This window comes from Rhinopithecus roxellana, chromosome 11 (genome assembly GCF_007565055.1).
Source record: "Rhinopithecus roxellana isolate Shanxi Qingling chromosome 11, ASM756505v1, whole genome shotgun sequence".
NCBI lineage: Eukaryota > Metazoa > Chordata > Mammalia > Primates > Cercopithecidae > Rhinopithecus > Rhinopithecus roxellana.
In genome coordinates, this window is record NC_044559.1 from 2,923,524 (window position 1) to 2,984,471 (window position 60,948).

At 46.4% G+C, this 60,948-nt stretch overlaps 2 protein-coding genes and 1 long non-coding RNA gene across 13 annotated transcripts; 2 read left to right on the top strand and 1 right to left on the bottom strand.

Moving 5' to 3' along the window:
* Nucleotides 1–2,947: 2,947 nt before the first annotated feature.
* Nucleotides 2,948–37,991, top strand: TMEM273 (transmembrane protein 273). Of its 11 annotated transcripts, none has more exons than XM_030941268.1 (6): nt 2,950–3,112; nt 23,474–23,527; nt 24,451–24,597; nt 25,680–25,710; nt 29,825–29,848; nt 35,799–37,002. In XM_030941268.1, exons 1-6 carry the CDS (start codon nt 3,010–3,012, stop codon nt 35,830–35,832), a joined length of 393 nt encoding a protein of 130 aa, XP_030797128.1. In that variant the 5' UTR covers nt 2,950–3,009; the 3' UTR covers nt 35,833–37,002. The 11 variants fall into 11 exon arrangements, with proteins under 11 accessions (XP_030797134.1, XP_030797131.1, XP_030797128.1 ...); XM_030941267.1 differs by having other exon boundaries at nt 2,952–3,112; nt 36,762–37,991; XM_030941270.1 differs by having other exon boundaries at nt 2,958–3,112; nt 35,819–37,002.
* A 2,585-nt stretch (nt 37,992–40,576) lies between these two features.
* LOC104677724 lies at nt 40,577–54,153 on the bottom strand. The gene is made up of 3 exons (XR_004060098.1): nt 53,919–54,153; nt 50,288–50,402; nt 40,577–40,924 (listed from the first exon to the last, which is right to left on the bottom strand). It is a non-coding gene; the product is annotated as an uncharacterized LOC104677724 (long non-coding RNA).
* On the top strand, nt 41,841–60,478 carry FAM170B (family with sequence similarity 170 member B). Its single transcript, XM_030941144.1, has 2 exons — nt 41,841–42,018; nt 59,274–60,478. Exon 2 carries the CDS (start codon nt 59,363–59,365, stop codon nt 60,011–60,013), a length of 651 nt encoding a protein of 216 aa, XP_030797004.1. The 5' UTR covers nt 41,841–42,018; nt 59,274–59,362; the 3' UTR covers nt 60,014–60,478.
* Nucleotides 60,479–60,948: the final 470 nt, after the last annotated feature.

Genomic DNA, 60,948 nt, shown 5'->3' on the forward strand with positions numbered 1-60,948 from the left:
ATGAGTTACTTAGAAATGTTTTGAAATTTCCAAGCCGATGGAAATTTCTATCATGTATTTTTGTTTCTGTCATTTAATTCAATTATATTGTGGTAAGAAAATATGGTCTATATATCACTTTTTCTTTGAAATTTTTGAGACTTATATTACGGTCCAGTGTGTGACCATTTAGGGGTATAAATGTTGCATGCATGCTGAAACGAATGGCTATTTTCTAATTGTTGGGTGCGCAGTTCTACGTATGGCCAATAAACAAATTTGTGTGTCGAATCCTCCCTATCTTCAAATTTTTAAAAATTTTGCGTAATGATGGAGTTTGGCAGTTTCTTGTGACTTGCACTAAAGGCATTCACATGAGGAGTGAATCCCGTGAACTCCCTGGCTGGTCCTGAGCCTGAGGGTGCAGTGTTAAGGACAAAAGGGTCCCAGGCTTGGTGACCTTGGAGGAGGTCCCGCACCCGAGTGAGGGACAGGACATCAGAACTGCTGGAGTGGGGCTCATTTTTTTCTGATTGTCAGTGACCTTCCTCACCTAGATGACCTGGAAAACATTCCTGCCAGGTGGGCTGGAGACTGGGCCGGCTGAGCATGAGATAAGAAAGTGAATTAAAGTGACTTCTTTTTTTTTTTTTTTTTGAGACAGAGTTTCACTCTTGTCACCCAGGCTGGAGCACAGTGGCTCAATCTTGGCTCACTGCAACCTCTGCCTCCTGGGTTCAGGCGATTCTCCTGCCTCCGTCTCCTAAGTAGATGGGTGAATTGAATTCTTCATTCAACAAACACCGCTGGGAGCCTGTGCTGTCAGGTGCTAGGCCAGGTGCTCTGGGCCCTGCCCTCACAAGCTCCTGAGTCAGTGCAACCATCCTACAGCAGTGACAGGAGCAGCCTCACGGTCAGAACTGGGTGTTCATTACAGGAGTACGGGGTGGGGCACCCGCTCCTCTGGGTGCATCGTGTCATACCGAGAAGACACACAACCATCTTGCCAAGGTGCCGCGGCTAGGTGCCAGGGCATCTCGTGAGATTCTAGCTTACGGGGCATTTTGAGCCTCTGCCTGTCCGAGCAGGGAGCAGACTGCATTTTCCAGACTCAGAGGCTATGGCAGAGTGAAAGCAGAAGTAGCTGCAGATGCTTCCCCTCCCGAGAGTATGTAGGATGGGTTGAGCTCCCAAGGACATTTGGAGAGGTGTTTGGGAGCAGAAGTTCACGCTAGTGTTTAGATTGACTTACCCCATGCGAAAGTATTTTGAAATCAGTTTCTGACGACATTTGAATCATATAAAATTTGATTTCACATAAAAATGGAACTGCCTGGTGTGGCTGGAAGCCCTGGGCCTGGCCTGAATGTAGCTCTGCCGTCTCCAGCCACTGTCTACAGATCGTTGGGTCTGCACTGGCATGTTCTTTCAATACACTTAGAGGAAAGTGACATATTTTTCTTACACATGTTCTCATGAACTGGGGCAAAATTAAGAAAACTCCACATATTTCAGGAGAAATGAGAGAGTATGTTTCTTGGTGCAGGTGGAGACTGATCTTAATTTCATGAAATAAAGTGTGGACAGATGGAACTTGAAGGCACCCAAATGAAGCCAATTGCTTCTCTCATGACCAGCCTTCTCCACTTATGTCCATTATTTATGTGAAACTCAGAAGGAACCACAGCAGCCATGCAGAAGGACTCGGGGGCATTTGTGGCACCAGGGCAATCAGACTGCCTCTGGCTGGACCTCGGCAGGGGGTGTGCCTGTGCACGGAGGGCACATGCAGCCTGAGGGGCATAGGATGCCAGCCAAAGACCTGGGTTTCAAGTCCAGCTCTCACATTTACTGCTGTGTGGACTCAGACAGGTCATATGCTAGGATGGCATTGGACACAGTGGCAAGTGCTCATGGTGTTGGCTGCTACTGTCAGGGATTTGACTAAGGGAGCCCAAGAATGAAAAGAGCTCAATTTCTGCCAGCTCAGTTGGGTGGGGGACTCAAGATTTGTCATTAAGTTGATTTGCATTTTAAAAAGTGACATTTCCTGCGCATTTGAGTTGGTGGCTGAACAGCTAAGCATTGTGATGATGTGCAGGTATAAAGGAGTACAGGAGCATGTGGCCCTCTGTCTGCTGGCTGAGCCTGTGTGACTACCAAGGTTCCTCCAGGCTAGGGACCTGGATGTGGGGCCTGTACTTGGATGGGAAAAAATTACATCTCTGTTCTCTAACCTCTAAGGAACATTTAGCATCTTCTTCTAATAGTAGTGTGGCGAACAAACAACAGCAATATTACCACCCAGTAAATTTATTCCTGGTAGGAATCACAGGTCTTTCCATCCACATTCCAGCTGTTACAGGTATCTCTCAATATCGATTCCATTTATCACCATGTCGAGATGGTGGTAGCTGTTTCATCTGCTGCCAGAGCTTGCTATTTACTGTGTGGATAAAGAAGCATGTAAATTTCTACATCGCAAATTTAACAAAATATTTTGATAACTATGTGTTAATACTACTAATTTCTGTTATGATCCTTATCTATTTTAGTTTGGGGATTTAAAAATCTTATTCTGAGAAGAGAGTGATAGGCATTCCTAGACTCAGAAGCGCCTATGGCACAAAAACAGTGACCAAGCTGGACTATTGGCTGGAGGGGCATTTCCTGTTCCTGCTCCAAGGCAGAGGCTACTGCAAGGGCTGGACTATAGGGCAGACCGGCTTTGCCCACATTCCTCTCTGAGACTTACTAGCATGGGTCGTTGGGCAAGAAACCGCACCTTACCGTGCTTTTTTCCCACACTCTGTGTGGAGGATTACAGGAGAGAACGCTAGGTATAATACCCCAGCATGTGCAGGGGGCCTAATCACAGCCAGCTTCTGGTGGAGGCCAGGATGACAGGGGCTTCCTTCAGCCCTGTCTTCAGAGAGGCTGAGAGCAACTGAACAGCCTCCTGGCTGTGGCGGCGGTTTCCTTCCCCATCAGTCACGTGGGCCTTGTCCTGTCCCCGGAGCCTTGGGTCACATGGCTCATTGTGCCTGCATTGCCAGGAGCCAGGAGCCAGGAGCAGAGCAGAGCGCCAACATGAACTTGGGGGTCAGCATGCTGAGGATCCTCTTCCTCCTGGGTAAGTGGGGATTGTGGGGATCTCTGGACTGGGGGAGCCTCAGTAGGCAGGAAACTGGGAGAGACTTAGCCCACTGAGGCTTGATTCCTAAAGCATAACTCTGTCCCTTTACACAGATGACGTTTCTCACTTTGATCTGGTAGTGAGCAATGATCTTGTTTGTCTCATTACAGCTGCAACTTACAAATGCTTCTGGGCTAAAGGACAATAGGAAGGGTCATGGCAGAAGGAGCTTCAGGCTTGGGATCTAGAAACATCTGGGTGTAAACTGTGGCTCTGTTGCTAATAAACTAGAATAAGCTTCCAAAACTCTCTAACTTTCTGAACCAATGAGATAGGAGATAATCATGTTTACTTTTTGGGATTGTGAGATAATTAAGTTAAATTTAATTAAGTCAAATCAAAATACTGACATAGAATGAGAACATGTAGGCCTATAGATGCTGTTATACAGTTAACGTTGAACCAGAATTCTCATGCAGTGAAGCAGACTCTTTGCTACTCAGAGGTATCTTTGTTTTTAAAAATTATATTTAATGCATTCATTGAAAGAAGAAAGGAGAGAGGCAAAGATAAAAGAAAATTAGGGCCAAATGAAGAGAGAGAAATATAAAGTCGGAGAAGTAGACAGAGAGGAAGAAACTCAGACAGAGAGAGAGAGAGAGAGAGAGAGAGAGAGACAGAGATGTAGAGAGATGGCTGGAAATATGCATAGATGGAGACAGACAGAGTTGGAGAGAGACACGTGGCTTTACAAAATCCCCTCTGACATTAACTGTTGTTTCCTAAAAAGGCAGCACATGTCCCTCATATATACAAAGATGTTCCTTCCCAGAACTTGCACTGGGCCAAGACTCGATGGGAAGCAGTCTGCCTCCAGATTAAATCTTGTGTCTCCAGAGCAATAGGTTGTATCCTGAATGTGGGCAAAGTTAGTGCTGTGGGCAGGTTTCCATCTAAAGTCTGCACTAAGCAGGGGATAGCAAAGACTTTGGCCTCTGGGAGTCAGCATGTCAGACAGACAGACAGTCACAACATCCATCATTTTACACATGGAAACGGGCCCTTGGCAGTGACTGTGAGGTGATGGCAGGAACCAGCACAAAGCAATTAAGAGTGTGCACGGTGGTTAGACGCAGTGTGCCTGCCTGGAGATGTGGTGGAAGGTAACAGAAGTTGTAACTCTTATTTCTGCTTTTGACCTATCTAGATAAACAAACTAGTCTGCCCTGGTAGAAGAAAAGGAAGTTAAATTTAAGAAATCCAGTGAAAAATGTGCAAATTATATAAATCGGAAATTCATTGAAGAATTACAGACAATAAAACTTAAAAATATCCAGTCTCACAAATAATAATAGAACTAACACCTTGCATTTTTTAGTGTGTCAATGTGCTGGGTGCTCTGCTAAAGATGTTGCATGAGCTCATTTGGTCCCCACGGCAACTCTGTGCAATAGGTGCCACAGTTACCTGCATTTTATAGGTAAGGTTTTAATCACTGGGCCAAGGCATCACAGCACGTTTGTGCTTTCATATACTATTGGTGGAGGTATACAGTGGTTAGGAGCGGGTATCCAGTGCTAGACTCCCTGAATGTTCATCCCTGTTCTGTTGTTTACCAGCCTGGAAAACTTGGACAAAGAATTCATCCTCTTTGTGTTCAGTTTTCTCATCTGTAGGATGGGGACACGTCATTGGACTATTGGGAAAATGAAAACTATTACCACATTTAAAACACTTAGCATGGGATATGAAGCGTGGTGAGTACTCACTATTGGATATGAGGGAACTCATTTATTCACTCTCTCCAGAGGGCAATTTGGCAAAATCTGGGTGTCAATGTAAGCAAAATGTAAGATGTTCATAGCCTTTCACCCAGAAATTCCACCTCCAGGAATATAACCTAATGAAATAATAGAGTAAAAGCCTCCAGAAATATTTCACAGGATATTATTCAACACTGCTGAAACCGTGGTGAAAACCAGAAACAAGTGACTATCAGTAGGAATTTGACTAAGTTAATTATGCTTCAGTATTTCCAACAATACCCAATATATTTAGTTGAAAGACATGCCTTTCTATGACCTGACATGGATGAAACAGAAGTGATGAAGGGATAGTTACAGGTTAGAGTTCCGTAGTAATAATTTGCATGTGTTTAGTTATCTATCCAAAAACTGACTGGAAAGAAATAAAGCAAATGGTTCCTAGTATCCTATCTTCCTCCTTCTCCTCCTCCTCCTCCTCCTCCTCCTCCTCTCCTTCTCCTTCTCCTTCTCCTTCTCCTTCTCCTTCTCCTTCTCCTTCTTCTTCTGATGGAATTTCAAGTGATTCTCCTGCCTCAGCCTCCCTAGTAGCTGGGATTACAGGCATGCACCTCCACACCCGGCTAATTTTGTATTTTTAGTAGAGATGGGGTTTCTCCACGTTGGTCAGGCTGGTCTCGAACTCTTGACCTCAGGGGATCCGCATACCTCGGCCTCCAAAAGTGCTGGGATTACAGGCGTGAGCCACCGCGCCCGGCTATCCTTTACTATTCTTAGGAAAAAGAGTTATATAGCATCTTAGTTTCTCTGTATTGGCATTTTTCATAATGATTGTACATGTTGTTAATTCCAGTAAGTAAATGTTTGTGAACAAAAAGCAAACATGACAGCCTGTTGAAAGCAAATGAAGAAAACGTTGGGCTTCCCCTTTATTCACGGAGAAAGGGGCCTAGAGCACTGTTTAGTGCAATCTGCCGGCAGATGGGGGTCTTTGAAGGTGGGTGACCAGGCCAGTCACCCAAGGTGTATGAGGACTGTGCCTCAGGGGCCTTGGGGGGCATGGGGGCACTCTCTGTCTAGTCCCTCTATGATATCCAGGATCCCAAGTATGACCGGGGGACCCTGGGAGGAGAAGCCAGGCCACTCTTTCCCACACACAGAGTAGGTAGAAAGTTTTTAAAGAAACAGTGTTTGAGTATTCTTTAAATATTTTTCAAACACGTAGATTAATGTAACAGACATTTATGGAGCCAACACCCTGAATTACCAAATGTTAAGTTTTTTTCTAGATACATATTTAAAGGTAAGTAGCTAAATCAATGTATCCATCAGAGAAATAGAACATAAGAGATGGAGTTTGACTCTCTTCCTCCTCCTGTTTTTCTCGCTCCCCAGAAGGGAGAGGCACCCCAGGCTTGGCTATGCTTCCTTCCTGGGTTGCTTTGCAGCTGTTAAAACCTTTGCAGGAATCCGCCATAGCATAGTTAATAAGTTGCATTATCTACCCATTCTGATAATATGGGTCAAATGCATTCATCCCAAATACTCCACAAGTTTCCGCAGAAACACTGTCATTTATCTGTTTATTTATCCATTCCCATACTGTCAGAATTTAGGTTGTCTCTAACTTGCAGCCTGATGGCTGACGCTTTGATGAGCCCTCTCGCCCTGCCTCCTGGAACCCACCTGCAGCTGTTTTTATAGCAGACACCCCTGGCAAAGGAAATGTCGCGTCAATTCTCCTTTTATCAGATATTGCCAAATTGCTCTCCAACACGGGCTTGTGGGCATATCTGTTTCCTTACATACTCAGTAATACTTGATACTGCCCAACTTCTCAATTCTTGACATATCAGAGAGGTATAAAATTTTATCTCAAAGTTTTTATTTTAGTTTGTGTGTTCCTCATTACTACTGAGAATAACTACTTTCTCTACATTATCAGACAGCCCATTCTCCTTTTCTGTAGATATCTCATTTTATATACCCTTCTTCCAAGTTGTATTTAATTATTGGTCTTTTATATAGTATTCTGGATATTAATTATTTGTATGTTTCATGTGTTGCAAATATCTTCTCTCAGTATGTTGCTTATCTTTTATCTTTGCGGCATCCTTTGCCGTGAGAAGTCTTTCAACGTGATGTAATCAAATGTATTGGTCTTTTCCTTTTTGTGTGTTTGGTTTTTCTGTGTTAAGAAACATTTAAAAAATTATTTTTACTTTAAAATGGTTGCATTTCTTATGATTAGGTCTTTAATTTATTTGGAATTTATTTTTATTTATGGCCTAAAGAAAGGATCTAATTTTAATGTTTTCCATATGGGACATCAGTTGTTGCAACATCACCTATGTAATAATCTTTCTTTTCTTTGCTTTGCAATGATTCTATATTGCAAACATAATCTATGTCTATTCTGTACCCGTTTAATATGTCTGAACCATTAATGGGCTTCATCTTCTGTGCCACTTTTTGCATCTGTCTCTCTTTGAATCATGCCACACTGTTTTATTTGCTATAACTGACTAATCTTGATAGCTTGCAGGTGAAATATCTACTGCTTGTCACTGTTGTTGCTAGAATCATTTTGGCCTTCAATTCACTTCCTCTTACATGTAACACTCCTTCCTTGAAAGTGTGGTAAAATTTCACTTCCTGAGAGCCAACCATGGGCCAGGGCTGCTCTCAGTACTCCCATGTGGACCCTGTTCATTTCTCAGCCCCAAGGCAGATACTTTTATTGTAGTCATGTCCATTTTTCCAGACAAGGAAACTGAGGCACCGATAGGTTAAAGTAGCAGGTGAGTGGCCCAGCTGGGATTCAAACTGAGGCATTTCAATGCTCCAAAGCAGAATTTTTAGCTCTAATGCCAAACTGACTCTTAGTCAAGAATAAAAAGGACATTGAAAAAACTGAAGTGACTTTTTAACTTTAAAAAATTTTTTTGTTTCAAAATAATTCAAACTTTCAAGAAACGTATAAGAATAAAAATAGTACAAAGAACACCCATATGACTGCCTATTTTAAATAATTTATCTTATTTGCTTGATAATATATTGCCTCTTTCTCTTTCTCTCTCTCCACACACACACACGCATGCACACACACACACACACACACGATTTGTTTCCTGAAACAATTGAGGTAAATTGTGTATACCATGGGGTTTCTTGTAACCCTTAAATACATCAGTGTTTATTTCTTAAGAATAGAGATACTCTCTTATATACCACAGTAGAATAATCAACTTTAGGAGATTTACTGTTGACAAAATACTTTTATAGAATCTATTTATCATATTCTAATATTTTCAATGGATCCGATAATGTCCCTTATGGCCTTGGTTTTGCCTCCAGGCCAGGACCCAATCTAGGAGGGGTATGGCAGGGGTGACCGACTGTGTCACATTAGCCTTCCTTAATCTGGTACAGCCCCCAGTCTTTGTTTGTCTTTCATGATAAAGATATTTTTGAAGCGCACAGCTTTCGAACCCCACTATTGTCCCCACAGAACATTCTTCATCGTGGGGTTTGCCTGATAGCCCCTGGTGATTCGATTCAGATTATCCATTCCCTTCCAGAAGACTGCATGGCTAACGCTGCCCTACTCAGGTGTCCACACTTGGAGGCACGGGATGCCTGAGGAAGGCTGATGTATTTTTGCTATCATGATTAAAAAAACTTAAAACTAGGTTTTGGATTATGGTTGTCACAATTCTAAATAAATTGCTACTTAAATATCAACCAATCAATATTTTTAAATTTTGCTAAAATATTGATCTAAGACTAGCTATCGAAAATATCTGGTGAAATTTCTAGGCATTTTATTAGAGGTCTGCATTTTCCTTTTAAAAAAGCTGTCGTATAAAATATTCCTGTGAACTCTAATTCCATCTAAAATGTCAGCCATCTATCTCCGTTTTAATTCTGTTGGCAAGCATCTGCTGAAATCTATGTATTATTATAATCATGATAATAAGAGAAATACAATATCACTTTAATTACATTCCAGGGCCTAAAACATTCTTCACTGAAGGAGCCAGAGTTATTGAAGGGAGCAAAGTCTTTTTTTTCCCCCCTTAATTTATAATGAAAAGATGGAAGAGGCCCGGGTAAAGAGAATTAAATTCGTTTTTATCTTACAAGTCAAATTCATCACTTTATTCCTTGGGTCTGAATCCCTGAGATCTTTGTAAAAATCTTTCCTGACAGCTTTTCCCCTGTTCCAAGGTCCTGCCAAGACAATGATTCAGAATCATGTCGTGTGTGAATTTTAGTGAGGAAGAATCTTTGGTATGTTCATTTTATTTTGCGCAAAACAAATCTCTACAAATGTAACAAAAAACGAATACACCAGGGTCTCTTACAAGTCAGCAGAAGGTCAAGGAAAAGGCTGAAACCTCAGGTAGGCAAGAGACATTTCCTGATAGGGCAAGAATTCCCCTAATGACTTCTGCCCATTTTCTAAATGAATTGCTTACTTTTTTCTTTTACTGTTGAATTTTAGGAGTTCTTTATATACTCTAGATATGAGTCATTTGTCAATACGTGGCCTGCAAATATTTTCTTAGTCTATAGTTTGTCTTTTCACTCTCTTAACAGGGTCTTTTACAGAACAAAAATGTTTAATTCTAATTGCCTAACTTACTAATCTTTTTTTTTCATGGATTGTGCTTTTGATAGCATGTCTGAGAAGTTTGCACCAAACCCTAAGTTCTCAAGATTTCCCCCTAAAATTTACATAGTTTTACGTTTTATATTGAAATATATGATCCATTTTGAGCTCTTTTTTGTATAAAGTATGAATTTAATCAACGTAATTTTTTAACCTATGGATATCTAATTGGTCCAGCACTATTGGTTGAAAAAATGATCCTTTCTCTATTGAACATACTTTGCTCCTTTGTCAAAAATCAGTTGGTCATACTTGGGTGGGGCTAATTTGGGGTTCTCTTTTCTTTTCCATTGATGTGTCTGTCCTTCTGCCAATCCCACACAGTTTTGATTTCTGTAAATACATTAAGTCTCAAGGGAGTAGAGTGATTCCTTCTACTTTATTCTTCCTTTTCAAAAAAAATTTTTCGCAATTCTCTTTCCATTATCTTTCCATGTGAATTTTAAAATAATCTTTTGTACATCTACAAAAACAGTCTTCCTGGGCTTTTGATGAGAATTACATTAAACCTATAGATCAATCTGGGGAGATTTGACATCTTTATGATATTGTATTTTTCCATGAACTCGGTACGTGCCTCCATTTATTAAGATCCTTTTGGATTTTTTTTTCTTCAATGTTGTATTATTAGACTCACACCTGCATAATTTTTGAGTGATCGTAAGCTGTGTTATATAAAAGTATTTCTTTCAGTGTACAATTGTGAGCATATGGAGACATCATTGATTTGCGTATGTTAATCTTACTATACCCAACCACCTTGCTGAACTCACATATTCTAAAGAGAGTTACTTTTCAGATCCCTCGAGATTTTCTATGTTGGCTGTCATGTTCTCTGCAAATAGGGTTGGTCTTATTTTTTCCTTCCTGAATGGTATGCCTTTATTTCCTCTCCTTGTCTTACTAGGCCGACAAGAACCTTAGTACTAGGTTGAACAGGTGTGGCGACGGCAGATATCCTTACTTTGTTCCTGATCTTAGTAGAAAAGTATTTTGTGTCTCACCATGAAGTTTGATTTTAGCTGTAGGTGCTTTTGCAGATATTCTTTGTGAAGTTGAGGAAGTTTTCACAATTCATCATGGAAGCATTTTTATGGCTACTTTGACATCTCTGTCAGATGACTCTAAATCTGTGTCATCTAGGTGATAGCATCTGTTGATTTCTTTTTCTCATTCAAATAGAGATTGTCCTCATTCTTGCTTTGACAAATAATTTTCCACTGAAACCTGAACATTTTGGATTTGATGTTATGAAACTCTGAAACTTATTGAAATCTTCAATTTTAACAGGCCTCCTCAGATACCATTCTGTCAGGAGAAAAGGGGCATTTCCTCATAATTGCTAGAGGGTTGGAGCTTGACATCGTCTCTGGCCGCCATTGACACCTGGTGGGAGAAGGGCTCTGTGTTACTGTGGGGTGGGGTGCAGGCTAGGTTCTAGGCCATCGCTCTAGAACCTGCTCAGTAATTGACACTCGTTTGAGTCAATTATTGCCCTAAGTGGAACGTCAGCCTTGGGCTTGTGTGGGCCTCCCCTTTGGCCCTCGCAGATAGCACCTGGCTGGGAGTGCCCAGGCTCATCACTGCTCTCCATGTGTCCCTTGCTGACACTGTGGGGTGGGGGTAGCCTTGTGGTGGCTGGGCAGTGGAGGATGTCCTGACTCTTTCCTAGCCGGCACAAGGTGCCTAGAGGTGCCTTGTCACTGCCAGGAGTGGGTGGAAGTGCAGGATCCCACAGGGTCTCCACTGACACCCCTGGGGGCGGGGACTTTTTCATTCACTGGGCATGAAAGCCTCTCTTCCCCATGTGACCCTCTGACACCACCCTCGTTGGGAAGTGGGGGCTCCTTATAACTGACCAGTGAGCGTGGAAGTCCAGGTCTCCACTTGGCCTCTGTTGATGAGGGTGGGGCTTGGGGTGAGGGCACAATTTTTTCTGTGCTGTTTGACCGTTGTGGAGTGGTTATCGCCTAAAAGTCTTGTCTTCCTAGGCTGAGCCTTTCTCAGTATTTGGCTGAGTATGTGTTGGCCTGGGGGGTTCGGCTTTTCTTGGGGCTTCTGTGTCTGTGCCCAGTGGCATTACAGGGTTGCCAGCATCTCCCGTTCCCATCTGGGACATCTGAGGCAAAAAGAAAACTCAGAAATTCACTGCCCTGTTATTCCTGGGCTCGGAAGGTCCCTAGCCAGTTGGCCTTCTTCTCTCCATTTTTGGGGGTCTTTTTATATTTGTTTTTTAATATAATATTCAGGGGTTTTAGCTATACTTAGAGGAATAGGGAAAAGTAAACCTATTGCATCTTTCTAGAAAAGTAAGTCTGAAATGAGTTCTGGGGGATAGGTGATTTGGAGTAATGCTCTTTGAGGAGGGGCCCTGGGCTGTCAAACCTCTCTCAGACACACAGTCTTGATTCTAGAGGCCCCTGAAGGGGTCTTCCCCATGGGGTGAAGGAAGAGTAGGGATGTAGGCAGAGTGCCTGCTGGGGAGTCTCTGATCCTCTGATGAGGGCCACAGCTGGGCGGCTGCAAAGTCACATACTCAGTAGACCTTTTTGCTAGCTCCCAAATTAAACATCTCCACTTCCTCTTTAAAGTCACTATAAGCATTGTTGTCACACCTAGACCCTCATTTATCCACCAACAATTGCTTGAACTGCTCCCTTTATTAAATTTGATTCCATGAAATAACTGGATAATGGTTCTTAGTGAGATGGACTGGGCTCACTCTCCCCTGCTTGTCTGAGGGAAGCAGATGGTCAGCCAGGGAACTCCTGCCTGAACCCCAGCTGCAGCCAAGTTCTGCTCCCACCTTTGCAAACTCTCTGACCATGTAATCAAGAAGTCACTCTTCAGGACAAGAGGTGAAGGACCTGGAGTTGGACCCACAGGCTGTTTTGGAGGACTGGGACTCATGGACACCCAGAGCCTTCTCTTTGATTAAGCAAGTATTGATTTTCACCAAAGTCTACTGGCACATGAAGATAAGTAAGTCAGGCTCCAACCTGAGGAGCTGACAGTCTATGGGGGGACAGTTGCAATGCAATGTGTTAAATACTGAGATGAAGGATGCACAGAAGAAAAAGGGGAAGCTCTTGATCCAAAGTGGAGTATTCAGGAAGGCTTCCTGGAGGAAGAGTCTTGTTGAATGCTAACTGCTTACATCTCTGCCTAAGTGAAATCCTTCAGCAGCTTCCCATTGCTGCCAGCACATACTCAAGTGTTTACTGTGTCACTGGCCTCCCAGCCCTGTCACAAGCCATCCCCTGTTGTGCCTGCTCCCTGGTCTCAGGGAACATCCATCAGGTTACTGTCCGGCCTCCTCGCATGTCCTCTCTTTTGCATGGGATGAGGTTGTTCCCCTCCAGGGCCATAGAGATACTCCCACTCCCCTCTGTACTATCACCACCGTCAGGAGAGAGATCTGGTCTTGCTGGGCCATCACTCTAGAACCTGCTCAGTAATTAGCACTTGTTTGAGTCAATTATTGCCCGAAGTGAAACGTCAGCCTCCGGGAGCCTATCTGCAAGAAAGGGACAGGTGGTGTGGCTTCCTGAGAAGAGAGGACAGCCTCTGCTGAGGCCCCGGGCAAGGGCAGCACGGAATGCTGGGGTTATGCAAGAGGGGAGAACAAGAGGTGACATGGGCCAGCAAAAGAGGAGGGCTTGATGAGCCCTGGGAGGACATTGGGCCTCATTCTTCAGGATTTTAAACAGCCTTACAGGAAGAGTGCCTGGCTGCAGTGCCCCAGATGGGCTGGAGGCAGGGAGACTTACTAGGAGAAGGCAAATGGATAGTCCAGGAGAGGGGAGGCTGGCTGGATTTGTCCCAGGCCATGCCAGCAGGGTCATGTTGGCTTCTGAGGCCCCAGCGCACCCATCTCTCACAGTACTTCCCCGAGGCAAGCAGTGTGTGGCCTGAGGTCAAAGTGTGTGGCTGAGTACAATGGTGTCCATCCCAGTTCCTGGCCAGCCCATGCTTAGCCCCACCGGCAGACAGTGTTGGACAGGCCAGGCCAGGGCTGTGTAGCAACAGCCCTGAGTAGCTGAGCAGACCCAGGCAGGGCTCCCTGAGCTAACCCTAGAGTCCTAAAGAACAGAGACCCTCCCACACTGCAGATGAGCCCTGATTGTTGAGTCACGTGTGACACATTAAGACACCTTGGTCAGTTTGTAATGACTGTTCACCCTCCATGCTGCTGTGAGACTCTTTCTCAGACCCAGTAACTCAGGCTCAGGCATGCGAGTCTGAAGAGGTCATGCCAGTTCCTGTGGCTTTCCCATGAAAAGAGACCACTGTCCCCAAGAGAGGCCCTTGTCCTGACACTGGCTCTAGGACCCCACATACACACATATATGCAAATGCAAAGAAATTTTTTTCTTTTTTATCTTGTCAGGAAATGTTTTGAGAGTTTAGGAACCAGGTCAGCACTCAGGCAAAGAGAGAGGGATGTGTGTGTGCAACGGTTCAGTGCAGCTGAAAGTGAGAACCCGAGTAGGGGAAACCACAGCCTGTGGCTACCCTGGGAACTAGAGAGGGAGGGAGGAACTGCTTTTATTTCAATTTCCAAAAGACCAGATTCCCAGATAACAGCACTTCCTCCCTCCACCTGGTGGTTTCCTTTGGGGACTGAGCATTGCCCAGAGCTCCAGGAGAAAAGCCAGGGCTTGGGTAAGGGAACTTGCTGGTGAGTCTGATGACTCAGACCCCATCCTTGGTCCTGGAGGGTCTGTGGTTCCAGGTGGCCCAGGCCAGGCCTGGCTTCCTTCTGCTCTACCCATCTGACCCTACTTCCCCTGGGGGCAGGCAGCAGGGCTGCACCTCCCCCTCTGGAAGGGACCCTTGAAGAGTGGACTGCAGGGCCCTTGGGTCAGGGGGATTTTGGCTGGACCATGCATGGGGCTTGATTTATAACTTAAATCTTTAGACATGTGGCATGCTCTAGGCTCTGCAAATGTCAGGAATTGCCTAAAAAACTAACTAGAGTGGAGATTCCTAGCATGGATGCTGGTGCCCCGCAGGGCTCACAAATGGCCTGTCCTGGTAAGTGGAGGCCGATGGGTTTACTAAGGGGCTCCGGTTTCGGCTGTGTGCTGCCGTTTCCTCTGCAGCATCATGGCCCCCTCCCTGTGGTCCAGGACAGCTGTCATCCCACAGCTCTGCTCCCTGGACACGCACTTCCCTCGGTCAGGTCCCTCAAGACTCCAGAGCAATGTTTCCCAGAGGCTGAAGAGCACAGTATGAATATTGCATGAATAATAATAACCCCACCACTTAGCGGTTATGCAACGCTTTCCTCTTCCACAATACTTTACCATCATTAATTAGTTATTCTGCACGGCTTCCAGCCTCCCCTGCTCTCTGTGCAAGGCATGCCCTGAGAATTGATCCTGCAAACAGGCCTGTCCTTGTCTGAAGCACCAACATCAAGTGGCCAGGCCCCTCTTCGCTGGGATTGTACAGGCTTTGGGAGGCCTTGGCTTGGCCACTTCTCATAACAGCAGAGACCTGTGCCCTTGCTGGGGAGCACCACCTCCTTTCTGACCCGAGCACCTTCCCAGAGTGCCTCTCGGTGTGCTTGGCTCCCTGTTTCACTCACGGCCCCTAGGAAAGTGGCAGACGCCGGTCTTAGGTGGTGGCGTGCTTGTTTGTGGAAGGGCAGCTGCCGCCTGCACCTCACTCTGTGCACACACTCCTTCCAGGGACTTGTCCAGCCATGCTCTGTGTGCAATGGGGCCACTGAGCTGGGAGCTGTGTTGTGTCTGGTCCAAGGCCACTGGCCGAGCAATGGGTGGCAGAATGGGAACTCAGATATCTTGGTTTCAAATACCCTTCCCTCCCACCCACCATGGGCATCATGATGAGGTTTCAGATCCCCACAGAGAGGCTCAAAGGTGGGGCAAGCCCTTTCCCCAGTGAATAGGGTCACTTAGGTGTCCGGCTGTGGGGCCTCTGATCTGGCCCTCCCTGAATACCACTGTCCACCCAATCATGACAGCCTCAAGTTCCTCCTTGTTCCAGAAACTCCTGTCTTCCTCAAGGCTTCAGCAGCCCCTTCCCAGGTGTGGCTCAGTGCTCACATGTGTCACCACCCCTGGTCAGAATGGACCCGGGACACCCAGGGGGCCCTAACCCGTTGGAGGAACTCCTAGCCCTGGTTAAGGCCCAGGCCAGCTCCCCACCTCCACCCCTCCATTAGCCTGAAAAGTTATTGATCAGTTTGTCTTCTGTAAGCTGAGTGTTTTAATCCCACTGTGTGAATCTTTAAGAATTAATTAGCAAAGATTGCTCAAGAAAAACAAAGTGGGCACCAGTTTTGATACCTCCTGGTCACCCACTGTTATTGTTTCCCTCTTAATTATGATGCTATTTCTGGATGCTAGAGGCAAACTCCCTAGTGCATCTCAGCCTGGGGTGGCTTCTGTGTGGCCCTCCGTGGCCTCCTGCTTCTAGTTTCTGCCCAGGGTGGTGTGCGTCGAGGAGAAAAGGCACAGAGGCATTGTGGCAGGCAAGATATGAGTGGCCAAGCACTCCCACCTCTGGGAGCAGAGTGGCCACGGGACTCTCCCCTCTGCTTGTCTGAAACCCTTATCTGTCCACAGTGCCAGCCCCATCTTACGCCAGTATCCCCAGCTGTTCTGACCCTGCTCAGCTTCTTTGTTTTAGCTCTCAAGCCCTCTGTACCTTCTTGAATCACCTGACCTTTGCTTGTACCTTGTCCTCTGCCTGGTCACATTCCCTGTCTGGGTACTTTCCATTCCAGTCCCTGCTACCACCTCACTGAGACTTTATTAGCTCTAACTGGTCCTTTTGTTTTTAATTTAAATAATGATATCTCCAGGGGAGCTTCTGTGACACCCCTAGGCTGGGTTAGGTGCCTGCCTTGGCCCACCTGGCTGGCTAATCGCTGTACTTTCATGCATTAGCAGGGACTGCCATGTGTGGAATTCCTCAATCACTGCCTGTCTTCCAGAAACCTTAGCATCAGGGGCTTAGGGGTCCTGAGCTGGAGTTGCCAAGCAAGTGGTCTGCTCTGACTCCAGGCTTCTTGTCTTTCTGTGGATGGGGGAGCAGTCCATGGAAATCAAGGAGTTGTCTAAAAGCTCCCAGAGTCCCCCTCGCCTCCCCCTCCCCCCGCCACTGCTTTGCACTCCTTTTTCCTGTGTGTCCCTTTTGTACAGCTCTGCCAGGTAGGTTTGGGTTCTGCTCAAGCCTAGTTCCTTTCACAGAAAGCAAGGACCACAAACAGGCATGGGAGGGGTCGGCCGACGTCTTGTTTAGAGTCATGCTCTGATAAGACTGGAGGGTGATTGAGGAAGAGAAATCTCAGGTGGTTCTGGGGTTTGAGATGGCAACTCTGAGATTTCTGCAAGTCTTGATCTAGAAGGCTCTAGACTCTAGCAGGAGCCAGGCGATGCTGGAAGTAGGAGGACTGTGTAGCCAAGGCCCATACACCTATGCCTCTGCATTTTGCTTGAGAGAGGGCTGAACAGGTGCTACTGCACTTGGGTTAGGTGTGCTTCATTTCCACTTTCAAACAGCCCCATGGAGTGCCTGAGAAGCAGACCCATTTGTGAGCCCTGAGGCAGGGGCAGGGCCCGCCAGCACCCACACCACCCAAGAGAGCTAAATTAAAAAAAGTATACCTTGTGTTTCAGTCTGACCCCAGGGTCCACTGACATTGCAGGGTGGCACAGGATAAATGAGCAGAAAGGCAGGAGTTGTCTCTGGCGAGTCTTCTATATGTCAGGGTCCTGCATCCCCATCTTCAGATGAAAAAAGGGAAGCCCAGGATCAATCTGCTGTGTGAAGCATAGCTGGGCTGTTTCCCTTGACTCCACACATCCGATTTCTTTTCTGAGCCTCTTGGGTGCCATGGTGTGCCAGCCAGGCCTCCAAGGCTCACAGCGGGCTGAAAGATGGAACCACCACAGTGTACATGGTCTCAGAGCAACGGAGGAAATGCTATCACCCCCGTTGTCTCTCTGTGGCTGAACTGTACTTGGATCCTAAGCTCCGTACCACTCAGTACTTAACTAGATCTTATCTCTTCAAGCCACTTTTGGTTTAATACTCAGTTCAGACTTCTCCCATCCACCTCTCCCGGCATCCCCCCAGGAGAAGAGTCTAGCTCTCACGCATCATCTTGCTCTTGGGAGAAACAGCTTCCCCTGGGTTTTTTGTGGCCTTCATGCCATAGAGCAAGCTGCAGACTGGGGCCAACAGTGCAGGGGAGAGGTTTGATGCATGGAAGGGGTGATCCTGGACCGATGAGAGCAAGGGGGACTTTCAGAGGAGTGGCTTTGAAGGATATATAAGCACTTTCTACAGGGATGAGGGAAAGGCATGGCAGCAAAGAGAGCAGCAGCCTGTGCAGAGGCCTGGAGCCATGCATGTTGCATGACTCGCAGATCCCAGGCCGGCTTGTGTGGGACTGTGTGGCGTAGCTCCGCCTTCACAGCCAGCCTTCTCTGCTCACATCTCCCAATCTCCAGTGATGCCCTCTCAGGAACCATCACCAAAGACATTAAGATTCCTCTGATTGCAGATGACAATTACTGAGCTCAGATAAGAGTAAGAAAAAGAAGCAATTTCCTTACTGAGGTGACTCAAAAGTCCAGGGAGAAGTGCTTCAGGCACAGCTGGATTCAGAGGCTTCAAAGTGTGTTTAGGACTTGGTCTGGGCTCAACCTTCTTCAGCAGGGACTTCAGTCTGCAGGCTCCCTGCAGTGGGCAAACTCAGGCCTCTCTCGGCCCCATAGCTCTCAGCTCCAGAAGACATTCTGGCTTCTCAGTTTCCCCTGAGGCCCTGAGTTGGGTGTCACTGGTTTGAATTGGATCATCTGCACCACCTGTCGACCAATCACAGTTGACAGGAAGAAGAAATATGCTAATTGGTCAGGCAGGGTTCACATATTCCCCCGGAGCCAGTCCTATGGGAGTCATGTGGAGTGCCTCCCAGTGTGCTTGGCTCCCCACTTTGACTATGGCCCCTAAGAAAGTGGCAGATGCCCATCTCAGGTGGTGGCGTGCTTGTTTGTGGAAGGACAGCTGTTGCTTGCACCTCACTGTGCACACACTCCTTCCGAGGACTTGTCCAGCCATGCTCTGTGTGCAATGGGGCCACTGAGCTGGGAGCCATGTTGTGTCTGGTCCAAGGCCACCGGCTGAGCAATGGGTGGCAGAATGGGGACTCAGATCTCCTGGTTCCAAATATCCTTCCCTCCTACCCATCATGGGATCATAGTGAAGTTTCAGATCCCCACAGAGAGGCTCGAAGGTGGAGCAAGCCCTTTCCCCAGTGAATAGGGTTGGCTGGAGTTCTGGCTGGGGGGCCTCTGGTTGCTCAGAGGAAAACCGAGGTGCTAGTCAGGGGAGGAAGGCAGGCCATGCACCAGTGTCCACCCTGCACTCTGTTCCCACTTCCTCCAGCTTGTGAGACTGAGGCTTGGGGAAGGCGCTGAGCTTTGCCTGTGACACTCTAATCTTTTCTTCAGTGTAAATCTTGTCTCCCTGGTCACTCTGTGTGCTCCTTCATGGGAGACTTAGGTCTTTGGTTGCTCTTTGATTTCTCTTAGGCCCTGGGGCCCCATGGAACACACTGCAGGCTCTTTATTTACATGTGTGAGCCCTGTTAAGAGACTAAGGAAGCCTGTCCTAGACATTTGAAGCCACTGCCTCTAGCTGAGAATGTTGGAATTCATGAGCTCTAAAGTTAGGAGCCATTCGGCAACATTTAAGTCCCAAGATGACTATGGCCAGGCATCATTGACAAACACTTAGGGCAGCCTCTCCCTATTTTTAGTTCAAATACTTATAGAACAACATCCGAGTGCACGCACGCCTACTGGCCCACAACTGGGAATCCCACAACCCAATTCTGACCAAATAAGGGTGGCAAAGAGTGCCAGTCCCCCAGCGAGGGTGGACCCAACAGGTGGACAGCTCAGAGAGGCCTGGATGCTGCGGATGGGCTCTCAGCAGGTCAGATTCCAAGTGAGATGGGGCAAAGCTAGGCTGTGCCTTCAGCACTCTCCAAAATAGCTCATCTCAGCTTGTGTAGAGCAGCCCTGCCATCTTCCTCCCCAGGAACTGGGGTGGCTGCCCTCCCATGTTTCTGGGGGTCCATAAGACAGAGGGCCTTCCACTCTTGCAGAGGGCTTCTTGCTGTTGGGAGAGCCACTTACAGAGCAATCTGTGTGATGCAGGCCTGAGATGGGAATAGCAGCTGTAAGGGGGCTGGAGCCCACTATTTTGTCAGGGAGGCACAGAGTACCAGGTCCAAATGGGGCACCAGGGGGAAAGCAGAAACTCTAGAATCTAGAGCCCTTAGAGTGGCCTTGTGCAAATTAGGAAAAGCTCCTATGGTCAGTGGCTGATCTGACCACACATAGAAGCTACACAGGTGGAGGCTATGGAAAGCCGCTGCATCTCAGCAAGCCCTCTGGAGGTAGCCCTCTGCCTTCTGCTCTCTGCTTTAGGCAGCAGCAAGGGCTGTGTTCTGGCTCTCTGACCCTACACAGTGTGGACAGTTCAAGGGAAGCAGCCAGCCAGACTCGTGCAGTTGGTGGTAGCAGTCAGAGGCAGTCAATCCAGATTTGGCCAGAACTGTGCCTATTATGGCCTCAGCAAATCTACAGGTTGGAAGGGGTCCTGCCCCACACAGCCCCACCTCAGCCCCCTATGACTCTCCTGTGGGTGCCAAGCTTCCCCCTCCTTCTTGCATGAGATACTGGAGAATTCCTGCAGAGAAAGTGCAGTGCAGCTCCTGCTGGTACTTGTGGGCTTCCTCCTGGGGTGTCCCATGGATCTAAATGCAGCCAAGACACTCCAGAGACCTCTGGCTGTGATGTCCAAGCAGGCCTGCTAGGGCCAGCCATCCTCCAGCTACTTTGCAGAGCCAGGTGACATCAGCCAGTGCTGGAGGCTTGCAGGGGGTCTACTGCCCAGGGGGCCCTCCCCAGCTCATGACCCTAGCAGGAAGCAGGGGTAAGGCTGGCCAGGCTGCTGTCCTGAGCATGAACCCTCACCCACGGGCTCATGAGTGTGTGGAGTCACGGTTCCAAGCACAGGAGGGCTGCATGGAGGGATTTCCATCCCTGAGGAGGGGAAAGGCTGCCGCCGAGTGGCCGAGGGGCTGGCTCGCAGGAAGGGCTGGGCCCTTGGCTGTTTTGAATGCACAACTGGGTTCTCCGCCCACGTTGGTCTCCCTGCAAGTGACTCAAGGTAGTGGTGGAGTTGGGGTGGCAGTGGGAATTCACTCAGTCCCAAAGTCAGACCCCAGGAGGAGAGCCTCTTTAGGGTCAGGGATTAGGGGAAGCCTCACAGCTTGGAGGGGACACAGGATGGGACATAGAGGATGGTGTCTAAGGGACTGGCCTCTGTTGGGGGCTGAGCTGAGGCTCAGCCAGGGGTCCCAGCCACAGAAAGGGGCAGAAGGAGCCGAGGTTTCAGAGCAACTCATTTGGGGAGTGAAGCCAATGAGGAAGGATGCAGGACAGCCTGGCGAGAATGGAAACTGTGATGCTGCTGGGGAGACCAAGGCCAGGATTGGGGCCTTTTGACGTTAAGGTTTTCTCTTCTTCCTTTCTCTTCCCTCCCATTGATGGTCTGAGTAACTCAAGCACAGCCTGAGTGTGTCTCTTGAGCATCTCGGTGTGTACCTCTCTGTATTTCTCACCCTTTCTAACCTGTGTCCTTCCTTCCTCTCTGCTTGGATTTCATCTCAGGCTAGCATGAATTTTCCATGCCAATGCTGCAGGTGAGAGCAATGCCTACCAAGGGAGGACTGGAGGGGGAATCAAACAACATGCTAGCATGGCAGGGGGAGGGTGTGGGGTGAGGCTGCGGCTCAGGGGCCTGGCCCTACCTACTGAGGCCCTGCCCTCCTGCCTTCTGCCCAGTAAAGGCAGAGAGAGATCAGAGGTGTCAGAAAGGGTCCTGTCCCAGGAAAGGGTGAGGATAGTAGCACACACAGCTCTGAGTTGGGAGCATTAATCTGGAAATGTGCTCCCACCCACTGCCTTCCGCTGAATATAAGCCTTTGCTCCATGTCCAGAATGACGTTCAACCTAGCTGGAGCAGCAGGATTGCTTTAAAGAAATGATAAGACAATGGAATGAAGATGATTGGGGCTTCAGAGAACAGACAAAATCAGGGTCATATTGTGTGCGGTGGTGTCTGTGTGTGTGAGCAGATGTGCTCACATGGGGCTTGTGATCTGTGGGAAAGAGAGAAGAGGTCATTGAATTTCCAAAAATATCTGTGATTAGAACAAAGCTGGGAAATTTTGCTTTAGAAAAAACTTGGGGAAGCTTTATCAGTCTACAAAGTTAGGCTGCCAGAAAAATTCTGAACTCTAGTAGGACAATCCATCTCTCCACCAAACACACACAGAACAAAGCTGTCCCCTGCAGAACTCCAACCTACCATGCCACTCTGGGCATCACTGAATGTGGTCAGCAGACAGGGTTGGGTGGAGGATGTCTTTGCTATGATGCTTCCTCCATCATACCATCTGTTCTTTTCCAGTGAAGTCACCTGCTTCCCTTTGTGAGGAACAGGAGTGGTAGCACTCTCTCCTGCTTTTTCCTGGAAGTTTGAAAGTGAGGCTCAGGCTTGGATCTCACCATTTGCCCGTCCCTGGCCCAAGTCCTTGCAGCCCTGGGGCTTGATGGTTTTGGTGGTGTTGTATCTGTTAGTTCCTTGGATTCATGTTCGCATCTGCAGGCCTTCCTGGGCTCTCAGTGCAGACCTGCCGTTTCCCACTTCTCTTGGCACTTGGGTACATTAGCAAGACCACGATGCCTCCCATTCCTCATTTTGTGAATGGCAATAATAACAGTACTTATCTCACAGAGTTGTTGCTGTAAGTATTAAATATCTGTCTCAAAATAAGTGGCCAATAAATGTGCACATTTCTCTCCAAGGACCTCATGTCTGGATCGCTCTTCTACAGCCCTGTTTGTGAGCAGTGTCTCCTGTCTTAAGGTTTCAAGACTTGGATAGAAGAGTGAGGGACCCTTACAGCATGCTCTCTTTCCTTCTTTCCTTCCTTTTTTTCCCTTCCTTTCCTTTCCTTTCCCTCCTTCCTTCCTTCCTTCCTTCCTTCCTTCCTTCCTTCCTTCCTTCCTTCCTTCCTTCCTTCCTTCCTTCCTTCCTTCCTCCTTCCTTCCTTCCTTCCTTCCTTCCTTCCTTCCTTCCTTCCTTCCTTCCTTCCTTCCTTCCTTCCTTCTTTCCTTCCTTTCACCAACGTCTATTAATGCCTCCTGTGGGCCAAGCACTGCATCAAATGCTGGACACTGCACCATGCAGTCCAGGGCGAGACCAGCCAGAAGACGCATTGATGTGTTAATATGTGAGAAGCTTTTAGGATGGTACCTGGTGCACACTAGTGCCATGTAAATGTTGCTACATATCGACATGGTCAGTTATGGCAGGCAAGCACCACAGCTGTGGAGCACACTGGGGTCAGCTCACTCGGGTCTGGGGAGTCAGGGAGGAAGTGGTATGGAGCCAACACCAGGTAAAGAAGGAGGGAAAGAAGATGGGGCCAGGCAGAGTGTGTGGCTCCAAGGCAGGAGATGCCCCAGCTGTGTGGGGAACTAGAAGCACCAAAGCCCTGCTGGATTAAGGAGGGCCTTGGGAGCCACAGGGGAACCTGTGGAGCAAGTTTGGGTCAGAGTGCAGGTCTTGGAAACTGCTGAACAGCTGACTGAACTGCATTGGGTGGAGATACGTTCCTGGTCTGAGTTTTGAGGGAGCTCTGATGTCTCAGCAAGGCTCCAAGATGCTCCATGGCAACTGGAAGCCCACCTCTGTGCTCCTGGGGTACCTGAGGCAAGCTTTCCCAGGCCTCTGAGACTGGGTGGCTAGGGCCACAGCCAGCTCTGTTCTAACCAGGCTCTGGGGTTTCTTTCTTTGCAGATGTAGGAGGAGCTCAAGTGCTGGCAACAGGCAAGCCCCCTGGGACTGAAATCGGTAGGTGGCTGCCCATGTTATTCTGTGCATAGGGTCAGGGGCAGGAAGGAGGCTCCCACAACACACAAGCAGAGGGTCACAGTGCTGGAATTGGTTCCCTGCTGTCAGCATAGGAAAAGGGGCACCCTCACCTCCAGGCCCTTCCTGGGCTGTCGAGTGGCTGACAGCTTTATTTTGGGGGCAAGGCCTTGCATTAAAGCTCATCCACACAGGAGGCATGATACCTCAGGGCCAGAGATGCGTGACTCCGGCACCCACAGAGCCCTATCCTGTAGCCATGGGCCCTGACAGCACGCTCTGCCAGGCTCACAGCCCTCATCGGTGCCTCCCTCCACCTGCGAGCTTCCAGCCTCTCTGCCCCTTAAGGGTCTCATATGCTGGCCAGGCTCAGTCTGCATGCCTCGCCCTCTGAGAAGGCTCTGGATGCCCATGATTCCAAGCCAACCCAGCCTCTCCCATCATGAGCTCCTTCTCTGTCCTCCCCAGCTGACTGCAGGCTCCTCAAAGGCCAGATAGGCCTTATCCATTCTCCTGCATTGCCCACCACAGAGCAGGCAATTAACACACACCCAATAGATGAGTGGATGAATTAACGAAGGGATCGGTGAGAAAGGGCTAGGAGGCTCAGGTGGCCAGAGAAATGAGCAACTCACCATTTGGGGCAGGTAGCCAGGTGAGCTTCAGGGAGCGTTGAAAGGTGGGAACAATTTCCACAGCTGAAGGAACCAGGGATGGTGCTTCTGAAGGAGGGAATGGGGTGCAGGTAGAGGCTGGGAGCAAAGTGACTCCTGGGAGAGTGGACGGTGAGGCAGACCTCAGCCAGTGGGAGGTGGCGTGTTAGGCCACATGCGTGCTTTGGACCTCATCTGGAATGTAGAGGGAGCTGCAGGTGACTGAAACCCGGTGTTCAATTCCTTCCTGAGTTTCAGATTTCAAGTATGCCCTCATCGGGACTGCTGTGGGCATTGTCGTATCTGCCAGCTTCCTGGCCCTGAAGATCTGCATGATCAGGAGGCACTTATTTGACAACGACTCTTCTGACCTGAAAAGCACACCTGGAGGCCTCAATGGTGAGGGATGCAGTGCTCAGGCCTGGCTCTTCCCGACCCAGCCAGGCACCGAGGGCCACTCTGTGATGCTGGCTATAGCAAGAACGAACCCACAAGCGCAGAGCCCAACGGGCTATAAAGGAAGGCGGTGACCTCTCCATGTTTCTATCTCTCTTACTATGTCTTTGCCTCTGTTTCTCTTTCTTCTGTCTCTCTCTCTCTCTCTCTCTCTCTCTCTCTCTCTCTATTTGTGTTCCTTTTTCTGTCTCTCTTTCCATCTCTCTGTCTTTCTGTGACTCTTTCCCTCTGTACCTTTCCTTTCCATTGCTCTTGGCAGTCCTGAGAATCACATTTCCTGGAGAAAGGTGGGAGAGGAACTAAAACTGGCTTCACACAGAAATTTCTGTTCTCTCATCCAAATGATGAGATCAAACAAACCCAGTCCCAGGAGGCAGTGACGTTGGTCGTAAGTGTGGGTGGATGGTGGGAGGTTCTGTTGACTGTGTGGGTCAAGATGCATTTTTTTCCCCATAAATTGGGAAAGTCCTTCTCAAAACAGTACTGAGTAGCCCCTCAGATAGAAACTGAGCTGGCTGATGTGCACCATGGCACAGTCCTCCGCCTCCTTGGCACCCAAAATGCAGTGTTGATTTGCATCCCTTCTCTCAGGGTATCACTCCCAAACTCATCCTCTGTTGTATTAGATGGCTCAATGCAATGATGGTGCAGTTTTCCAGGGGGTGCTTCTGGGGAGAACAGAGCCTCGCTGTCTTTCTGGAAGATGTGATTATGGTCCATGAAGATAAGCAGAAGGGGCTGGTCTGGGCCGGGAGAGGAGGAGGTTTCCCAAGATGCTGGCGTGTGCATCCCCCGAGGGGCTTAATAGGCCATGGGAGTTTGCTTATCCTTGAGTTTGCTTATCCTTGTGTATCCCCACAAATAAGGGGAGGAAACAGCCTCTTCATTACATGGCAGCCAGGCCCCGGATCTCTCGAGGGCATCATGAATGAGAGGACCCAGGAGAGGGAGGTGAAAGTTCTAGGGAACGCTCTGCACCTCTTGTCACAGGACCCCCTTCCTAATGCCCGGCTTTCTCTGTTTAGACACCATCCCGCTAAAGAAGAGAGCCCCAAGGTAAGGTCACTGCCCACACAGTCAGGGAGGGGTATCGTGTTCTCTCCTGTCTTGGCCATGCCACTCCCTTGCCTGTCATCCCCAGCCTTCTCTGCATTCTGGCATGCTTTCTAGGTGACTAGAATGTACATGGCCCCCTCCTTACACTCTCTCCTCTTCTGGATGAGTGGGCAGGTGTCACAAGAGTGAGGGCCACAGGATACAGTCGTCAAAGGAACTACGGCTTGCCTCTGCACAGCCTGGATTAGATCCTGTTCCACCCCCACTCAGACCCCTTCAGTGCATACCTCTGACACTCAGAATGAGGCCTGCAGCCCCTGTCACTTGGGAGGTCACATGTGGTTTGTCCCAGGTTTCCGGACTTCTCTGCTGGCATCAAGATACCCTGCTCTTCTGTGCAGAGCCCATGTCCTCAGGGACGGTCCTGCCTCAGGATCTTTGTATTTGCTGTTTTCTGTCATTGGAATGCTCTTTGCCGGAAAGCTGCAAGCCTTGCCCCTCTTTTCCTTCAAATCCCTGCTTCAGTGACACCACTGCATCATAGAGGGCCTATTTAAAGTACAATCCCCTCTCGACTCCAGCCACCATTCTCTTCTCTTTGCTTGGCTTCAGTTTTCTTTATAATTCTCTGCACTAGTTGATGCTATATGATATATTGATTTGTCTATTTTGTATGGGTTTCTTTCTAAAATGTAAGCTCTGGGCAGGTAGGGTCTTCCTTTTCACTTCTGTAGCCCAGCACTTAGCACAGTACCAGGGACAAAGTGGATACTTGCATATGTGTTGAATGAATGAATGAATAAATGAACATGAGGCCATAAGCTAGGTGCCGGGGGTCAAGAAGAGAGAAGTAGGACAATCTCCTTCAGTCTACAGGGGAGACAGGAAGGTCTCAGGTGGTGGCTGCACAGTGAGGGTGAGAGTCCCGGGAGGACTATGGCAGGCTATATGTGTGTTGCCTTATGTCTTGGGGGTGCAGAGGGCTGCATAGCCACTAGGAGGTGCAGGGGAGCCTCAGGCTACATGCGGAAGGACTAAGAGAAGCTCAAGAAGGCAGAGGGAACCCTAGCATATGTAAGCATCATGGGTAAAACCTGCAGCTGACAAACATGCCATGTGGCAGAAGTAAGTGTTTCATGTGACAATGTGGAAGGAAGGGCTGGAGAGATAAGTAGTTTCTACGCATGTACAGTCAGAGGAGCTGGTGCTAAGCAATGGAGTCTGAAATCTGTCCTGAAACTTCTGGTCACCTACTGATGGATTCTAAGCAGGGGAGAGATAGAATATTTTTTTGTTATCTGGTAGCATGGAGGAGGGCCCAGCTGCCCCCAGGAAGATGTTCTGGAAGCCCGGACAAAGACATAGGCCTGGTGCAAAGCCCTGCTGGAGTAAGTCTGGGTGGAGGCAATGGAGAAAATAAAAGATGGGAACAAAGTTAAGGAGGAGCTGGCCCAGGGACCTGGGATGAGGGTTTGAGACAGCCACTGGAGGAGAGAAAAGAATCTAGAAAAGCTCAGAGTTTTCTTTGAGCTGGTGCCCTTTGGGAAGTTGGTGGGGGAGCAGCTTTGGGCAGTGAGCTGGTTGAGATGATATTTTTTTTGAACATGGTGAACCGAAGGTTTCTGGACACTTCCACATAGAGGAGATGTCTAGTAAGTGGCTGGCATTTAGGACAGAGGCCTGGGCTGACACAGGGATAATGGCTTTTAGAAAGTACCCAGAGCCCCGTCTCACCCTCCAGTTCTTCCATGGGACCTGGGACTGGGTAACTTCCCAGCAGTGTCTATTGAAGGAGCAGATGGATTAATGGCTGCATGAGGGATGAACGCATGGTGCACTGTGGCTGCAGGTCATCACTCATCAGCCCTCATGGAGTCATGCCCTTGGGATGAGCTGGACATGGATTGTCTTGAGAAGTTCATTTTTTTTTTTTTTTTTTTTAAGGATTTCTCCTCCCTCAGATATTCTAGTTTTCAGCAGTGGTTTCTGATTGCGAAGCATTAAAGCGCGTTTCATCAACTCTGTCTCCCAGCATTCCATCTCTTCTTCTGTTTCTGACTCTCACTCTCCTTCTCTCTGTCCCCTCCCATGTCATTCCCCCACCCCAAGTTTGTGTCAGTCCACTGGGTCCTGGGCTGGAGAAAACAGGGGATATAACTTATCATTCCAAGACAGGACTTTGTGAGAGTGAGAAGAGACTCTGTAAAAGTTACACCAGGATGATGGGTGTGAGCCTGGACTGTCCTAGGGAAATGGATGCGTGGTCAACTTACGTTGAGTGGGCCTGTGAAGTTTCCAGGCCCTGGTGGCCACACAGCACTCCTCTTGCTGGCCATGTCACATTCTGTGCATGCAGGGGATGTAACCAGCTTGAGGGGGTTTTGGAAATGTGTGGTGGAATTGGAGATATTTCAGGTTGAGGGACCAGAGATGCCATGTGTCCCATTTCTCTCTCTCTTTCTCTCTCTCTCACACACACACACACACACACATATTCACACACACCCAGACCCACATTAGCTGAAGTTGTCACATTCCTTTTTATAGAAGAAACATGCCGAACAGCTCCCAGTGCCCCCAAATCCACTGATGCGGGAGAGTGGAGTTCCATGCTGGCCACCTCTTCACACCCCTCCCTTCCCTTCACCCTAAGAGGCTTTCACCCTGGGGCAGCTCTGTGTTCTTCTAGCCCTAGGGGTGTTGGCACAATCACAGGTTCTCCTGAGCATGCAGCTGTAGCACCTGGCCAAGAGGGTGTCCCAGTCCCCACTGACCCAAGGGCAGCACTCGGATGGCTGTGGGTTGGGTGCTGAGTCAGTCTCTCCCACCATGGAATCAGGGTGGACTGGCCATAATAAGGGTTTTCACACAGGGCTCTTGGAGGACATGAGGAGGCCATGGATTGAGTCTGGAAGGGCAAGAAGGATTGACTCCCTAGAACCTTTTTTGCCTTTGGGGGTCCAGGTAGCCTCTGCGGTGAGGAGTGCAGGAGGAGTCTGTTTTGAATGGATGGGCTGTGTTGGCCATGGTGAAGACTCTGGCACCACATGGCCTCAGGGGCCCTCTGTTGGGTGCTTAGGTACCCAGGCGGAGGACACAGGCTGTTGTGGCCAGCTCAGGCCCTGTGGTTAGGAATATTGAAACGTGGAGATTCTAGCACAGTGACCTTCTCACCACGGGGAGGGCTCTAAAGTGCTGGAGCTCCACCCAGCACAGGGACACTACCTTGACCATCTGAACTCCTGGCACACATTGACGGGGACTTTGAGTTAAGGCACTTTGCTTTGCAAATCGCCAGACCTTGAAGCAGACCATGCTTCAGGGACATCTTAGCCGTGGACTTGACATAGAATGAAATTCCACAAAGCCTGATCCTTAATCCTGTTGTATGTGTGCGCACACATATGTGTGTGTGTGTGCATGTAGTGCCTGTATATATGTGTGTGTGTGCGTGTAGTCATTCATGATGGACTCTGACACACATACATCTGTGTGGGAAGATGCTGCTGTGAGCAATACAACACAGACCCATTTGAAAACACTGCTGAATGAGCAGTTACTGTGCTTTTTATGTTCTTTTGCATGATCATCTAAGAGGAGCATCTCTGTTATATGTGTTTTTTGGAAGTTCTGGGTTATTTTGAGCCATCAGGGCTATAGAAGGCATTTTTCATAATCCAGGAAAGATGGCTCCAATAGTTATTCAACAATGAACTTTTTGAAAGCCAAGTTCATGAAAAAACATGAAGGGATGCTAGAGGAAGCAGGTGGGTGAGGGAGGCAAGAAATAAAGGCCAGGAGAGAGCAGGGCTGGGAGGCAATGGCTGGATGGGTGTTCATGCCCCTGATAATACATCGCCCTCACCACGTGCAGGGAGCTGTTCTTGGCAGGTATCATAACAGAGCTCCTCTGCAAATAGAGGGACTTTCAGAGAGGAGAAGCAGGATTCGAGTTTCCAAAACTAACACTAGATGGAGTCAGGCTGAGTCATGAGGAAGTCAGACCCAAAGAACAAGCTAATGACAAGCAAGCCACTCTCCTACAGCAAGCTTTGTGCTGTCTTTCTGTCATCTAAGGCTTAGGCAATAAACATACTTTTATTTTCTTTTGCAGGCGAAACCACAATTTCTCCGAAAGGTGAGTTGTAAGAGTGATCACTTGTCTTAAAATGAGGACAGGCAGTCTCTGCCCTGTGGGGCTGCATGGGTTTTCGGCAAGGCCTCTCCCTCACCCTGGCCACGCGGGACGGGCAATGATGGCCATGGCCAGGAGCCCTCATGCCAGGACAGCTGTGAGACCAGGAATCAGCATCACCTTGGGACGTGGTGGTACTTGGCAAGATTTAAAGTGAAGCTGTGGGGCATTTGCCCAGTTAGAGCTGACAAAACAGGGTTTCAACAGGATAGGTAAACTGTTTTTCATTCTCCAAGACCTATCCTATGATAGTGTCCAATCTAATAATTAGCCAATTTAGTCCATTTGGTGAAAAAAATTCCCAAACATCTCTTCGTGTCATCATGCTATCAGTTTGGCTGGGTATTTGCATCTCAGTGCTGCTTTGGGGTCTCGGAGTGGACGAAGCCCGTATGTGGAGGGCCAGTCTGCAGAAGGGGACAGGATCTTGGACCCCTGATTGAATGAGCCTATGAATGAAGACTCCTAGAAATGAAGGCATCTTCACCAGGGTTTTGAGAATCATCATTTCACAATCCACCTTCCCCAGCTTTTTCCTCACTTCATGCCCCGTGCATGTGCCAAACCCACTGAGAATTTGCTCCCTGTCTGACCAGCCCAGGATGGTCACACAGTCCTGGGGCGATCTCTTGATCTTTCTCTCACTCTCCTGCTTTATGAAAAAATTTCAAATCCAAAGAAAAGTTGAAAGAACGGGACAGTCAAAATATATACACCCTTCACCTAGGGTCACTCATTGACATGGTGCCCCCTTTGCTTTAACTCTGTGAACATAAGCATTTTTGACTGATCTACTTGCAAATTAGTATAGATACCATGATATTTCACCCCTGAATACAGCACCATTGTGTCTCCGATTGTGTATAATCACAATACAATGACCACTCCTAAGAAAATTAATGCTAATTTAATATCTTCTATTATATAATCCATATTTAAATTTCTCTGGTTATTTCAGAAGTATCTTTTATTGCTCTATTTTTTTTTTGTGCTATTTTCCAATCTGGAAAAAATATTTGTATTTATTTTGTCTTTTTTAAAGTCTCTTTCAGTGTTGAACAGCCCCTCTGCTTTTTATCTTTATGACATTGTTGATTGAGAAGTCCCTAAACCCCGTTGTCTTACACAATGTCCCATTTTCTGGATTTGTCTGATTGTTTTCTCCTGAGTGGATTCAGATTGAAGTTTTTGGTCGGAAATACCACAAGGTGATGTTGTGTACCTTTCGTTGTATTGCATCACTGTTGGTGATGCTTCATTTGCTTGGTTAAGGGAGTGACCACTAGATTTCTACATTTGTGGAAATTAGAATTTTCCCCTCTGAAATGAATGAATAATATGAAGGGAGACACTTTGACACTATGTGAATATCCGGACCCCCAACAATTCCTCACCTAATGATTTGAGTCTATTCATGATCCTGCTTGAAGCAGTTATAGCCATTGGTGATTACAAAATATTGACTTTCTAATTCCAGCATTTCTTCTATATTTAATAGCTGACATTCATCTAGAAGAAAGCCTTTTTATTCTATCTCGCCTTTCTCCTTCTTCTTTTGTTAAGGATTATTACTGTGGACTTCAACGCATTTTAATCCATTACCATCATGATTCTTTCTGATGCCCAAATTGTTGCAAATTTGGCTCGTGCAACTCACTTCTTGGGGGCCCCTGTGCCCTTTAGACAGAACCTCATTAGTCTTTGAGCACATGCTAGACTTCTGACAACACAACATCTGAGGCTCATCTTGTCTTGTTCCCAAGGGTAGCACAAGGGTCTAATTTTCCCAAGGGTCCCTGTTTCTTTCTCTCTCTCTCTCTGTCTCTCTCTCTGTCTCTCTCTCTGTCTCTCTCTCTTTTATTTTATTTTAATTTTTACTATGGAATGATTTTTAGAAACTAAGATCTGGGCACAATGTGTGCTCAGGGCTACTGAGGTGTCATTGATTCTAGGCCCTTTCAATGGACAGAATCAGGAAATGTGTATTTAAATTACAAACTCAGTATCATAAGATTTTTCTCTAAGCTTTCCCTATTCCATATGTCTAGATTGCCTTCTCCAAAGTAAAAACCCTGCTTTTCAGCCACATAATATTTTTACTCATTTTCTCTATTCTATAATACACACAAAATACCTCCAGAAATTAGAGCACTATACAGCGGTAGACCTGCTCAGTAAACTTGCACATTTCTTTGCAGTGGCTTTAGCCCTCTAGGTATGTACAGCCAGAGTATTGTGTTCAAATGAAATTAATTATATTCTCTGTGTGGTTATGTTATCAATTGGATAGAGAGTCAGAAACATTTGTTTTAGTGTGTATTCTATTTTACTATTTCCTGTTTTAATCTTTTAAAATTTTAATTTACATAGTTTTGTTTACACAGTTTGTCTCTGAATCATGTACATGACACACGATTCAGAGATAAACTGTGTAAACAGATAATACATGTGTAAACAGAGCTACATGTGTGTCATGTACACGATTCAGAGATAAACTATATAAACAGACAAACTCAGAGAAGTTTTTCTTTTGTAACTTCACTCCACCGTGTTCCTACCTACTGCTTTGAAGTTGCCATTTTCAATAATTCCTGGTTTATTCTTTCTGTGATACTGTTACAAAAATATATTTAATTGAAAACACTTTTATATAGACACAATTTTTTTAAATAAAATTAGAAAATGTTTACATATAGATGTATACATCTGTGCATATATACTTTTTCCAGCACTTGGATGGTTTTATTACTTACTCAGATGTCTGATCCATTTGACATTTATTCTGGTGTGTGGTGTGAGTTACAGATCAATTTTGTTTTTTTCCCAAATGGCAATTGATTTATTCCGATACTATTTTTTAAAACCACCCTATTTCCCCTGTGTTTCATTTGCCACTTTTATAATGTTCTAAATTTCTGTATGTACTAGGGTATTTCTAGACTTTATTCTCCATTGGCATTTGTGGTTATTCATGTGTTGAGGGCTTCCTAGAGAGGCTGAGCCTAGAGAGGCTTCTGGATGTGCTCTACCTTCTGATGGGGCTGGTTCCCTCCACCCACACACATTATGCTTCCTTTGCAGGGGACATTCTTGCTAGTTTATTCCAGCTATTCTTGCATATTTATTTTTCCATATGAACTTCGGAATCAACTTCAGAATCTTTCCACAGAAACAGAAATCTTTCATGGTGGGGGGGCTGGGGGAAGTCCCAGTGGAGAGTTTTATGATGATTGCTTTGTGTTTTTGGCTACCGGGTTTTTGTATAGACCAAAACAAATAAAGTAAAAATAACACACAGAAAAAAAGAAGCAAACATCTTGGTATTTAGATTGGGATTGCATTACATTTACGTATTGAGTTAACGATGATTTACTTCTTTACGATGTTAAGTGGTTCTCCACAGAAAAGAGGTAATTTTTCATAAAAAATTATCTGATTTTGGGTGTTACTGTTTTGTGTGTTTCAGGAGAGTTTTCAGATTTTACTCTTATAAGATTGTCATATATTTTGTTATATTTATTCATAAGTATTTTGCCTTTGCTGCTTTCAAAATAGAGTTTTTGTCATGATGTTGCCTACCAGGTCTTTGATTGCATTTTGATTTTGGGGGATTATGTTACCATTATAGGGGTTGCCTTGTTGCCTGCCAAATCCAAGGCAAACAAAACTTCATCCACTTTGATGATAAAAAGAGAATTCATTCCTCAAGGTTAATAGGCATATTTTGGGAAACCTGTCGCTTTCTGTAGTTGGTGAATTTGCACAGATCTGTACAGATCTGGGCAGATGCTAAAAGGAACAAGGTAGATAGCCTATGAGAATGGAACTGGAAAATAATGCCTTCACATTTGAACTACAAGCTGTTACAGAGGGTGAGAATGCTTGTTGAATTCTTGTATTATTTTTCTCTGTTTTCTCCTCTGTCCCTTGAGTTTTTACGATATTATGTCATCTGCCAAAATATAGTTATTCTTTCACAATTGCTATGTCTCTAATTGTTTTCTCCTCTCTGATTGGATTGGCTAAAAAACCAATGTTAAATAATAGTGGGAAAAGTGTACATACAACATGCCTCTGACAGACTTTGATGGGAAATCCACTAGTGGTGTCCATCAAGTAAGATGCTGGCTCTAGGGCTGAAGCACACATATCTTATCATGTTGAGGGGCATTCATCAGTTCCTATTTTACTGAGTTTTAAAAATCAGAAATGTGTGTTGGATTTTGCCAAAGATTTTTTTCAGTATTAGCAGGCACCCTGGGGCTAACCAGAATGTATAGGCACCCTCATTATCAGTTTCACTTTTGTTGTTTTTTTTGTTCTTCTCTCCTTGTTGGTCTATGTGATTGTTGGAGGATGTGGTCAAAGATTTGGGTTTGTAGCCACTAAATTGTAGGGTATGCAACACTCTTGCTCTTTCTCATGATGCCAGCCTGGAGTACCATGCAGCCTAATTCACCTACTAGTCCAGCCAGCAGATGCTACCCCAGACTCTGCCAGCCTTACCTTGTTTTCTCCAGATTGTGCCTGGCTTTCTGGTGGCTGGTGACACACCCATCTGCAGAGGTATCGCTACCTGTCAGAGAGCAACGTCATCCATAAGGTAGCTCAGCAGTGTCCCTTCTTCTGTTCAGGGCAGCCAGGGGCGGGAGGAGGCTGCTCTCTTGGGCTGCCCATCCACCCTGAGCATTGGTATCTCAAGTGCGAACCTGGCTAACCCCAACTTCTTTAGATCCCTTCCTTATCAACACCTGATGGGGCCTTTTAATGCAGAGCTTGTTAAAGACAGTAGGAAGGATGAACCCTCTGCTCAACCTCTGAGCCTCTAAACCCCATGTTCCTCTGGACCCTCCATCTTTTAAAGGAGAAAGAAAACCCTGACGGCCTTTGAGGCCCTTGCGTGGAATCCCTTCCTTTACTTTTCTCGCCACTTCCTTTTACTATATCTTGCTGGTTTCCGGTGTCTTTCTTGTCTTTAACGTTGGTTCTACTATCATCAAGCTCTATATCCCTGACCATGACCTGTGTCCTTGGTCCTCAAATAGGGGGTAGTCAAGTTTTTGTCTGTTTTGTCTGTCTGTTTTATGGCCTTTGGTGTGGCTTGTCCTACATCTATCCCGCCTTCCTGCTGTTGCTGCCCCATCTCTCATGGGGAGATCTTAGCTGTCAGGAGATTGTGACTGAATATGCACAATGGAAAGTCATAAACAATTTTGCATCATTCAATGTAAGCTTATATACCATTCTATTATATTCCAGATGTCTATGTGAAACTACAGTGAGGGTGTGAATTTGGTCTTAAGGCATGGAGGTATAAGTGACTCCCTTAAAAGGGTCTGCGTCCCACTTTCAGCCCAAGTTCTATTGTGTCAGAGTCTGGTTTGTTGACTCATCTTCTCTTCCGTGTTCCCCTTTTTAGACACCTATGCTGCCCTTCCTTTCCATCAAAGCTGGTACACCAAGTATGGAGAAGTCTCACCCTCTGTAACAGCTTGAGTTCAGATGTGAAGGCATTATTTTTCAGTTCCATTCTCATAGGTCTATCTACCTTGTTCCTGGTAGCATCTGCCCAGATCTGTGCAAATTTACAAACTACAGAAAGTGACAAGTTTCCCAAAATATGCCTATTAACCTCGAGGAATGATTTCTCTTTTTGTCATCAAAGTAGATGAAGTTTTGTTTGCCTTGGGTTTGGCAGGCAGAAAACAACTTCCAGGTTGAGCTCTCCCCTTTACCCAGAAGCCACTGGCCTTCAGGTTCCTTTCTATGTTGCACAAGGAAGTGTTCCACCTTGCAGGCTTTGCTGATGAGCTTTTATACCTGTTTAATTGTCTGAGTTGCATGAACACATGCAATAATTAGAGCATAGTTGCCCTCTCAATAAGTCTTCCAGGTGGTTCTCTTCCTTTCCAGAGATGCACAGGTGATTGAGCTGTAGGTGAGCAGTGATGTGAAGAGGGGTTCTAGATCTGTGGACAACGGCCCACGGTTAACGTCTCAGGATGTTCTGCATTCGAAAACCCAAGGCTGGTAATGAACTTTCACATGGACTGAATATTGGAGGCAAACAATAGAAGGAATAGATTATACAGTGCCTCTGTCCTGAAGGAAACTATCACGCCTCTTCTGGAAGACACGGACTGCACAGAGGAAGGCTTGAGCACTTTGGCCTGCAGTAAGAAAAGGTGGACACCAAAAACTTCACCCTGTATTGGAGCTGTTCATGCTTCCACGAGGGCATGGTGTCCATGCCCGTGGAACCTACTACAGAAAATGGCTCATGAAAAGGGGAATCGGACCCAACACATAGCTTCCTATGACTGCCATCTTCTCATCAGTTAGGCAGTACTTTGTAGAACGATTAGCTTCACCTCTTAGCTGCCAGAAGATCCCTTCTTAAAGACGGACTCTGTGAAGATTCGGGAGTTCTGAAACATGGGGTCTCCGGGATGGTGTCCAGCCCTATGGATGATGAACACGGGCCTTCTGGAGGGGAAATGGCAGGCTGGGCTGGTGTGGGAGGAAGGGCTTTGGCGTTCATGGAATGGGCCTGCTGCTCTCAGACCTTCAAAGGACGGAACCAACAAAGGACCAAATGAGAAAGCAGATACTGTGCCTTGTAGAAGGCCATGAATGTCAGTTATTATTTTTTCTCCTTATATAATTATTTTGTGGTTATTATTACAATGTGCATGGCTATTGCATAAAAGACATGACTGGTGGAGGCTCAGGAAAGCCACGTCATTCTACAATTGCCATCAGGCTAAGGCCCCATGAGCATTTCTCTCCCTTGTAATATTAACCCTGTGTTTCTGGGATCACATCACGGAATTTTCTTTGCCTTTCCACTTTCCAGGAAATCTTTTGGACTGGGCTGCCTTCTTCATGTGTGATGAAAGATGAGCTGTATTTCAGAACAAAGTGCTGTGTTGTCATAATTTGCCTGACTCCCAGGGCGTCTCTTATGCAACTTGATAACGATGCTGTTCATTAGCAGCCTTTGTTAACTGATAACCAAGAGTGGTAATGTGATACTCATAAGCAATTTTCTGTGTGTAAGATAAAATAAACCATCTTGTATGGGATCTGCTAATTGATCTGTTTCCTTTAGCAGCATTTTAATTAAGACATCTGGTTTGTGAATGGTAGAAACACTTGTGAACTGAAGGTGAATGCTCCTGGACTCTCAGCCATCATTTTACCTTCTGTACACACAGCAAAACCTTGGTGCTCTCTCCCTGACCCTACCTCATGACGTATTTTCCTAACACCACCACTGCACTCTGGTTTTGTTTTAGCCCCACACAAGGTTTCCCAAGTGAAGAACAGAGAGAATTATGCTGAAGGCCAGTGTCCTCTCCTTGGGTCATAAAGGCTGACATCATCTGGGAGGCCAATGGGCAGGAGGCCCTGACACTGAGGTCTCCCTGGCTTACACTCCAAACCCAAGCTCGATATCTTCCTTCTAGATGTCCTTCTAGTCCTATTGGAAGCTCTCTGAAGCCCCCCTCGACAGCTCTTCTCCATAAGAGCAGCTCCTGGGGACACAGGGTCCTATGGGCAGTAGCTCTTGGAAGTGACTGAAAGGAGTCCTAACAAGCCATTGGGTCTGCAGTGTAGCTTCTTGAGTCAGGGCCATTCCAGCGTGGTTGCCTCACCCTGTGGTTTGACAGTAGGCTAGCAGAGGCCAGAGTCTGGGCTAAGCCCCATCCTCCCAGCTTTGTAAGTTCTGGGACCCCAGGACACATACAGCTTCCCCCACCACAGCCCACCACAGCATGGAGAACATCAGACCCAAATGGAAGGGGACACATGGTTCTCAGATGTCAGGAGGAAGAGTCATCCTGCACAGGGAAGCAGGTTGCACATGGCTGCAGCCAGCCAGGATCTAATGAAGTGGCAGTGGTTTGAGGCCTCCAGGATTCAGTACGGGAAGGAGGGGAAGGTGAGATGGGAGATGGTTAACTGGCAAGGTCAACAAATTAAAAATCATCTATATATGTATCAGTCTATATATATTTGTAAATTAAGCATGTTTACATTGAATCTCTACAAATTAATACATAAACAATTAAATATGTGTATGTATGGGTGTCCTCCTCTGTGTGTTAAAAGTACACATATAAATGCAGGTTTGGAGAAATTAATAAAACTCCTTTCTAAGCAGGCAGGGTTGCTTAGACAGAGGGAAGCTGAGCTGAACAGAGCCTGAAGATACAACCTTTTCACCATCAAAGTTGGGAAACAGCTGAGAGGCGGATGAGCTAGGCAGTTGGAAATAAAAATATCACTGCTATTGTGACTTCCAAATGAGTCATGGCATGCCAGCATCCCTCCGCATCCTCTAGAGTCCCTGCAGCATCCATGCTGCAGTCCAAGCAGGAAGTAAGCATGGCCCAGGTAGAGTGCTGGCAGCAAAGAGGCAGAGAATTGGGGGTGGGGGTGGGGGTTGGGATAGACCTTAGGGGAAGAGATGCCAAGACTTGCTGGTGGATCAATCTGTAAGGGAGGCAGAGGGAGTTCAGCACAACCCCAGGTTCGGGAGTCATTGGTTAGGATGTGGAGAGCCTGAGGAGCAATGGCCTTAGAGAGCTCTGCAACTGGGTCTTGGGTCTCCTAGGCTACTGGGGAGGCAAGGATGGGCTGCATTTGGAGAGAGTGAATCTCACCTTTCTACAGGTGTACAAACCCGCAAATCGGGGTTAAAAGCATGTGTCAACAATTATTCTAGAACGTGCTCTGGGATTTATGAGAGAAGATGGGGAGAGCCAGCTTGGAGGCTCCTTTCCCCTGAGATGGAGCGTGCAGGTTGGCTGCTTAGATGGAGAGAGGCTGAACTGGGCAGACCCGAAGATGCAGGCAGAAGGGGTAGTGGCCTGTGATAGGAGGTCCATACAGGGCCAGGTCCAGGCTGTGACTGATTCTTTCCCTTCTAAGTCATTTGTCTTAATCTCAGATTTGTCAAATTAATTAATCATCCTTCAAAGAATATCATTTTTCATGAGTACATTATCATCAGATGACAAATAAGTGGCACATCTCCCAGGCTGTGTATACAGGTGCGGAGAAGTCACTCAGGCCTTGAATGTCCCAGCCCCCCTTAGCAGCATATCCTATGTCCCAGTTTTCACCGTCCTGGAATTTTAATGGACTCATGACTGTCTCTTCATTTGTGGCTCCGCTCTGTGCAGTACAGAGCAGTGGTAGACTACATGAGCTGTGTAACAAAATGCTGCTTTCTGAACTGGATAAATTATTTAATGGTGCTACGCCTCAGTTTCTACATCTGTACAATAGGCTAATGGTTGTACCTGCTCCATAGGATCTTTGTGAGAATTAAATGAGTAACGTGTGTAAAGTTCTTAGCACACTGACATGTAGTCAGCACTTGGTAAACATGAGCTATTACTTCTCATAGGTTTCAGGCAACTTTTACACAATTCCAAAATTCAAAGAAGGTGAGATTATGGAAGTTTTTGTTTCATTCTTAATTTACATATGTATATGTATAGTTTTTTGTTTGTTTTTTTGAGACAGGGTCTCAGTCTGTCACCTGGCTGGAGTTCATATTCACAATCACGATTCACTGCACCCTTGACCTCCCCAGGCTCAGGTGATCCTCCCACTTCATCTGTCTGACTCGCTGAGACTACAGGCGTGTGCCACTAATTTTTGTATGTGTTGTAGAAACAGGGTTTTATCATGTGGCCTAGGCTAGTCTCGAACTCCTGTGCTCAAGCAACCCTCCTGTCCTAACCTCCCAAACTGCTGGGATTACAGGCATGAGCCACTGTGCCCAGCCTCGTTATGTATTTTTAAATAAAGTTTTTATTTTAGAGCAGTTTTAAACTCACCCAAAAGTTGAGAGCATAGTTGAGAGAGTTCTCGAATGCTCCACACCTGGCCTCCCCTGTTATTAACATCTTTCATTGGTATGGCACATTTGTCACAATTTAATGAGCCAATATTGATACATTATTATTGACTAAAATCTACACATTATTTGCATTTCCTGTTTTTATCTAGTATCCTTTTTCCGGTCTAAGACCCCATCCAGACCACCGCATAACATTTAGTCACAGCATCGCCTTAGGCTCCTCTTGGTTGTGAAAATCTCTGAAACTTTCCTTGATTTTGACGACCTTGACAGTTTTGAAGAACTCTGGTCAGGCATTTTGTAGATTGGTCCTCACTAAAGTCTGTCTATTTTTCTCATGAAGATAAATTTCTTTTAAGCTAAGTTTAACATAAAATTGATTGTAATTATACAAACACCAAGTGTTCACCAATCTTTATTATTGCTCATAAAATTAGCCAGATAACTGGCAAATCCCACTTAAGTTTGAACTGGGTAGGCTCAGTAAAGAGGAAAACTTTTCCTGTGTAAATAATGCAAAGCAGATGTTTCTAATGAGTGAGGGGCTGCTTTGGTTAGCATCACGCAATTACCATGTGCTTTAGGTAGCAACACAGTCCGAGAGAGCACCTGGGGCTCCATGCAAGGCAGGGTAGATTGGACACTGCTGTCTTTCCTTATCAAGAGATCACCAGTTACCTGTGCTCACTCTGCGGATAGGAGCTCCTGGTAGTGTGCTCTGAGCTCTCCAGAGAGGTGGATCAGAGCTGCTCATTATTTATCTTAGCAAAAAGGGAATCATAAGGAAGCTTTCACAATGTGGTTCTGATTTTTATCCTGTTTCCTGAGTTTAATTCAGGAGATTGCAACAAATTGTGAGTCAAGCACAGCTGCTGACTGGCAAAAAAGAAATTGAAACCAGGTCCAAGAATCACCCCAAACATGTTCTGATGGGGTATTTGCAGCCAGCAGCAAGCGCTCTGCTACCGACTCACTCCAAGGGGCAGTATTTTGTGGACTTCTTCCCACAGCATCCAGAGGATGGGGCTGTGGATGGCACTCCTCTCCCCTCCGTCAGCCTTCTGAGGTCTGCTCTCATTGATGGCTCCTGCTCCTCCTGTCAGGCCTTGACCTGGGGTCCTTCCATCTGGATGGAAGTGGCACTGACGAACATAAAGAAACAGTCAGTCTCAAAAGGAAAATAAGACACAATGGAACAGGAGAAAACCTCAGAGGATGGCGGCAAGCACCTGTTATACCCTACGGATACTTTACTCATATAAATTATATCTGCACTCGTAGCCTAGCTTTTGTAGACACAGCTGCATGCACTCTGCCAACCCACCATGATGGTCAGTGTGCCCCTTCATGGATGGAATCGTTCCTTCTCACAGTGAAGAGTGTGGACTGTAATCCAGCTGGCTAAGGTCTAATTCCTCCTGGCCTATTGCTTACCATCTGTGCGTGACCCCTGACATATGACTCAACTTCATCTTTGTTTTCTTATTTGTAGTGACGATGATGGCCCTAGAGGGTTGCTATGACTTCCCAAAGAGTTATTGCACATAAAACACTTGGAGTAGTGTCCAAAATGTGTAGGTGCTCTATAAATGTTCCCTCTTCTAAAGTACGGTATGAGACACCATGGGAAAAAACACAGAAGACATAGATGTGGCCTTAACAGAGGAAAGCACAGGCAAACGGGGTAAGTGAGTGCTGCTTTTGAAGTGTGAACAGGGTGCTGTTTGATCCCAGGAAAAAGAGAAAATCACAGTGGCCAGCAGAGCAACATCTCTGTCCGGACACAAAGGATTTTGTTGGTCAGAAAAGCAGACAGGGCATCTGGCATCTGGTAGGGTATCTGGCACCTGGCATGCCAATGCCTGGAGGCATGAAATCATGTGGCAAGCCGGAATGGGTAAGGACATTGCTGTGTGCAGTGCTGCAGCTGAGTAGAAGGAGGGTCAGGAAGTCTATGGGGACAAACAAGGTGCTCACGTGTTCAGTCATTTGGTTGTCTGGATTTTGTGAAATCAGTTTTCTCTTTCACAAAGCGAGTTGCAGAAAGACAACAGGCAATTCTGTGAAACGGAAGTTGTGAGATGCGGAGGGAAGATCCAGGAGTTCCAGTGCTCATTTAATAGGTGTTCTAGGAAGAGGGAACACACAGAGCAAAAAAAGGACAGATCAGACAAGAGAACACAATTTACCAGAGCTGCTAAAAGACACTAGACCTTGGCTTCGAAGGAAGGATCTGGTGAGTAATTGGCCCTTAAAAGAAAAGAAATAGGTGAGCTCCACATTTATTTAGATCGACTCCTGCGGACCCATTCCCATTTATACTGCATATAGGACAAGAGAGTTGAAGCAGGATGTGACAATCTTACTGTGCTAGGAAGACAGAGGTTGGGGCTTGAAGCCATCACAGTGGCTAGAATTTAGGGGAGCAATCCCAGAAAGGAAGTAACTTTTGATTTTGGAAGAGACCCCAACCCTGCTTCAAAATTCCCCTTAAATTGGTGGCTGACTCCTAAACTAGGCATGCACAGAGTGAAATGCCAAGGGGCTCAGTGGAAAACAACAGCTGGAAGTCTTAAAAAGAGCTGAGCAGAGATTTCCGCAGCTGTCTTGCCATTGAGAGATAAAGTTTGAAGTTTAAATCCTGCCAAAGTATTAATAGAAGGACTTAGTGTGACGCTTAATTGTATGTATCAACTTGGCTGGGCCACGGTGCCCAGATATTTGGTCGAACATTATTTTGGATGTGTCTGTGAGGGTGTTTGTGAATGAGATTCACATTTAAGTTGGTGGACTTTGAGTCCACCAGAATCTAAGAAAACATAGAACAAGCAGATTGCCCTCCATAACTTGGCTGGGACTCATCTAATTATCTGAAGGTACGGACAAAGCAAAGCCCGAGCAGGAGGACTTCTGCAGCCTGTGGTCTTCAGGCTGGAACTGCAACCTCAGCTCTTCCTGGGTCTCTAGCCTGCTGGCCCAAACTGCATGTTGTACTTGCCAACTTCATAATTGTGTCAGCGAATTCCTTAAAATAAACCTCTTTATACACACACACACACACACACACACACACACACACACAAACACATCTCATTGGTTCTGTTTCTCTGGAGAACCCTAATATACTTGGTAAGCACAGCTTGCTTCCCATGAAAACCAAGACTAGCGGTTGTGCTCTAGGACCAGAGACAGAACTGAAATAGACCCAGCCAACACAGCCTGAAACCAGGATTCTCTAGAATCAAGGTAACTTACCAGTGATGTCACTTGCCAGACTAATGATTTGTGCCCAGGCTTTAATTTTAAAGGTACTGAAAGACCACACAGAGAGCTCATGTCATTGAAGGAATAATTTATTACAGTACTTACATTTCCTAAGAGAAGAGGACAGAGACCACAGGGAGGAAGCACCAGGTTGGTCAAGAGGCAGAAAGAGCTAGAGAAAAGCATGGCCCAGAGCCTTTATTGAGCTTTCCATGGGAAAAGCAAGGCAGCAAAGAGGAAGCAACTTAGTACTGGCTATTGTGGATAGGGTTGGTGGGCTCTAGTCTCCAGTTGTCTGAGAGACTGGCCCTGGGTAATTTAGGGCAGGGCAAATACTGGCTTATGTGAGAGTTAGGTAAAGAAGGTGGTTGGGGCACACACTCAGGATTAAGGAGAAAGTTTGGCATAAATTTTTTTTTTTTTTTCGGAGATGGAGTCTCACTCTGTCACCCAGGCTGCACCCAGGGTTCAAGCAATTCTCATGCAGGTGAGTGCCACCACTCCCAGCTAATTTTTGTATTTTTAGTAGAGAGGGGGTTTCATCATGTTGGCCAGGCAGACCTCAAGTGATCCGCCTGCCTCGGGCTCCCAAATTGCTGGGATTAGAGATATGAGCCACCGTGCCCAGCCGGTGATAAGATGTTTCAGGCACGTAGGGCTGCAGGGCAGATATATACAACAGTAGCTGTTAGTTTGGCCCTGTAATTAATTGATGCTTAGTAGACAAATACAGAATCTAAGAAAACATAGAACAACTAAACATCAACACTCTTCAAAGGAAGATAACAGAATCCAGGGTTTCTATAATGTATCATCCACAATGTTTAAAGGAACAATACCAGGCAATCAAAGAAGCAGGAAAACATGACTCTTAACAAGAGAAAACAGACAATAGAAGTAAACCCATGATAATCCAGATGTTGAAATTAGCAGTCAAGGACTTAAACAATTATTATAAATATATATATTTTTTCAGGTAAAATGAACAGAAAGGTGAATAGGCAAATGGAAAGTATAAAAGAGTGACATCGAATTATTAGACTTTAAAAATGCTATATCTAGCCCAGGTCTTTGCACTTGCTGTTTCTGCTAACTGGAAAGCTTTTTCTCCAGATTCTCAAATGACAGATCACTCTCTCCACTCAATGTTCTTCCCCAACATCATTCTGCAGGGAGACCTCTCCTGAGAACACTTCTTTAGTTGTATATTCGCTTACCATGCTATATTTGTCATGAGGGCACTTATTGCCACTGGCATTATGTTACATATTTATGCTTCTATCCATCTATTTTTTTCATCCTCCACAGTAATGCCAGCTTCTTTAGGACTAGGATTTTGTCTTTTTCACTGTCAGGACAGTGCTGGGCAGAAAGTAGGTGCTTAGTAAACATTTGTTGCTATTCCATTAAAAATATCCAAATAGTATAAGCAACTATAAAAAATATTTTTATAGAAATAATTTGAACATCCAGATAAAATGCATTATTTTCTTCCCAAATTTAAATGACTATGTTTGCTCAAAAAGAAGTTGGGCCTGGATGTGGTGACTCACACCTGCAATCCTAGCACTTTGGGAGGCCAAAGAGGGCAGATGACCTGAGGTCAGGAGTTCAAGACCAGCCTGGCCAACATGGTGAAACCCTGTCTCTACTAAAAATACAAAATTAGCTGGGCATGGTGGTGCGCACCTGTAATCCTAGCTGCTTGGGAAGCTGAAGCAGGAGAATCACTTGAACCCAGAGGCTGCAGTGAGCTGAGATTGCACCACTGCACTCCAGCCTGGGCAACAAGAGCAAAACTCCGTCTCAAACAAAAACAAAAAAACAAAAACAAAAACAAACAAACAAACAAACAAAAAAAGACCAAAAAAAGAGATTGGGAAACTAGTTAGGATAATTACCATAGGTAGTTAGTGCCTAAATCTTCATCACTGAATCTCTATCAATTCACTGTCCCGCTAACAGTCTAAAGCAATATGCTTTCCCACATGCTCACCAGTGCTTTTTGCCTTTTAAATATTTTGCTATTTTTTTCTTAATTGAAATCATTTCCAGTGATTTACTCAGTCTTTTGTTGCATGCCATTTCTAGTTTTTTGTTACTGTAAAACACATGTAACAAAAATTCTTGTGTATATTATTTTGGCACAGACACAAGAATTTTTCTAGGGGCAGATAGAATTTTTACTCCTAAAACTGCAGTTTGCATGTGGCATGCCCAGTGTGAAAGAAGTCTGAGCATTAGTGTTACTGGGGAGCCTGGTCTCCAGGGCTTCTGGAGCACTGGCATTGGAACAGAAGCACATTCCTCTCTGGCCTCTTTGAGTTTACACCTCAGGTTAGGCTCTGATTGTGCCAAGCTGGTCTTGGAGACAGAGAGGTCAGAGCTGCTTCTGTGGGTGAACTTGGTTGAGAGAGTCCCCAGATAGGAGAGCAACATAGACAGAATGAACTATGAGACCAGAAAGGCAAACAGGGTAGCAAGGTGGTGAAAACAAGCTAAGACTAGAGATCAAAGCCAGCCCAGTGTCTGAGTGAAGTGAAGGTGGGGATGCTGCGACCACAGCCATAGGCACAGGCATATGTTAGGCTCAGGGGTCTGTGGGTGTTGAGAGAGTCAGCGGGGGAGAGCCAAGGTACATTCATTGCTCTTCTCTTTCTTGGGAGTAGCTCGCTTAGAGATGGCTTTTATCCCCACTACCTGGGTGAACAGATATGGAACCAGCCTTCAATCAGGATAGGAATCTCTAGGAGCAACAGCAGGCACTGAATCCAGAAACTCTTAGCTCTCCATGGTGGTCATGGATCTACTATGGCTCAGCCCTGAGGAGTGAGCAAAGCTGTAGACAAACACATGCAGGGTTTTATGCCCCTGAACCCTAGGGCACTCCTCCTAAATAAAAGCCCAAGATCACTGACACCACTTCCTAGGGAAGGAATTGGGCAGAAGAGCTGGTTGGCAGGAAGGGGATCTGCCTTCAAAAAGAGTTTCCATAAGTTCCAAGGGAGTAAAGCTTTGTAGAAAGAAAATAATGTCCAAAGAGGGATTGTTTGGGGAAGTTTTGCCACTTAAAACGCTCAATAGCCCTTCAAGGAAAGATAGATTCCAGCCAGGAAGGGCATGAGATGATCTTAGGCAAGCTAAATGCACCTTCTTTCAGTGACTTTCTAAATGGGCATGGTAATGACTCACCCAACATTAGGGAAGAGATGGTAAAAAGGGGAGGAAGAAAAGAACAAAATCAGAGGGTAGTGACAGGAGGTGACTTTGACACCTGGAACCTGCAGGCGGGGGCAGGTCACATTCTCAGACATCACCTGGGGGCTCAAAGGGAGCCCCTCTTCCACTGCCCCATTCTGAGTGGGGAGCCTGTGCTGTCATCTGAAAGCCATGAGGGAGAACATTGCAAGGTCATATGTAGGCCCAGGCCAGTTGAGAAAACTTATGGGTGTACTGTAACTTCTAAGCTTCAGCGATTGTCCACAGAACCAGTGAGGCATTCTGTCACCCAAAAGGAAACATCTCCTCAATTAATGATAATTTACAATATATGCTTAGCATTTCACTGGCACAGTTTGAAATAACCACTGTAGACCTGCATTCACCTTTGCAGGATGGAGACATGGTAATACCAAGTCTGGGCTCACACTGGTTCTTTATGGGGCTCTGCTGCTTAGAGGAATTGATGTCTGGTGGTGACTGGAAGAGCTGTGGGCTGGGGCAGGTGTCCTGGGCTGGGGAGGGCAGAGGGAGGCACTGGGAGGGCTCAGGTGGGAATGAATGAGGATCTGGCTTGCTGGGATGGAAAAAGCCTGCACTCTGTAGATGGACATGGGCCTTTGGCTTCGACGCCTGCTGCACAACTCAGCAGCTCTGTGACCTTGGAGCAAATTTACCCAGAAAATGGGAAAGAGGGGTTCAAAAATCATCTGCTTCAGGATTGTCATACTTGATGATGTAATGAAATTACCACCCCATTTAGAAAGTCACTGAAAGGGAACGGTTTAGCCTGCCTGTGGCAAGTCATGTCCATCCTGGCTGGAATCCATGTATTCTTGAAGGCATAAGTGCTCTGCACCTGGTTGGTGGTAGGTAAATGCTGACTGTTTTCTGTTCTACAACCATGGGGCTAAGAAGGCAGTTCTGGGTGGGCCATCCCTCCCAGCAGGTGGAACAGCTAATTCAGGTCTCAAGTGTCTGAAGCCTCAGTCATACCCAACTTCCCCCAAAAGGGTTGGAATTCTTGGCCACACTCCCTGGGGCAGTCCCCATAGCTGGAGAGGCTGCCCTGGCCTTCCCCACAGACCCTCTCCAGCCAAGCCCGCTCCTAGGGTATCTCATCCTGAAGCCAGGCCTAGAGCTTGCTTGCCCAGCTGGCTTTGATCAGGCTCACTCTGAGCCACATGTCACTGTCTTCATCTGTTATTGTTTATGTTTCCTTGCAAACAAATGTCACATCTTTCCCAGGAGCCTCTTCCCAGCCAGTTAGGTTTGAACCCCTTGTGGTCAGAGGCAGGTTTCCACTCCTCAGCCTAGCCCCTTTTCTGCACCCAGTGAACGGAATGCTTTGGGACCCAAAGGCTAATGTCCATTCAAGGGATCCAGGCTGAGAGACCTGTCCAGGGGACTGGCACGGAGCATCTTAGGACAGAGTGGCCAGGAGTCATGGGGCTTTGTAAAATCTTGCTGTGGGCCTATACGTTTTTTTCCAGCCTCATTTAACCTTTAAATAAAGCCAGAAGTAATTTATTGCTTATTTGCTTACACAATTATCATAGAAACATATTAACAAAAGGATGGGAATCTCTTTTTCGTACAAAGAAATGTTTCTAAGGCTTGTCATGCAAAATTTCAGACTTTACGTGTGTGTATGTATACAGGCATGCATGTTCTAGGTTTTATATAACTGGGATTATTTGGTACATGCTTTTAATCATAATATTGTGAACAGATTTTCCCATGTGCTTTATTCACTACATTGCATTCCATTGTTTAGTTGCTACATAATTTACTTAACCTAGGAGTTCTCCAACTCTAGCAGGCACTAGAATCAATCCGGGGAAGGCTGATTGAAACACAGACTACCAGGCCTCACTGCAGAGTTTCCCAACCAGCAGGTCTGCCTGCTGTGGGGACTGGGAATTTGCATCTGTAACAAGTTTCCAGGTGAGGATGATGCAACCAAACCAACTTAGCCTAACCTCCACCTCAGGCACTTAGGTTGCCTCTGAGTTCACTCTCATACACAATGCTGTGTTGAACGTGGCTGATGAAAACGGGCTAATAAAGGCACACTTTTAATTCATTAAGGGGTCAGTTTCTAGAGGTAAGATTGTCAAGACAGATGGTACCATAGGTTTAAAGTTTTTGCTACCTATTGCCAGAACATTAGTTTCAATTTATTTTTCCAACAGTGGACACCAGTTCTTGACCTCATGTTGATTTAATTCTTGTTTTTCTAATGAGAAGTGCCCACCACATCTAGCTAATGTCACTGAGAAAGATAGGTTCCCACTCTTACAGCTGTGTGAACCCAGGAAGCCCCCTCATCTGTTTGAGGCTCAGTTTCTTCATTTATTAAAGGGGAAAGAACACTGCTTTGCCCGCCTGTCTGGGCTGTAGTGAGAACCATGAAATGATGATGCAGCACCCTTCCTAAATCGCGACTTGTATTCTGAAAGATCAAAATAAACACTGCTGTATCAACTAAGACAGACACCAAGGTTAAGGAAACAAAGTTGCCTACAGGTTAGGGTTCAGGGCCTGGCTGGCATGGGTAAAGTCTATATTCCTGTGGCTCCAAACTCCCTAACAATGGCACTATCAGACCCCTCCCAAGTCTGATTTACAACCCAGTCACTACAACTCTGATTGGGCAGAGGATGCCCTTACCAACATTCTTTCTTGATAAGCAATTGCAGACCTTAAGCCGTTTTCAGCAGCTTACAGAGGCTGTGCACAAATTGTCTTTGTGTCTTATGGTTCACCTTTTGTCATAAAAAGCCAAATTCTACCTTCTTTTAATGCTAAAACCCTGCCCCAAAGTGAACTTGGGATGTATGTGACATACATGTTTACCCACTGTGCATGCACTTGACTCTCCTCAAAAATATGTACAGCTTTCCCCCCAAACCTGCTGCATACATAGGATACCAGTCTTGTGAGCCGTAAAACCCAAACTACCCTTCCCCTCTTCGAAGAGACAGGATCTTGGTACTTGCCAGAGACTGTCTCTTTACAGTTCACCAACTGCTATCACCAATAAGGATCTTCTTTTCACTATTTAGTGATCCTGGTGGTCTTTTAGATGACAGACTCATGTACAGGTGGGAGGGTTCTGAGTATTTCCCTGACCGATTAATATGAAGCCCATATGGTGGGAACTGTTCTAGAAAGTTAGCATTATTGGGGAAAAGGTTGCTTGAGGGCTTATCTGTACAGCCACAACTGTTGGCTCAGGTCATCGCTTATGGGAACTCCCAGTAGTGTGATGGTAAGTATTCAACCACTTGCTCCTGGTCGGGGAGGGGTTAGCCCCTGGTTTTAGCCTTTGCTTATTACTATGGGGTAAATACTCCCACCAAGACCTCTAACAAGCTGCCACTGTGTCTTAAAATATAGTAAAATAATTAGGAATTGGAGTGTTTGAGTATTTATTACTTTCATGTTTAATATAATTTATTTAATTATAAGTTTACACTATTTTTAATTTTGATAATGGCTGTGTTTAACAACTGGCTTGCAAAGTTCTTGAAAGATTTAACAACTGGTTCTCATTAGCAAGTACCAGCTGGCCCCAGCACACTACTAGATGCCCCTCTTGGCCATAAACTCATTAAAAATGCAAGTCACTATGTCATTCTTGGGGAGGAAAGGTTACACTGGTTGTATTGACTTTCATTTTTTACATGTGATTGAGGGCTACACATTGATAATCTGAGTTAGTTGGATTCCAAATGTTTGACACTTATATTTTAAAATAGTCCTAGGCTTCCCAAGGATTGAACTTTGGGGTCCTGCTAAGACATCTGGTGCTCACACCACGCAGCCAAACTCTCCAACACACATCTCCCGCGGAGACAGGCCTTGCAACATGGGGGAAGCAGGCTTTGTTTCCAGAAGCTCATCAATGAGGTCTTGAGAGATCAGTTTCCAGTTGCTGCTATTCTGCCTTTTAATTTTCTTAGTTTGGCTTTATTGTGATCGATTTAATTTGCTGTGGGTTCGGTGGTGGAACCTACTGTGTTGCTGTTCCTGATTGCATCACTGCCTTTTGTGGCCTGAAATTTCCCAAGAAGCCAACTTGAATATGTGAATTCATTGTGGTTCAGATAAGAGTAATTTACACCGCTTTCACTAAGGCAGGTAAATAATAGAAAAAAATAACCTTTTGGTTTGTTTGGTGATATTTTACTGTAATGTATCATGATCTGTGAATTTGTGCTACATAAATAGCTTAATAGATGCTGTTTCCAATAAAGTAAGAAGCATTTGCTGAGTTATCTTCAAAACAGGAAATTATTTCAAAAACATGAATTGAAATTTAAATATGCAGATGCTTATAGTCCTGTCTTGCAAAAATAATTCATATTTTCTCCCTTCTCATTTTTGTCATATTTGTTGAATTCCTGAGAGCCAGGGTGGATTTGGGAGAGTTTCTGAGGAGAGCTGCCTTTCCCTTAGAAGGGAGCCCCGGCTGACTGCCTGTTTCACACCATGGCTGGCAGGTCCCTTTCCTCCCTGGACATGGATGGCCATGGTACTTGCTAGTCAGGTGGGAGCTACACTGCTCGGCCATCTCTGGCCACTCCCTGTTGTGCTGCAGATGTGCCAGCTCAGTTCTGCTCCACTAAAGTTATTGCCTCTGAATGTGAGATAGTCACGTGAACATGCTGGTACCTGGAGCAGTGGAGGATTGTTTGAACCAGTCCTTCACATTTGAGCAAAGCTCACAGGCCCAGAGCAAATCTTACAGGCCTAGGGTGTGGTGTGTGTGTGTGTGTTTGTGTGTTTGTGTGTGTTGGGGGTGGGGAGGTGTGGTGGGGGTGGCACATGGGGTGTTGGAAACCAATGCCCCAGCCAATGTTCAGTCAGTCTCACTGCATTGCAGGGGGCATGACTGAATGGACTTCTTCCCCTCTGGCTGCTAAGCCTTGGCCTGGGGCCTTTCTTGGAAAGTTTCCTGTGGGAATTTGATATGGCCTGATCCAACCTTCCCAGAAGTTCTCCACCCTATGCATACTTTATTCCAGGAGGGCCAGGGATCCATTCAAGACTTTGGGTGCTGTGCGGCAGAAGGGACAGTTGCTGGCCTCCTCGGGACACTGGGATCATCCATTAAACAATTGCATCATCTTTCTGCAGGACAGGCTGGGAAGAAGTATCTTCAACCATGCCTTTGAAATAGCTATTCTAATTGTGGGAATTAAAATAAATCATCCCAGTTCTGCTCAGGAGTTATCTGTGAACGTATTTGCTGCTTTCCAGTCACAGACATCCCTTAGTCTTGGATGTGGGCTAAAAGGAACATGGAATCAAGCACAGCACACTTTGACATCAACATGACTCACTGTTGGCCTCTGGGTCCTGGGGTCTCACCCTCACACACTTAGACATCAAGGTGACTCACTGCCGGCCTCTGGGTTCCAGAGTCTCACCCTTCAAGTCAGAGCTGTGGGCTATACTGCAGGAAAGTTGGCTCAGTAGAAGACAGGAATGGTTCCTGAGGGCTGTGTCCAGCGTGGTCTGTGGTCAGCCCATTTTGGACATAGAAGGAAGACCCCTTTCCCTAGAGCTCCCACCGTGGCTCTCCAAGAACACACACAGGACGTGGCCAGTGCTGGAATCCTGTGGGATTCTGGGCTCCTGAGTCACGTGCATGGCATCCAGCAAGGAGTCTTTCCTCTCAGCTGAAGCTGCCCTTCCAAGGAAGTGTGCATTGGAAGAAGACGCTTCTGCATTCAGCAACCATGGTGAGAATTCACAGCACTGCTGGGCCAGAGCTGAGCAAAATGCAGCAGGCTCTGGGCCAGGTGGGGCTCTAGGGCCTGGAGTACAGCCATGCCACACCTGAGGACCCAGCCCCAGGGACCGGCTCTCTCCTGGTTCCCTGATGAGAGGGAAGGCCTAGGCTATTTGTGTGGGCACCCTGAGGTGAAGGCCAAAACCCGAGACAGCGCCAAACAAACCCGCCAAACGAGCAGCCTGTTATTATGTCTAAAGAAAAACAAAAGCAAAACTGCCTTTCCCATGTGCTTGGGGGAGTTGAAGAAGAGTCCTCTGGATTACATTTCCCTGTGCCTGAGCTGAGCCTTCTGTGGTCCACTGACTCACTTCTTTTAAAATAGTTACAAGAAGCAACAGAAAATGAACTCAAAAGATAGTACTTCCCTACTCCACTTCTCAGTTTGTCTGATAGCTTTTGGCACTTTCTCTGCAGCCCAAGCACAGGATGAGGTCATCCCTAAGCCCTGAGGACTGACCTTCACAGGGAAAAATTCCCACTCTGAACACCACCAACCTCACTCCATGCAAACCTGCTGCACAGCATCTGGGCAGCTTCCCGCTTCTCCCCGGCCCTCGGGTGTTAAATCTGATAATAGGAGAACTTTGGGAGGGTAGCAAGGCACCTGCCCCACTAGAGCAGCCACACTTTCAGTGTGGAGAGAAGGGCAGGAGCGGTGCCCACTTGCAACACCTTTACACAGTGGCTCTAGCCACAGAAATGCCATGATTAAGATCAAAGCACCACCCCTTGGCAGGGTGGACAGACTATTTCTGGACTCCCAAGGACCCCAGAATGAATGATGTGATTCTCCCCATAGCCCAGATGGGGACACAAGCCAAGCTCTGGAATTAGAAGTGAAGAGAGACGCGGCCTCTCAGCTTCCTGCTGTGGCTGTGGCCGCTTTGTTTCCTGTTAGCCTCCTCAGCTGGGAAAAACAGAGGCTGGGAAGAGTAGGTTTTGGAAGAAAAGACTAGAAAATATTCCAGGCCTCTTGGATGAGGTTTAGGACTCGCATGCAATGTGTGCAACGAACTGGCCAGGAGTCAGAGCTCTAAGAAAGTGCTGCGTTGGTCCTTTTGGGGGTTTGCACACCAGCCCTGTTGGCTGCAGCAGTGAGGCGTGGAGGTTCCTGGCAAGGATGGAAAACCCACTGGAGAGCTGCAGGGAGATGGGTGGGAGCCATGTGTGGGTGGTCTCAGCTGAGCATCTGCATGGAGCAAGCAGAGTGGCTGGGGCAGAGGCTCTTCCCATAGATGGAAGCAGCCCAGAGGCCACGTGAGTGAGGAGGACAATCGCTCACCATCAGAGGGGCTTCACTCCAAACTAGCCCCAGGGAAGTAGCCACAGGAAACATCAGAGCAACCTGGCCATGCAGCCCTGCCCCCAGGCCTGAGATGGAGGCCGCTTCTCCCCTAGCTCTCCCACCCAAGACTCATCGAACCCTTCTGAATTGCCAAGCTCCCTATCTCTAAGGGGAGTTCACAGTGTATAATTTTTCAAAGGATTAGGAAGAACGTTTATAGATTGTGGGGAAAGAAAGACCTGACTCAGGGACTTTGGAAAACATTGGGCCCCAAATTGTAAAGCTTTTGTCTTTACAAAAGCAACTGTATGTAAACATTGCAATCTAGTAAATTGTTTCCTATGGGGTAAGGATGGGAACCATCCTCCCAAGTTGTCCTGGGAAAACCACAGGGCTCGCCTGGCCCCTAGGTTTCCCTGACTGAGCCAGGAAGATGCACAGAGCACAGATACTGGTCAACGAACTAGCTCATTAGAACATATTTAAACATTATAGGAAAAATCAAAGTCCATTGAATTACCATGGCCTGTAACAAATTGCCCCAGAAACTAGTGTATGAAACACCTTTTCTTATGCTCACAGTTTCTGTGGGTGGGGAATTCCAACAGTGCACAGAGAGGAGGGCTTGTCTCTGCCTTGTAATGTCTTGGACCCAGCTGGAAGACTTGATGTCTGGGAAGCAAAATTATCTGAAGGTGTCTTCACTCACACACTGGTGGTTGATTGAGACCTTTGCTGGGGCTGCTGTCTGGAATACATCTATGTGGCCCCTTCATGGGGCCTAGGCTTCCTCACAACATAGTGGCTGAGTCCAAAGGAGAGGTGAGACAGAACCAGGAGGAAATCACATCTTTTATGACTTGGCACTAACAGTCACAAAACATCACTCCTGTGCATTCTGTTGATAGAGGCAGTTGCCAAATCCACCCTAGTTTAGGAAGAGGGACTCTGTCATGCTATCAGAAGAACATGTGGGTTGTGATATAGACTGGTGTGGCCATGTTTGGAAAATTCAGTTTCACACAGCCCCACCTAATCTTTCTCCTCTTTCTTGAGGTCAATGTTGTTTTCTCTTGGCTGTGATTATTTTCAGATCTCCTCTATGCCTTTTGATACATAGACAATATAGATTTGGTCAGTGCTTTTGGGAGAGTGTGTTTAATTTTTACACAAGTGGGGCCATCTATGTATTCTATGTATCTTGTGTTTTCATTAAACATGAATTCACTTATCAGTATGTATAGATCTCTTTCTTTTATTGTGGTGTAGTATTCTACAGTCTGGTTATGTTGTAGTTTGTTTATTTTGATGGATCTTAGGAATGTCTCCTGTCTTTATTTCTATTATACACAATGCTGCAATAAATATTTCTTTAGGTGCTGTTTTATGCACATAGCACATAATGTGACTGTTCTCTAGGAAAGAGATGATAGATGATAGTAAACTGCCTAGGAAGCACTTTTAGTTTTAATGGGTACCACCAAACTTTTTGAGAAAGGTAAGGTACACTGTTCCAATAGAGAATAAAAGTGTTCATTTCCTTACGTCCTCACCAGCACTGGGTATTGTCATCTTTTTAACTCTTGCCTATCTCATGGGTGAAAAATGCTATACTGTATACCACACATTTTTAAGTTGTAGCTCCATTATTACAGTAGGACTCAACGTCTTCTTAAATGTTTATCAGCCATCTGTATTTCTTCCCCTGGAAACTGCTTGCTCATTTGCTTTTTTTTCCAGTTCCACTGAAAAGCAGAGGAATACAAATTAAAACAGTGTTTTTTAAAGCAGTGAAATTAGAAAAGATGACAAAGATTCTCAATGCTTGTGAAGATCAATATTGTTTAAGTTGAGAAAAAACACCTTGTAATTATAAATGTTAACATATTTTCTTTCTACACATTTTTCATTAAAACATAAGCTCTGAATCATTATGAAAATATTCTTAATTGTTTTATATGAAGTGAGACCAAAGTTGATTCAAAAAAAATAGCAAATATAATTTTTCAGCATCATTTGTTGGCTGAGTCTCCTTTCCTCTCAGACTTGCTGTTTACTTTGCCGCTTAACAGTTTTCCATGATGTCATCTCTCTCTGAACTGCCTTCCATCCCCCAATGACCTACTTATTTTCTGTGCTGGCTGCCTCCTCTTGTTTTTGTAAGTCAAGTCTTTGTATTTATTTGTTAAAAAAGGATGCACTTACACTATTTCCTCTTTTAGCCAGGGGACATAGTCTCCTGTTTAGGTCAGGTGTGACTTTCATGGCTCAGTAGAGCACCGTGGTGTCTTCCTCCACACAATGACCTCACATTCTAGAGAGAAGGATATTCCTAGGTGCTGGGTGTGTGGGGGGATGTTGGTGTTGCTTGTGGACTATTGGGATTATTTTTAATCCATCACCTATTTGAACTGTTTAGCATTTGGGATTCAAAGGAATAAAGTTGATGAGACTGACCAAGGGTGGGAAAAGATTAGCCACAGAGGGAAGTGGTAAGAAGCTTGTTGGAGGAAATGAGTGAAGTGCTAGGGTGTTACAGAGCAGAGAGATGGCAGGTGAACATTTTATCAGGCTGATTGAGACTGAAGCATGGTTTGTGCAAATGGAGAAGTAAGAGGCAACTCCCAGAGTCCTGGTTGGAGAGAACCAGCCACCTTGGAACTGCAGAGATCAGGGAGCACAGAGGAGGCAGCTCCCAGAGGGAGTAATGCCTTTGTCAGCCCAACGTGTTCATCAGCTGTTTACTCATTGTTTCCTGAGTGTTTGTTAATATGTAAAACATTGTTCTAGACACTAGAGATATAATGAGATGGAAGGAATGAGGGAAGTCCCTACCCTCCTAAGCTTACATCTAAGGAGGAGAAGACAGATACAGGTAAACCCATGAGATACACACACAGACATTATATAGAGCCTAGGGTGGTAAATGCTATCATGGAAAAATAAAGCAGGGTAAGGTGACAGAGAGCTGTGGGGCCAAAGAAGGCTCTTTTCCTGGGGGTGCCAGGCAGGCTCCTCTGACCAGGTGATGTTTCAGAGGAGACCGGAAGGAGAGGGAACCACACAGGAAACTAGGGGAGAGCCTGGAACAGGCACAAGGAAGAGCAAGTATGAGAGCCCAGAGCCTGTGAAGGGAGGATGCCGGACGCGTCCGGGAGCAGTGAAATGTCTGGAGTCACAGGAACTGAGCAAGGGAGTGAGTAGAGGAGAGTGGAGGAGTGGGGTTGTGGAGGGCTGAGGAGCCTAAACAAAGTCAGTGTGGGGACTTGGGACAGGGGAGAGAAGGAGAGGTTTTCCACATTGGGAAGCAGGGTCATTTGATGTTGGCTGATGACTGTATGTATGTGAGCCTATATATGGTTAATTAATCTGGCATGAGTTTGTGTGCATGTATGTGTGTGTGGTTAAGTAAATACGTGTGTGAATTTGTATGTGTGAACATGTTATGTGTCTATGTGAACACATGTACATATGTTTATGTTACTGTGTGTGCCACATGTATTACAGTGTATATGTCTATCTGAGTGATCATGTATGTGTTTCTTTGTGTGTGAGTGACATAGTTTGGACATGTGTCCCCTTCAAATCTCATGTTGAAATTTGATATCCAATGTGAGAGGTGGGCCTAGTGGGAGGTGTTTGGGTCACGGGGACAAATCCCTCATGAAGGGCTCAGTGCCATCCTCGTGGTAACGAGTTCTCAATCTTAGTTCCGTCAGAACTGAGTGTTGAAAAGAGTCTGTCACTTCCTCCACTCTCTCTTCCTTCCTCTCTTACCCATGTGATTCAAACACACCTGCTCCCCTTCCCCATCTGCTGAGAATGGAAGCTTCCTAAGGCCCTCACCAGAAGCAGATGCTGGCACTATGCTTTGTGTACAGGCTGCAGAAATATGAGCCCAACACACTTCTTTCTTTCATAAATCACCCGGCGTCAGGTATCCCTTTGTAAGCCACACAAGTGGACTAAGACAGCGGTTCCATGCATGCTTAAGTGTGTACAAGTGTCTCTGTGTCTCTGTGTTTGTGTTTTTATGTGTGTCTAAGTAGTTAAGAGTATGTGTGTTTTGTGTTTGTGCATGTCCAGATAATACACAAGACTGAAAAGGTCCCATGGGGAAATGAGAACATGTTGGGAAGCCTCTCCTGGTATCCAGGCTCAGCCTCTGCCCTTGCCATGGTCACAGAACAGACCAGTGCCATCGATGAGGTCACACAGTAGAGCTAGGATCTTAGCGACCATGGGGAGCTCAGTGTCCACTCTGGCTGGGGCCAGCTGGATGGCTTCAGTACAGCCCCAGCCAACTCTCATTGAACAGCTGGAGCACTGAGACCCTGGGCACTCATTTCAAATCATGAAACGCCACTTCACGGACCACAGGGGAGAACAGTCACCCACCGGTGGGACCACCCTCAACTTGGCCAGCCCTGATTCCACTGAGGAGAGTGTGGAAGTGTTCTGGCCAGGTAGGTCAAAAGAAAGGCCTGGAAGGTCAGCCAGCTGTGCTCCCTGGGAAGGAAGCCCTGATGGAAAGGGACAGTGCCAGGTCGCCTCCTGATACTGTTATCAAATGGTTGTGTTGACCATAAACGTAGATGTGGAGGGAAAGGAAATTGATATTTATGGGACACTTGGTATGACTGAGGCTGTTGTGAGTACATAAGGTGTTTTCAGGGGATATGAGGATGAAAATGTAAAATATGTATAATTATGTATTTATTTTAATGTGTATTTGAGAAAACAACACGTCAAATTCAGCAGCGAAATAAAAAATTCCTTTATAACAAAATGATGAAAGTTAATCTAGATAATCAATTTGAAGACCACTGGGATGTGTCTGTGGGCAGCATCTAAGTGTCACACCAGCTCTGGGGGCCCAATGGCTCCACCACTCATTCAAACTCCGTGCCTCTGTTTCCTACTCTGTTGAATGGGAATCCTAAAAATATAATTTCTTAGGATTGTTTTGAATATTAAAGCAGCTGACACTTGGCAAGCACTTCCATGGTGAGAGGGATACAGTAAGTGTTGAAGGAGATGGTGAGATGGTCCCCTCTGGGGAAGGTGAAGACAGGTCACAAATGTTGAAGAGGACAGTGGGTCTGGGTGGCTTGGCCAAGGCACTTTGCATGTGTTGTTTTTTAAATGGGCTTCATTGAGGTGTCTTTTATGCACACAGACTTCAGCAATTTTAAATGCACAATTTAAAGAAGTTTGGCACATGTATATTTGTGGAACCATCAACACAATCATGATAAAGAAGATTTTCAGAACTCCTAAAAGTCCCCTTGTGCCTTATTATGGTCAGTCTCCCCTCGCCCTATCCCCAGCTCTGGGCAACCACTGAACTGTTCTCTGTTCCTAAAAATTTGCCTTTTCTAGAATGTCATCTGAATAAAATCATATACTACATGGCCTCTTTTTTCTTTTTGTTCACATTCTCTCATGACTACACAGCCTTTTTAATTAGCTTCTTTTATTTAGCCTAATGCATTCAGGATTCATCCGTATTGTTGCACGTCTCAGTGGTTCATGGATTTAACAGGTTGCATCATATGGATGCACCTCAGTCTGCTTACCTATTCTGCAGCGGATGGTCTTTTGCTCGGTGATTAATGCATTATTTGATCCTTATCATCATATCCCTAATGTGTATATAACTGTTATTCACCATTTAATGGTCTTTCTCAGTTGAGTCAAGGATTTGGTGATTGCATTCATACATTATTCAATAATTACGGCACCCTATGAGGTAGGTATTATCACCAGCTTCATTTTATCAGGATATGGGCAGAGGGGGCGTTGTTTGCCCAAGAGCTCCCAGAGCCTGTACCCTTTCAGAGTCTGCGGCTCCTGAGGGTAGATGTGGCATTGATCCCTTGGGGGGCACTGATGACAATGTCCTTCTGCTTCTCAGGGACTATACAGAGAGAAGGGTCGTCCCCACGGCCACGGCCTGCCATTCCCCGGGAAGAGGGCCTCTACTTCTCTGCCAGGGCCCAGGGGATGCTGGTGTGGAGCAGCTCCCCATCCTCAGAGTCCTCCGAGTACCAGTCCTACTCCCAGTACCAGTCGTGCTGCTCCTGCATGTGCGACGAGGACAGCGCTGCTCCGCAGAGTGTGTGTGCCTTCTACACGCACGTGCAGACCGTGCAGGGTGTGGCGGTGGCCTGGGAGACCGAGACCGGCTTTGAGCCGGTCAGCCGGAAGCCCCGCATCCATGAAGCCCAGTTCATCAAGAGGCAGAGGCAGAACGGCTCCTCCTTCGAGATGGCTTCCAACACCGATCTGTGCTGGGACTTGGAAGCCTGCAAGAGCAACTGCAGCCCCGAGCCCGAGGATACAGAGCTACTGGAGTGCTGTCTGCAGGAGTTGCGGGCACCCCCGGACTGGCTGGTCACCACCAACTACGGGCTGCGCTGCGTGGCCTGCTGCCGGGTCTTCCCCTCCCTGGATGCTCTGCTGGAGCACGCCCAGCATGGCATCCGGGAGGGCTTCAGCTGCCAGATCTTTTTTGAGGAGATGCTGGAGAGAAGGCGGGCTCAGGGCCAAGCACATGACCAACAGCTGGAGGAGGAGCAGAGTCCTTCAGACAACAGTGAATGTTCCCGGCCCCAGGGTGAGGTGCTCCCAGCACAGCAGCAGGAGAAGCAGTGAGCTGGAGGGGAGATACTCACCCCTGCCCTCACCTCCAGTGCCTGGGACTGCTCCTTCCCCAGCCAGCAGTATCAGAGCCACTAGGGCAGTGAGAGAGGGCCAGGATCGGGAGGAAGGAAAGGCATGGGGTGTAGAGCAGCCAGGGCCAGGAGACTGGAAGGAGCCCCCTTCCTGTCCTGGGCACAGCATCTCCACCAGGGTCCATTTCAAAATCCAAACCCAAACAAGAGGGCTTTGAGTGTTTCTGATGGCGGGCACAACATCTGAAACCCACAAACGCATGGCCAGAGGGATTTCTATTTTTGCCGGTGCATCAGGCAGGTCCACACTTGCTAAGTAGATGTGGGTCACAGGACAGCCAACTGCAAATGACTCTTCAGCCCTATTTTTTTCACTGTTACGAATCTGTCATATGCCCTAGTTCTATGTCTTATGTTATTGGGATTAAACTTGAATAACACAAAATTGAATGCAGTGAATAATTGAGTGAACATGCTGTCATACTGGACACATGGGAAGTTGCCATTTCCATAGGTTACAAACTAGCACAAACACCAGGAGACAGGCAGCTTCTCAAGGTAGAGCAGGAGGCTGGGGATGTCCTTCCTACCTATGAGTTCGTCTATGTCAACTACACATTTTTAAGAGTTGCCACGAAATTCATTTTCACCCTTCTCCCTGTCTCGGAGGTCTGCATTCATTCAAGAAAAATTAATTGTGGTCCACTGTGTGTTTGACATGCTGATGGAAGACATGCTCCAGCCTCTGTTGCTTCCAGTGAGAGACAGTTAGAATGGGCAACTGTAAGGCAAAGGGATGAATGCCATCAAGGAGGTCTGCGGAGCCTAGATGAGGGGCCCCAAGTTCAAGCTGTTTGATTAGGAGAAAGAACTTTCCAGAAAAGATGATGCTCCCAGGGGCTTAAAGGAAAGGCT

Excerpts from the sequence above, each read along its gene's own strand:
- FAM170B (XM_030941144.1), top strand. The coding sequence starts at position 59,363 with ATGCTGGTGTGGAGCAGCTCCCCATCCTCAGAGTCCTCCGAGTACCAG.
- TMEM273 (XM_010382854.2), top strand. The coding sequence starts at position 3,010 with ATGGCTCATTGTGCCTGCATTGCCAGGAGCCAGGAGCCAGGAGCAGAG. Across the intron at positions 3,113-23,473 it reads GAGGATCCTCTTCCTCCTGG|ATGTAGGAGGAGCTCAAGTG; the intron begins GTAAGTGGGGAT and ends CTTTCTTTGCAG. Across the intron at positions 23,528-24,456 it reads GCCCCCTGGGACTGAAATCG|ATTTCAAGTATGCCCTCATC; the intron begins GTAGGTGGCTGC and ends CCTGAGTTTCAG.